The following is a 72,089-nucleotide window of genomic DNA, read 5'->3' as shown; positions in this document are numbered from 1 at the left end:
CATCAGAAAATGTCCGGCTTAAAAAGAAGGATTCCGGTTTAAAATCCAGCTCAAGGGAAAGCTGTCTCCCAGAAAGCTTTGAAGCTCTCAATATCCGGTTTAAGAATTTCCGGTTCAAAAGAATAATCTCTCGCAAGTTCGAGTTCTCAGGAAAAATTAAAGGGACCAAAGAGAGTCTGTTGTAAAAGCACAGCTCAAACATAGGTGCCCCTTGGGCACAACCCACAATATCATTTGGGGGCTTTGGTCGTATTCGAAACATAGCTTATACCCTCTTGATTGGCGTAAGGTCACCAGGATAATCATTTGGGGGCTTTGGTCGTATTCGAACCATAGCTTATACCCTCTTGATTGGCGTAAGGCCACCAGGATAATCACTTGGGGGCTTGGCCGTATTCGAACCATAGCTTATACCCTCTTGATTGGCGTCAGGCCACCAGGATAATCACTTGGGGGCTAGGTCGTATTTGAACCATAGTTTATACCCTCTTGATTGGCGTAAGGCCACCAGGATAATCACTTGGGGGCTTGGTCGTATTCGAACCATAGCTTATACCCTCTTGATTGGCGTAAGGCCACCAGGATAATCACTTGGGGGCATGGTCGTATTCGAACCATAGCTTATACCCTCTTGATTGGCGTAAGGCCACCAGGATGATCACTTGGGGGCTTTGGTCGTATTCGAACCAAAGCTTATACCCTCTTGATCGGCATAAGGCCACCAGGATGATCACTTGGGGGCTCTGGTCGTATCCGAACCATAGATTAAACCCTCTTGATCGGCGCAATGCCACAATTATGACTACTTGGGGCTCTGGTCGTATCCGAACCATAGCTTAAACCCTCTTGATTTTTTGAGGTTTATTTGATGAAGCTTATAATGCTTTATGATTATAATTCACTAGTGTTTATTAGCCCGGCCTGGCTTTCGACTTTAAGTCGCCAGTATGAGATAAGATAATATCCGGTGTTTATTAACCGGCCTGGCTTTCGACTATAAGTCGCCAGTATATATTTGGATTGCGCCATTGGAATCATGCGCTTATAAATCATTGGGTATATTATTCAAATCTTTAATAGCCAACATGGCTGGATTTTATTATGGTTATCAATAACCAGTATTATGATTGAGGTTTTCAAAGTCGCTTTCGCGCAATAGATATTATTATCGATGGATATGATTTATTCTACAATGGAAGGAATAGTCTCGAGTCGCTGCAGGCTTACGACCCGGCACTTGGGGGATACATTATTCAAGTTGAGATTACATCAAATATGCAAGTCTCATGTCGCTGCAAGCATGCACCATGACACTTGAGGGCTAATGCAAAGTCATTTTTACTAGCCTTATTGAAGACCCGACTTATCACATCATAATGAGCCGGCCCTTGGGGCCTACCAATTGCTCCTGCCAACAATTCAAGGTACACAAGTTAAATCCATTATATTGAAGGGTCCATTGCTTAGTTGATAAAGCAAAAAGCTCTTAACCTTGTGGACGTGGGTTCAAGCCCTACGATGGAGGCTACATTATAAGATGTTATTTTCATTGAAGTATATATCATGTCCCGGCTCAGTATTACCTTAATGACCCGGCCCTTGGGGGCTACACATCACTGCTCAAATCTACATGATTATATTTACAAAGTCCCTGCTCATTATTGCATAATGACCTGGCCCTTGGGGGCTACACTGGTTGAAGTTTTTATGAGCATAAGGCAATTTCAAGTCCCAGGTTGCTGCAAGCATGACAATCCGGCACTTGGGGGCTACATATGTGGAATACTCAGTTTATGACTCGTGACTGAGATGAACAAATCGGATGTCTTCAAGGTTGTGACATTTATATTGAAGCAAGTCTTAAGCTGTTGCTACGCTACCTTCTTAAGACTTGGGGGCTACAAGTAATAGGCATATAAGAGGTATATTTTCAAGCTTGATGTTAACTACAATTATGACCCGGTGCCATCAATATTTATAAACCGGCAATTTTGGCTATGATAAACCGACAAGTTCTACATCCTTAAGCCGGCTGAAGATCAGATGAGTATTTCAAGGACCAATATTTTTGTTAAGCATTGGGATCTGAATCAAATGAACTATTCTTCACAATATTTCTCTGTGACAAACCAATGTCAGCAAATTGATTATGAAGCTGCCTGTTGACCCGGATTTCTAGAAGAAGGAAATGATAAGGACTTAAGGATGAACAGGATCAGTTTAACATGGATAAATCCAAATTAAACTGGGGGCTAATGTCGGGGATATACCCCGCGGTATGACCCGGCCGGAGTTATAACCCGATTGGGACTTGGTAAACCAGAAGAGAGTTAAGACAGATGGTTAAGGCAGAAAGTTAAGACAGATGGTAAACCGGAAGGTGGTAACCCGGCAGGCAATCATAACCCGATAAACAATCATAACCCGGCAGACAATCATAACCCGGCAGACAGTTATAACCCGGCAGACAGTTATAACCCGGCAGACAGTCATAACCCGGTTGACAGTTATAACCCAGCAGACAGAGTCGCCTGGGGTTAATAAGCCCGAGACGTTAAGAAGCCCATGAAGAGTATTCAGAATAGTTTAAGTCTTAATCCGAGTTGGACTCTACATTTAACCCGCCCCTTCAACTTATATAAGGAAGGGCAAGGCACCCCAAGAGGGGGGAGGAGAAAATAATCTTAGGGCGAGACATAATTAGGATAGCCGGATTACGGCGACTCCCTCGTGATGATAATGAGACCTAGCCACAAACAGCATGTAGGGTTGTTACCGGATGATGTTTCCCGGAGCCCGAAGCTGTCTAAACCCTTGTCTTGTGTTGCGTTTCTTGATTCCACTCAACCCCTCTCAAGCTACCACATAGATGTGTTGGCCTCACGACTAAGTCCTCACACTAGGGCATCTGCCGTGACAATTCCACGACAGGTGTCAAGTAATTTTTTGGCGATAGCGGCCATGTCCGCCGCCAGGCAGTACAACAGATGGGAGGTAGCCGCTAACTAGGTCAACGCGAACAAAAAAGTATTCGATCCAGCCAGAGGCGTGCTATCCAGCCGATGAGACCAAGCGGCAATCTGCAAGTTCGTGTTCGTCGCCGTGTCGCATTGAACATCATTGTTCCACGCGCCTTGAGCCGACGCCATGTGGGTTCGGACCAGCATCATCACATTGTCATCGGACCAAGAAAGGGCACAATCCGTTAGTACGCATATGCTTAAATTATACGCGGAATCTGGAGCAATCATGCCCAAGCATCAGTGGCGACCAAGGAGAATCATTTTCCTCTCTTTTTTAATTCGGCGCACAGATTACTGCTCGTTCCTTACTATGCCTTTTCCAAACCGAAAGTACTACTAATGAAATTGAATTAGCTTTGCAGCACGGCCGCCCAAACCTGGTTGGTGAATTCTAATAATTCAACTAGTACTACTACTGGGTGTTTTGGTGAATCCTTGTGCATAGATCGAAGCGATTTGACTCGCGATGTCAGCTCAGTACACGCGGATTCTTCCTGCGTGTGCTTAGGTGTGCTACAGTCTTCGTCGTCAAACAGAGAAAATTTACCGACCCTTGTACATGGCGTCGGTCTGACCAATCTCAGCGCAGTCACCGGGAGATTTGATCTTTCTTTTCTTCATTATTTAGTTAAGTTTGGAGGCCGTCTACACTTTCACTAATGGTTTCACTTTCATGTGTTTCCCTGATGCAATTGGCACTACCAGTTGCTTCGCGTCCATCGAGATTGGATTGATGCGACAAGCAGCTTACATGGTACCTTCCACATGAAGTTGCATGAGTATTTCGGGGGCGTCTCTTTCACAACAATTGCTACATGCGGATTAGGCCAACAGCCACTGCACCGACCGACACCTCCTCACAATGAGTTCGGATCACACCAGGCCGATGTTGTCGCCCCGCGCATGCCGACCTGCATCGACGGGTCCGCGCCGCCACTCCGTCGAACCAACCCCGGCGCACAGGCCAAACTTACCTCATGATTTGCTTCGCATATATTAATTATGCAATTTTTTCTTTCAATTATTATTGTTTTTTGCTTGCACTGTTTTATGTGTGCAGGTAATCAATTTTGACTGCGTTACACGGTCACTTCGGCATCACCAGCCGACTTGCATGAGACTTTGGTATCCGCCGATCACAGCTTCGCCATGTTAACTAGATCGAGAACTTCATCTCGCCACATTGGCCACGCAGCATCGTCGCTTCATCAAACTGACGTCCACCATGCCGAACAGGTCGACTGGCGTGGAGGCTTCATCGTCACCTTGCCGACATACTCCGCCAGCTCGGCTAGACTGGGGGCTTCGCCTTACCACATCGGCCGAGCCGTGTCACTATTCCGGAGTGCCGAACTCCTTGCTCGGACACCTCGGGCTTGGGGGTTGGGACCTCGGCCATGCCGAGGACTACGAATCTTGTCGGATTTGTCACAGATCAATGGGCGTCTTCATCCCGCCACAAGCCCGAATCGCGTCATCAACACCGAGCACATTAACCAGCTAAGTCGCTTTCATGCTCAAAAACTTTCAGTTTTAAATTTTGTTCGGTTCGACCAAGCATTATACTTTTTTTGGCAAAAAGTTGTTTGTGAAAAACTTCCTTGTCAAAACTTTGTTTGTGACACACAAATTCAAATACCCCGTTTACTTGGGGGCTTCCTTATGAAGCCTTTCCTCTTGCATATGATTATACTTGTATGGCTTTGTTCCTTGTTCATGTATTACGCCACAATATGCACCATGTTGACTTAAGTGTTCCGCAAGCTAGGTTGCCTTGCTCCTGTGTTTACCCCTACGTTCCCGATTGTTTGGCTAGGGAGTAAAGGGAGCACCTCTGCGATTCTCACGATCTGGTCATCCGAGCTCGGACCTCAGACTGGGTGAAGCCGAAAGCTAGCGCTCTTATTGTTTTCAATCATGGTCGGCACACAACGGAACTCATGAGTACAAAAAATCTATTGCACAAGTCTCATAGTAACAATGAGCAACCGAAGAAAGGTATCGGTGGGGGTACTATTTTCTTCGAAGATGGTTCTTACACTTCGTCACTAATATAGCATAAGTTCACTGAGCGCGCTTTGTCTGTTACAGCCTTATAGCCTGATTGCCTGGTTATCGGAAACACCGTCGATATTCTCGACAGGTGGAGTACATAACACTTTTCGGCCCTTGACCAAAGAGGGAGAAGCCGACGGTCGGTTAAGACGCGTTTAAAGTTCGGGTGAACACAGATATGATATAAGTACTTCGGTACATACAATCATTATACATAAAGTTCTTTTACCCAAGTCACTTGGGGGCTCTTAAATTTATGTAAGCTATTTTATAATAAGTGTTCTTCTTCTTAGTCGTTGCAAAGTCTTTTTCTATCACTCCTTTTTTCGAAGCGAGTGTGTGGTCAATAGCCGGGAGCCTAATTTCTCTCTCAAAGCCGCTAGAGTTTAGTTTGCTAAACTGGCCTAACGAGAAGTACTCCGCCTTCGGGATAGGAGGTTGAAGCCGTAGGCTGACCCGCTTTAAGTCTTGAGATAGGATGTGTCATCTTAAAGCATGACAGAAGCACAATTTTTTTTCTAAGACCAATTTTCAGATTGGCACCGAACACTTGATCTAGTTCGGACGTCAAGTTTTTACTGTTTTTGGTCTTCCAAGACTATAGCACTTTTCAACTATTTGTGTGTTTCCAGCATAAGTCTCGCAGTGCAATGCCGGACACCTTTAGATATTCGGCAAAAACATTCTCGGATATTGCTATATATGCATCGGTTTCGAATTGTGTCTTCGGTCAATAGTTGGGTTGCCCGGCTCCTGTGCTTGCCTCCTACATCCCGCTTTGTTCGGCTAGGTGTGCAAAGGGAGAACCACTGCGATTGTGCTTCCAGCTAGCATGGTTAAAGCACCTCAGTGGAGAAAGCCGAAAACTGACTGTCACAATAAACGTAAACTGGTCAGCGATCCGATGACTGTGTTAAACTATAAGATCGATGGAGGTCACCCCATGTTAAGCGACGGGCCGTTCATAATATTGGCCGAAGTGTTAACGGCTTGACCTCGACTGTCGCCGAACATTAACCAGGGGCTAATATTTGTCCTCCCAACTTTAAGCTCCTCTGACTAAGTGAAATTCATAAAGCCCGTATATCTGATTGCCTCATTTCCGCTAACACAACCGCCTTCGCGCACTGAGACGTCGGCTAAGGGTTGTTTGTTATTGCGGAAACACCCTTCGTAGCATGTACAAGGGGGTGGAAGCCGACGATGGGCCACTTTCAACTGATAAACGGTCGCAATGGAGTCAAAATAAACATATCATCGGTGTTTGCATTTAATATACAAGGGCTGCCTTCCGTAATCATTGTTATAAAGCCATAAATATGCATCAATTTGACTTCAGATTTTGGCCAAGCTGGGTTGCCTCGCTCCTGTGCTTACCCCTACGTTCCTGATTGTTCGGCTAGGCGGTAAAGGGAGCACCTCTGTGCTCGTTACTATCGGGTCACCCGGGTTAGTACCTCAGACTGGGTGAAGCCGAAAGGTAGCCATCTTAAAGGATATAATTGGTCGGCAACAACGGAAGTGAAAATTTGGGTTCGCTAAAGAGCACATAGTCCGGGAACTTTCCCCAAACTGAATCCTCAATATTTTCCTCCCACATTGATCGGAGATGAGGTTTCATGATCATGATCAGCATGGCTACCCAAAGAAAGGAACCGATGGCGGGACTATTTTCTTTGGAAGATGTTTCTTACGTTAAAACATAATATAACATATCTCTCCGTGTACCTTTGTTTATAAAACCGTATGGCCGGATTGCCTTGTTTGTCGTAAATCTTTGCCCTCATAAAGGCCTTATAAAGTAGGACAAACACTCCTCGGCTACTAGCCCAGGAGGTTGAAGACGATGGTCGGTCAACAAAGTTTTGTACAGTGCGGATCCAAGCATTAATGATGTAGAGTACTTGGATACATAGAACCATTACACATAATTTGTGATTTTACTCCGGATATCGATCCTTAATTCGGCCACTCATGCCCACATTAAGGCTCGGGGGCTACTGGGCTTCGTGCTTATCATTTACTAATATTAAAGGGGCACATCGATCCCCTAGTCTGGTGTTGCCACCCGACCAGTGGCTCGGGGGCTACTGCATTGCCTATTCAACACAGAAAATTCAAAGTGCTCAGTGTTCGGCTTGACCGAACTATGCGCAAACGCGTCTTCGGACAACAATAGGTACCATTTGGGACATACCCGGCATCAAGCTAATATATTACGGCGACTTCTCGAGACCCTCTCTCAAGGGCCCGTCCGCCGATCACTATCTCCTCTAATGTGCATCTCAGATTTTAGGCTGACACACACCTTGAGGGCTACTGGCTATATATCTCGTCAGTAAATAAATTGCATCAATCAGAAATAAAATCCGCAAACAATCAGCCCGAGCCCGAGGGGTGCATCACCTCGGAAGCAGTCCAGCATACGGCTCGGCTGCGAGCGGCTGGCTCCATAGAGAACTTTTCAGCGTTAAGCTCGGATAACCTCCTTCAAACTTTTTCAAGCCAAGGTGATCTATGACACCTCGGATATAGTCCGGCGTTGGAGCTCGGATACAGTCCGGCATTGGTGCTCGGCTGCAGAAGATACCTCGAATGCAGTCCGATGTTGGGCTCGAATGCAAGAGGACACCGCCGCACGGGAACAACTTCAAACCCGATGTGTGGCGTAAAAATAACAAGGCATTGATAAAGGCCGAAGACTTGAAGGGGCTCCTCGGATACCCGACGTGTAAACTCTTCGGAATCACTTGGCGATCCTTAAGATCGAAGATGGGAAGATTTGTTGAACCAGTTTTCAAGACCGACGACCGAAGATGAAGAACAATTCGGAAGAATCAAGGAGCTTCCCCAACTTGAAGACCGGAAGGTGGCTACTGATGGTGTCCTGGACTAGGGGGTACTCACCACGTCGTCTCCCAACCAGCTGGATCGGGCCGAGGACCCCCACGGCCGATCACTACTGGGCCAGTTCGGGCAGCCCATGCCGCATACAAGGGGGATTCCACAAGACTTAGTGCACAAGACAAGGACTCCTCTAAACCCTAGGCCTACGGTGGATATATAAACTGAGGCTAGGCTAGTCAATGGACAATCGAATATTCATTAGAACAATCTTGTGGTAGATACATGTACTCTGTACTACACCTCATTGTTGGGAATCGTAGCATAATTTAAAATTTTCCTATGCTCACCAAGATGCATCTATGGAGTCTACTAGCAACGAGGGGAAGGGAGTGCATCTACATACCCTTGTAGATCGCGAGCGGAAGCATTCCAATGAACGTGGATGACGGAGTCGTACTCGCCGTGATCCAAATCACCGATGACCGAGTGCCGAACGGACGGCACCTCCGCGTTCAACACACGTACGGTGCAGCGACGTCTCCTCCTTCTTGATCCAGCAAGGGGGAAGGAGAGGTTGATGGAGATCCAACAGCACGACGGCGTGGTGGTGGATGTAGCGGGTCTCCGGCAGGGCTTCGCCGAGCTTCTGCGAGAGAGAGAGAGGTGTTGCAGGGGAGGAGGGAGGCGCCCAAGGCTTAGATGTTGCTGCCCTCCCTTCCCCCCACTATATATAGGGCCAAGGGAGCGGGGGGGGGGGGGGGCGCAGCCTTGCCCCTTCCTCCAAGGAAGGGTGCGGCCAGGGGGGAGTCCTTCCCCCCCAAGGCACCTCGGAGGTGCCTTCCCCCTTTAGGACTCTCCCTTTTTCTCTTATCTCTTGCGCATGGGCCTCTTGGGGCTGGTGCCCTTGGCCCATATAGGCCAAGGCGCACCCCTTACAGCCCATGTGGCCCCCCGGGGCTGGTGGACCCCCTTGGTGGACCCCCGGACCCCTTTCGGCACTCCCGGTACAATACCGATAAAGCGCGAAACTTTTCCGGCGACCAAAATAAGACTTCCCATATATAAATCTTTACCTCCGGACCATTCCGGAACCTCTCGTGATGTCCGGGATCTCATCCGGGACTCCGAACAACTTTCGGGTTTCCGCATACATATATCTCTAATACCCTAGCGTCACCGGACCTTAAGTGTGTAGACCCTACGGGTTCGGGAGACATGCAGACATGACCGAGACGCCTCTCCGGTCAATAACCAACAGCGGGATCTGGATACCCATGTTGGCTCCCACATGTTCCACGATGATATCATCGGATGAACCACGGTGTCGAGGATTCAATCAATCCGTATGCAATTCCCTTTGTCAATCGGTATGTTACTTGCCCGAGATTCGATCGTCGGTATCCCAATACCTTGTTCAATCTCGTTACCGGCAAGTCTCTTTACTCGTACCGCAATGCATGATCCCGTGACTAACGCTTGAGTCACATTGAGCTCATTATGATGATGCATTACTGAGTGGGCCCAGAGATACCTCTCCGTCACACGGAGTGACAAATCCCAGTCTCGATCCGTGCCAACCCAACAGACACTTTCGGAGATACCCGTAATGCACCTTTATAGTCACCCAGTTACGTTGTGACGTTTGGCACACCCAAAGCACTCCTACGGTATCCGGGAGTTGCACGATCTCATGGTCTAAGGAAAAGATACTTGACATTGGAAAAGCTCTAGCAAACGAAACTACACGATCTTTTATGCTATGCTTAGGATTGGGTCTTGTCCATCACATCATTCTCCTAATGATGTGATCCCGTTATCAACGACATCCAATGTCCATGGTCAGGAAACCGTAACCATCTATTGATCAACGAGCTAGTCAACTAGAGGCTCACTAGGGACATGGTGTTGTCTATGTATTCACACATGTATTACGATTTCCGGACAATACAATTATAGCATGAATAATGGACAATTACCATGAACAAAGAAATATAATAATAACCATTTATTATTGCCTCTAGGGCATATTTCCAACAGTCTCCCACTTGCACTAGAGTCAATAATCTAGTTCACATCACCATGTGATTAACACTCACTGGTCACATCACCATGTGACCAACATCTAAAGAGTTTACTAGAGTCAACAATCTAGTTCACATCACTATGTGATTATCACTCAATGTGTTCTGGTTTGGTCATGTTATGCTTGTGAGAGAGGTTATTAGTCAACGGGTCTGAACCTTTCAGAACCGTGTGCTTTACGAATATCTATGTCATCTTGTGGATGCTACCACGCGCTATTTGGAGCCATTTCAAATAATTGCTCTACTATACGAATCCGGTTTACTACTCAGAGTCATCCGGATTAGTGTCAAAGTTCGCATCGACGTAACCCTTTACGACGAACTCCTTTCCACCTCCATAATCGAGAAAATTCCTTAATCCACTAGGTGCTAAGGATAAGTTCGACCGCTGTCATGAGATCCTTTCCCGGATCACCATTGTACCCTCTTGACCAACTCATGGCAAGGCACACTACATGTGCGGTACACAGCATAGCATACTATAGAGCCTATGTCTAAAGCATAGGGGACGACCTTCGTCCTTTCTCTATCTTCCGCTGTGGTCAGGTCTTGAGTCTCACTCAATACTCACACCTTGTAACACAGCCAAGAACTCCTTCTTTGCTGATCTATTTTGAACTCTTTCAAAATCATGTCAAGGTGTGCTGTCTTTTGAAAGTATCATCAGGCGTCTTGATCTATCTCTATGGATCTTGATGCCCAATATGTAAGCAGATTTATCCAGGTCTTCCTTTGAAAAACTCCTTTCAAACAACCCTTTATGCTTTCCAGAAATTTTACATCATTTTGGATCAACAATATGTCATTCACATATACTTATCAGAAATGTTGTAGCGCTCCCACTCACTTTATTGTAAATACAAGTTTCCAACAAACTTTGTATAAACCCAAAAACTTTGATCACTCCATCAAAGCGTATATTCTGACTCCGAGATGCTTGCTCTAATCCATGGAAGGATCGCTGGAGCTAGCATACCTTTTAGCATCCTTAGGATCGACAAAACCTTTCTGATTGTATCACATACAACCTTTCCTTACGAAAACTGGTAAGGAAACTTGTTTTGACATCCATCTGCCAGATTTCATAAATGCAGCTAATGCTAACATGATTCCGACGGACCTAAGCATCGCTACGGATGAGAAAAACTCATCGTAGTCAACTCCTTGAACTTGTGAAAATACTCTTTGCCACAAGTCGAGCTTCATAGACGGTAACATTACCGTCCATGTCCGTCTTCTTCTTAAAGATCCATTTATCTCAATGGCTTGCCGATCATCGGGCAAGTTCACCAAAGTCCATGCTTTGTTCTGATACATGGATTCTATCTCGGATTTCATGGCCTCGAGCCATTCGTCGGAATATGGGCCCACCATCGCTTCTCCATAGCTCGTAGGTTCATTGTTGCCTAGCAACATGACTTCCAAGACAGGATCACGCATTACTCTGAAGTAGTGCGCATCCTCGTCGTCCTACGAGGTTTGGTAGTGACTTGATCCGAAGTTTCATGATCACTATCATAAGCTTCCACTTCAATTGGTGTAGGTGCCACAGGAACAACTTCCTGTGCCCTGCTACACACTAGTTGAAGCGACGGTTCGATAACCTTATCAAGTCTCCACCATCCTCCCACTCAATTCTTTCGAGAGAAACTTTTCCTCGAGAAAGGACTCGTTTCTAGAAGCAATTACTTTTGCTTCCAGATAGGAGGTATACCCAACTGTTTTTGGGTATTCTATGAAGATGCATTTATCCGCTTTGGGTTCAAGCTTATCAGCCTGAAACTTTTTCACATAAGCATCGCAGCCCCAAACTTTTAAGAAACGACAACTTAGGTTTCTATAAACGATGTCGTCTCAACGGAATTGCGTGGTGCCCCTTTTAAAGTGAATGCGGTTGTCTCTAATGCCTAACCCATAAATGATAGTGGTAATTTGATAAGAAACATCATGGTATGCACCATATCCAATAGGGTACAGTTATGATGTTCGGACACACCATCACACTATGGTGTTCCAGGCGGTATTAATTGTGAAACACTTTCCACAATGTCTCAATTGTGTGCCAAACTCGTATCTCAGATACTCATCTCTATGATCATATCACAGACATTTTATCCTCTTGTCACGACGATCTTCAACTTCACTCTGAAATTGCTTGAACCTTTCAATAATTCAGACTAGTGTTTCATCAAGTAAATACACTCAGTATCTACTCAAATCATCTGTGAAGTAAGAACATAACGATATCCACTGCATGCCTTAGCATTCATTGGACTGCATACATCAAAATGTATTACTTCCAATAAATTGCTCTCTTGTTCCATCTTACTGAAAACGAGGCCTTTCAGTCATCTTGCCCATGTGGTATGATTTGCATGTCTCAAGTGATTCATAATCAAGTGAGTCCAAACGATCCATCTGTATGGAGTTTCTTCATGCATATATACCAATAGACATGGTTCGCATGTCTCAATCTTTTCAAAAATGAGTGAGTCCAAAGATCCACCTACATGGAGCTTCTTCATGCGTTCTACACCAATATGACTCAAGTGGCAGTGCCACAAGTATGTGGTACTATCATTACTATCTTATATCTTTTGGCATGAACATGTGTATCACTACGATGGAGATTCATTTTAGGTGCAAGACCATTGAAGCTATTATTCAAATAAACAGAGTAACCATTATTCTTCTTAAATGAATAACCATTTTGCGGTAAACATAATCCAATCATGTTCAACGCAAACACCAAATCTCGATAGTAGAGGGAGCATGCGATGCTTGATCACATCAACCTTGGAAACACTTCCAATACATATCGTCATCTCACCTTTAGCTAGTCTCCATTTATTCCGCAGCTTTTATTTCGAGTTACTAACACTTAGCAACCGAACCAGTATCTAATACCCTGGTGCTGCTAGGAGTACTAGTAAAGTACACATTCATATAACGTATATCCAATATACTTCTGTCGACCTTGCCTGCCTTCTCATCTACCAAATATCTAGGGTATTACTGCTTCAGTGAACGTTCCTCTCATAGAAGCACTTAGTCTCGGGTTTGGGTTCAACCTTGGGATTCTACACTAGAGCAGCAAACGACTTGCTGTTTCATGAAGTATCCCTTTTGCCCTTGCCCTTCTTAAACTAGTGGTTTTACTAACCATCAACAATTGATGCTCCTTCTTGATTTCTACTCTCGCGGTGTCAAACATCGCGAATAGCTCAAGGATCATCATAACTATCCTTGATATGTTATAGTTCATCACGAAGCTCTACTAGCTTGGTGGCAATGACTATGGGGAACTATCACTATCTCATCTGGGAGATTAACTCCCACTCGATTCAAGCGATTGTGGCACTCAGACAATCTGAGCACATGCTCAACGATTGAGCTTTTCTCCCTTAGTTTGCAGGCTTAAGAACTTGTCAGAGGTCTCATACCTCTTGACGTGGGCACTAGTCTGAAATCCCAATTTCAGTCTTCGGAACATCTCACATGTTCTGCGACGTTTCAAGAACGTCTTTGGTGCCACAATTCTAAACCGCACTGAACTATCACGTAGTCATCAAAACGTGTATGTCAGATGTTTCGTAACATCTACAGACGACGCTGAGGTTCAGCACACCGAGCGGTGCATTAAGGACATAAGCCTTCTGTGCAGCAATGAGGACAATCCTCAGTTTACGGACCCAGTCCGCATAATTGCTACTACCAACTTTCAACTAAATTTTCTCTAGGAACATATCTTAATCAGTAGAACTAAAGCGCAAGCTATGACATAATTTGCAAATACCTATTTGACTATGTTCATGATAATGAAGTTCATCTGATTATGAACTCCCACTTAGATAGACATCCCTCTGGTCATCTAAGTGAAACATGATCCGAGTTTAACTAGGCTGTGTCCGATCATCACGTGAGACGGACTAGTCAAGATCGGTGAACATCTCCATGTTGATCGTATCTTCTATACGACTCATGCTCGACCTTTCGGTCCTCCGTGTTCCGAGGCCATGTCTGTACATGCTAGGCTCGTCAAGTCAACCTAAGTGTATTGCGTGTGTTTCGAGGCCATGCCTGTACATGCTAGGCTCGTCAACACCCGTTGTATTCGAACGTTAGAATCTATCACACCCGATCATCACGTGGTGCTTCGAAACAACGAACCTTCGCAACGGTGCACAGTTAGGGTGAACACTTTCTTGAAATTATTATAAGGGATCATCTTACTTACTACCATCGTTCTAAGCAAATAAGATGCAAAAACATGATAAACATCACATGCAATCAAATAGTGACATGATATGGCCAATATCATCATGCTCCTTTGATCTCCATCTTCGGGGCACCATGATCATCTTTGTCACCGGCATGACACCATGATCTCCATCATCATGATCTCCATCATTGTGTCTTCATGAAGTCGTCACGCCAACGATTACTTCTACTTCTATGGCTAACTCGTTTAGCAACAAAGTAAAGTAATTTACATGGCGTTATTCAATGACACGCAGGTCATACAAAATAATAAAGACAACTCCTATGGCTCCTGCCGGTTGTCATACTCATCGACGTGCAAGTCGTGATTCCTATTACAAGAATATGATCAATCTCATACATCACATATATCATTCATCACATCTTCTGGCCATATCACATCACATAGCACTTGCTGCAAAAACAAGTTAGACGTCCTCTAATTGTTGTTGCAAGTTTTTTTTTACGTGGTTTGTAGGTTTCTAGCAAGAACGTTTCTTACCTACGTATGACCACAACGTGATTTGCCAATTTCTATTTACCCTTCATAAGGACCCTTTTCATCGAATCTGTTCCGACTAAAGTAGGAGAGACAGACACCCGGTAGCCACCTTATGCATCTAGTGCATGTCAGTCGGTGGAACCTGTCTCACGTAAGCGTACGTGTAAGGTCGGTCCGGGCCGCTTCATCCTACAATGCCGCCGAAACAAGAAACGACTAGTAGCGGCAAGAAGAATTGGCAAACTCAACGCCCACAACTGCTTTGTGTTCTACTCGTGCATAGTAACTACGCATAGACCTGGCTCATGATGCCACTGTTGGGAATCATAGCATAATTTAAAATTTTCCTACGCTCACCAAGATGCATCTATGGAGTCTACTAGCAACGAGGGGAAGGGAGTGCATCTACATACCCTTGTAGATCGCGAGCGGAAGCGTTCCAATGAACGTGGATGACGGAGTCGTACTCGCCGTGATCCAAATCACCGATGACCGAGTGCCGAACGGACGGCACCTCCGCGTTCAACACACGTACGGTGCAGCGACGTCTCCTCCTTCTTGATCCAGCAAGGGGGAAGTAGAGGTTGATGGAGATCCAACAGCACGACGGCGTGGTGGTGGATGTAGCGGGTCTCCGGCAGGGCTTCGCCGAGCTTCTGCGAGAGAGAGAGAGGTGTTGCAGGGGAGGAGGGAGGCGCCCAAGGCTTAGATGTTGCTGCCCTCCCTTCCCCCCACTATATATAGGGCCAAGGGAGCGGGGGGGGGGGGGGGGGGGGGCGCAGCCTTGCCCCTTCCTCCAAGGAAGGGTGCGGCCAGGGGGGAGTCCTTCCCCCCCAAGGCACCTCGGAGGTGCCTTCCCCCTTTAGGACTCTCCCTTTTTCTCTTATCTCTTGCGCATGGGCCTCTTGGGGCTGGTGCCCTTGGCCCATATAGGCCAAGGCGCACCCCTTACAGCCCATGTGGCCCCCCGGGGCTGGTGGACCCCCTTGGTGGACCCCCGGACCCCTTTCGGCACTCCCGGTACAATACCGATAAAGCGCGAAACTTTTCCGGCGACCAAAATAAGACTTCCCATATATAAATCTTTACCTCCGGACCATTCCGGAACCTCTCGTGATGTCCGGGATCTCATCCGGTACTCCGAACAACTTTCGGGTTTCCGCATACATATATCTCTAATACCCTAGCGTCACCGGACCTTAAGTGTGTAGACCCTACGGGTTCGGGAGACATGCAGACATGACCGAGACGCCTCTCCGGTCAATAACCAACAGCGGGATCTGGATACCCATGTTGGCTCCCACATGTTCCACGATGATATCATCGGATGAACCACGGTGTCGATGATTCAATCAATCCGTATGCAATTCCCTTTGTCAATCGGTATGTTACTTGCCCGAGATTCGATCGTCGGTATCCCAATACCTTGTTCAATCTCGTTACCGGCAAGTCTCTTTACTCGTACCGCAATGCATGATCTCGTGACTAACGCTTTAGTCACATTGAGCTCATTATGATGATGCATTACCGAGTGGGCCCAGAGATACCTCTCCGTCACACGGAGTGACAAATCCCAGTCTCGATCCATGCCAACCCAACAGACACTTTCGGAGATACCCGTAATGCACCTTTATAGTCACCCAGTTACGTTGTGACGTTTGGCACACCCAAAGCACTCCTACGGTATCCGGGAGTTGCACGATCTCATGGTCTAAGGAAAAGATACTTGACATTGGAAAAGCTCTAGCAAACGAAACTACACGATCTTTTATGCTATGCTTAGGATTGGGTCTTGTCCATCACATCATTCTCCTAATGATGTGATCCCGTTATCAACGACATCCAATGTCCATGGTCAGGAAACCGTAACCATCTATTGATCAACGAGCTAGTCAACTAGAGGCTCACTAGGGACATGGTGTTGTCTATGTATTCACACATGTATTACGATTTCCGGACAATACAATTATAGCATGAATAATGGACAATTACCATGAACAAAGAAATATAATAATAACCATTTATTATTGCCTCTAGGGCATATTTCCAACACTCATATGAATACAATCAAAAGCAGGACGTAGGGTTTTACCTCCATCAAGAGGGCCCGAACCTGGGTAAAATCCTGTGTCCATGTTATCATCGCTCCAAGATGCCTAGCTTAGGACCCCTACTACGAGATATGCCGGATATAGAACCGACAGCCTCGACGACAACACTCTTTTAACTTGGTAAATTTCGGTGGCCTCGGCAACACTTCTAGGGTTTGGGGTGGCCTCAACGACAATGCTCTTTTAACTTGGTAAATTTGGGTGGCCTCGGGAACGCTTCTAGGGTTTGGGCCGGACCGCCTCTCTCATGATTGTCCGACGTCCGGACCGACAAGGGATTTAACAAAATGGCGCCTTTCTGGATGTGCAGAAAATGGTCCATATTTTTCCTGATCTGATCTACCCTTCTATATGTCACGTTGTCTAGTGTCAAAGAATTCAAGAAAACCACGACTTCATCATTAGCCGGAAATGACAGGCGCATAATGGTACGAAGCTCTTCAAAGTTGTTTTGGAATGGAGTTCCCGATAGAATAATTCGCTTTTTGGTACAAAGTTCAGCAAGAGCCTTCCGAATATTGCTATTTGGAAGGCCATTGCTGAAATTCGTACCAAAAGGCGAATTATTCTATCAGGAACTCCGTTCCAAAACAACTTTGAAGAGCTTCGTAGCATCATACGCCTGTTACTTCTGGCAAGTGATGAAGTCATGGATTTCTTCAATACTTTGACAGAGAACGTGACATATAGAAGAATATATATATATATGAGATCAGAAAAAAAATTGGATCAACTTGTGCACATCCATAATGGCGGCATTCTTGATAAATCTGGACCCTCGACCCCTGGACGACCCTCGACCCCTCGACGGCCCTCGACCCTCTACCCTAGTTCACGACCCTTAACCGCTCGGCGATCCACGACCCTCTACCCTAGTTCCCGACCCTCGACTCCCTCATGTCATGTTTGTCTACTGTCAAAGGATTCAACAAAACCATGGCTTCATCATTAGGCGAAAGTAACAGGCGCATGATGGTACGAAGCTCTCCAAAGTTATTTTGGAACGGAGTCCCAGATAGGACAATTCGCTTTTTGGTACAAAGTTCAGCAAGAGCCTTCTGAATATCGCTATTTGGAAGGCCTTTGCTGAAATTCATACCAAAAGGCGAATTATCCTATCCGGGACTCCGTTCCAGAATAACTTTGGAGAACTTCGTACCATCATGCCACGGTTACTTCCGGCTAATGATGAAGCCATGGATTTCTTTAATACTTTGACACAAGACAACCTCTCGACCCCTAGGCGATCCTCGACCCTCGACCCCTCGATGACCCTCGACCCTCGAACCCTCGGCGACCCTCGACCCTTCGGCGTTCCTCGACCCTCGACCCCTCGACAACCCTCGACCCCTCGACGACCCTCGACCCCTTGGCGACCCTTGACCCCTCGGCATTTCTCGACCCTCGACCCCTCGACGACCCTCGACCCCCGAACCGTCGGCGACCCTCGACCCCTCAGTGTTCCTCGACCCTCGACCCCTCGACGACCCTCGACCCCTCGGTGTTCCTCGACCCTCGACCCCTCGATGACCCTCGCCCCTCGAACCCTCGGCGACCCTCGACCCCTCGGTGACCCTCGACCCTCTGCCCTAGTTCCCGACCCTCGACCGCTCGGCGATCCTCGACACCCTCGTTCGCGATAAAAATTAAGAAGAGGAAGAAGAAGAAAAAAAAGAGGAGAAGAAGAAAAAAAGGAGAAGAAGAAGGAATAGATGAGAAGAAGAAAAAATAGATATCTATTTTTTCTTCTTCTCATCTATTCCTTCTTCTTCTCCTTTTTTTCTTCTTCTTCCTCTTCTTATTTTTTTCTCCTCTTCTTCCTCTCCCCTTCTTCTCTTCTTCTCCTTCTTTCTCTTCTTATTTTTTCTCCTCTTCTTCTCTTTTTTCTCCCCTTTTTCCTCTCCTTCTTTTTCTTCCCTTCTTCCTTCTTCCTTCTTCCTCTTTTCCATACATATAAAAAGTCTAAAAAATACATACATACAAAAAATACATCCATACCTACATACATACATATAAAAAGAAAGCATATATAACAAAATAAAGCAACGTGGCGACAGTGGCGACGCAGGGCAGGGGCGCGGTGCTCATAGAGGAGGCATCAGGGCGGTCGGCGGCTGCAGCGGCGACGGCGTGGTGGAGCAGCCTGACGGCGTCGGCGATGACGCGGTGGAGCAGGCCTCGGCGGCGACGGTGACGAGGAGCAGCGCTGGGGCGTCGGGCACGAACTGACGATGGAAATCTGAAAATTTCCTAAGTGTTGCTTATATAGCAAAGGCTTTAGTCCCGGTTGGTGCCACCAACCGGGACCAATGCCCCCCTTTAGTCCCGGTTGGTGCCACCAACTGGGACCAAAGGTCTCTTTTCAGCAGCCCCAAGGGCGGGAAACAGAGGCCTTTGGTCCCGGTTGGTGGCACCAACCGGGACTAAAGGGGGGCATTGGTCCCGGTTGGTATCACAAACCGGTACCAATGCACCCCTTTCGTCCCGGTTGGTGCCACCAACCGGGACCAATGGCCTTGTGCTGGAACTGGCGCGGTCCGGTGGGATGTTTAGTCCCACCTCGCTAGCCGAGAGGCCTCGACAGTGGTTCGTAAGCGCGGTTGCGTTGACCACTTGGAGCTCCTGTCAAATGCGGTCTTACGGGCCTAAAGTCACTTTATCTGCATGTGGGCCTACTGGGCCTTATACGGGCCTGAATCCTGGCCCATGGTTGGGTTTCTAGTCGTATTCAGGCCGTGGTGGCCCAGTAGGTGGCATTTTTTATTTTATTTTTTTATTTTTTTAGTTTTGTTTTTTGCATTATTTATTTTCTTTTGTTTTTTGCTTTACTTTTTAATTATTTTTGCTTTTAGGTCAGAAAAATTATAAACTTTCTGTTAGTGCCATTAGTATTCAAATTTGAATAGTTTAAATTTGAATTCTTTGAAATTTGTGTGAATCACTAGTTTGTGATTAACTTTACTATGAAAATAGATTTTGGAGTGATTCTTTTTCCTGCTATTTAATATTATTGTATTTTATCATTATATTAAAAAACAGTTTTTGTTATTTTAGTTTCTAACAAAAAAATCTTTCTGATAATTCTTTTTGCTCTTAAAGGTTCTAACAAAAAAGTTGTTTATGAAAATTCTTTTTGCTTTTAATGTTTTGAACAGAAAATACTTTGATAATTTTAGTTGCATAAATTTTATATAATTTTAGTTTCAATAATACTAGAGGTTTATAAAAGCTTTTTAGTTGATTCCTTTTGCTATTAGAGTTTCATTAAAGTTTTCTAGTTCATCCTTTTTTCTATTAGAGTTTCATTAAAGTTTTCTAGTTCATTCTTTTAGTTTATTATTTTTGCTATAAGAGTTTCACAAAAGTTTTCTAGTTCATTCTTTTTTATATTAGTTCATTCTTTGAGCTAAATGACCCTGAAATTGAAAAGCACTTCAGGTGAACTCTGAAGAGGTTGAAAATTGGCACGGTCTCATCATTTCACCCACATAGCATGTGCTAAAAAGTTGAGAGGGTTACGGCAAAAACTGGATGCACTTCGTGTACAAAATGGACAATCACTTTCGAAGTATCAGGGTTTCAGACGAAAACTCATCTCTTACAAAAGGATTTCATTTTTTAAACTTATTTGAACTCCAGACTTTTTGTGTGTTCAAAATGAACCATTCAAAGCCACATCATCAATTTTCAACCCTTTCTGACTTCATCTGTTATTTTTCATGCATTTACTGAATATTTGAGCTAAATGAACCTGAAATTGAAAAGCACTTCAAATGAACTCTGAAGAGGCTGAGAATTGGCATGATATCATCATTTCACCCACATAGCATGTGCTAAAAAGTTGAGAGGGTTACGGCAAAAACTGGATGCACTTCATGTACAAAACGGACAATCTCTTTCGAAGTATCAGGGTTTCATACGGAAACTCGTGTGTTACAGAGGGATTTCATTTTTTTGAACTTATTTGAACTCTAGACTTTTTGTGTGTTCAAAATGCACCATTCAAAGCCAAATCATCAATTTTCAACCCTTTCTGACTTCATCTGTTATTTTTCATGTATTTACTGATTTTTTGAACAGAAAATACTTTGATAATTTTAGTTGCATAAATTTTATATAATTTTAGTTTCAATAATACTAGAGGTTTATAAAAGCTTTTTAGTTGATTCCTTTTGCTATTAGAGTTTCATTAAAGTTTTCTAGTTCATTCTTTTTCGTATTAGAGTTTCATTAAAGTTTTCTAGTTCATTCTTTTAGCTTATTATTTTTGTATTAGAGTTTCACAAAAGTTTTCTAGTTCATTCTTTTTTATATTAGTTCATTCTTTGAGCTAAATGACCCTGAAATTGAAAAGCACTTCAGATGAACTCTGAAGAGGTTGAAATTGGCACGGTATCATCATTTCACCCACATAGCAGGTGCTAAAAAGTTGAGAGGGTTACGGCAAAAACTGGATGCACTTCGTGTACAAAACGGACAATCTCTTTCGAAGTATTAGGGTTTCATACGGAAACTCGTCTGTTACAAAGGGATTTCATTTTTTTGAACTTATTTGAACTCCAGACTTTTTGTGTGTTCAAAATGCACCATTCAAAGCCACATCATCAATTTTCAACCCTTTCTGACTTCATTTGTTATTTTTCATGTATTTACTGATTTGTTTGAGCTATATGACCCTGAAATTGAAAAGCACTTCAAATGAACTCTGAAGAGGTTGAAAATTGGCACGATATCATCATTTCACCCACATGGCATGTGCTAAAAAGTTGAGAGGGTTACGGCAAAAACTGGATGCACTTCGTGTACAAAACGGACAATCTCTTCTGAAGTATCATGGTTTCATACGGAAACTCGTCTATTAAAAAGGGATTTCATTTTTTTGAACTTATTTGAACTCCAGACTTTTTGCGAGTTCAAAATGCACCATTCAAAGCCACATCATCAATTTTCAACCCTTTCTGACTTCATTTGTTATTTTTCGTGCATTTACTGATTTTTTTTGAGCTATATGACCCTGAAAATGAAAAGCAGTTCAAATGAACTCTGAAGAGGGTGAAAATTGGCATGGTTTCATCATTTCACCCACATAGCATGTGCTAAAAAGTTGAGAGGGTTACGGCAAAAACTGGATGCACTCCGTGTACAAAACGGACAATCTCTTTCGAAGTATCAGGGTTTCATACGGAAACTCGTCTGTTACAAAGGGATTTCATTTTTTTGAAGTTATTTGAACTCTAGACTTTTTGTGTGTTCAAAATGCACCATTCAAAGCCACATCATCAATTTTCAACCCTTTCTGACTTCATTTGTTATTTTCATGTATTTACTGATTTTTTTGAGCTATATGACCCTGAAATTGAAAAGCACTTCAAATGAACTCTGAAGAGGTTGAAAATTGGCATGATATCATCATTTCACCCACATAGCATGTGCTAAAAAGTTGAGAGGGTTACGGCAAATACTGGATGCACTTCGTGTACAAAACGGACAATCTCTGTCGGAGTATCAGGGTTTCATACGGAAACTCGTGTGTTACAAAGGGATTTCAATTTTTTGAACTTATTTGAACTCCAGACTTTTTGTGTGTTCAAAATGCACCATTCAAAGCCACATCATCAATTTTCAACCCTTTCTGACTTCATTTGTTATTTTTCATGCATTTACTGATTTTTTGAACTATATGACCCTGAAATTGAAAAGCACTTCAAATGAACTCTGAAGAGGTTGAAAATTGGCATGGTATCATCATTTCACCCACATAGCATGTGCTAAAAAGTTGAAAGGGTTACGGGAAAAAGTGGATGCACTTCGTGTACAAAACGGACAATCTCTTTCGAAGTATCAGGGTTTCATACGGAAACTCGTCTGTTACAAAGGGATTTCATTTTTTTGAACTTATTTGAACTCCAGACTTTTTGTGTTCAAAATGCACCATTCAAAGCTACATCATCAATTTTCAACCCTTTCTGACTTCATTTGTTATTTCTCATGTATTTACTGATTTGTTTGAGCTATATGACCCTGAAATTGAAAAGCACTTCAAATGAACTCTGAAGAGGTTGAAAATTGGCATGATATCATCATTTCACCCACATAGCATGTGCTAAAAATTGAGAGGGTTACGGCAAAAACTGGATGCACTTCGTGTACAAAACGGACAATCTCTTTCGAAGTATCAGGGTTTCATACGGAAACTCGTCTATTACAAAGGGATTTCATTTTTTGAACTTATTTGAACTCCAGACTTTTTGTGTGTTCAAAATGCACCATTCAAAGCCACATCATCAATTTTCAACTCTTTCTGACTTCATTTGTTATTTTTCATGCATTTACTGATTTTTTTGAGCTATATGACCCTAAAATTGAAAAGCACTCCAAATGAACTCTGAAGAGGTTGAAAATTGGCATGGTATCATCATTTCACCCACATAGCAGGTGCTAAAAAGTTGAGTGGGTTACGGCAAAAACTGGATGCACTTCGTGTACAAAACGGACAATCTCTTTCGAAGTATCAGGGTTTCATACGGAAACTCGTCTGTTACAAAAGGCATTTCATTTCTTCACATGTAACTGCAGTGATATTCTAGATCAAAGGCATCACCATAATAGTTGTGGAGAGAAAGTCTGCACTTTTTCTTCGCTTGTGTCCTTTGCTTATTGCGCCGTAACCATGGATATTCTTCATCGCTTAACAGGGTGCTTGGGTCAGCCTTGACTTTGAAGGGAGGAATTTCATGAAACTTTTCATAATCTTCAGACATGCCTGTCTTGCCCTCCAATCCCACAATGTCTCTTTTTCCTGAAAGAACTATGTGGCACTTTTGCTCATCGTTTGATGTATTCGCTTCCTTATCTTTTCTTTTTCTCGGTTTGGTAGACATGTCCTTCACATAGAAAACCTGCGCCACATCATTGGCTAGGACGAATGGTTCGTCTGTGTACCCAAGATTGTTCAGATCCAATATTGTCATTCCGTACTATGGGTCTACCTGTACCCTGCCTCCTGACAGATTGACCCATTTGCACTTAAACAAAGGGACCTTAAAATCATGTCCGTAGTCAAGTTCCCATATGTCCACTATGTAACCATAATATGTGTCCTTTCCCCTCTTGGTTGCTACATCAACGCGGACACCGCTGTTTTGGTTGGTGCTCTTTTGATCTTGGGCGATCGTGTAAAATGTATTCCCATTTATCTCGTATCCTTTGTAAGTCAATACAGTCAAAGATGGTCCCCAGGACAACGAGTACAGCTCATCAGAAACAGTGTTGTCACCTCTGAGACGTGTTTCCAACCAACTGCCGAAAGTCCTGATGTGTTCACATGTAATCTAGTCGTTACACTGCTCCGGGTGTTTGGAGCGCAGACTGTTCTTGTGTTCATCGACATACGGGGTCACCAAGGTAGAGTTCTGTAGAACTTTGTAGTGTGCTTGAGACCAAGAATGCCCGTCCCTACATATTACTAGTAATTTGTACGTGCTTTGCACGTTCGATTATTATGTGTAATCACAATACTAAATCATTCAAAGTAAAAGTAAATATCCTATGCCATAAAAAGCACAGTACCACAACGAATTTCTCTATGAAGAATGCATTAGAAAAAACATATATTTTTACTCCAAAAGAAATGTTATTGGCGTGTTTGTGAAATCTTTTAGTTTTTCAAATTCAGACTTGACATATAGATAAAATTTGTTTGGTCTTATAATTTTCATCTTTCCACACCTTCAAGTCAGCATTTTCTTATAAACTCTATTTTATTTGTGTGTTCTTGACGGCATAAAACACATACAATGTTTTAAATAACTTAACACCCCGTTAAGAGAAATAGAGTAAAATATAAATCTAAAATTTATACTGGGCTTTGTTAATATTTCTCACAACGAACAGCAATATTGCCATGCGAACACTTTTTTCTACAGTGTGCTAATTCTTTTGAGAAAAAAAATAAATGCTTCCATGCATCCATTCAACGGTGCTCATGTCAGGAGCAAATTGCTAATATAGGCTGCCAGCCTCTACATGCACACTTCTTTAGATGCTTCTAGCCTATACTGGAGTACTATCTTTTCTAACACGGCCAGTTCACAATATGATGCTAGCTCCTTCCGTGAAAGCTCTAGAAAGATTCTCGCAACCTCGTTTTGGCGCCCAGCGGTGGGAGCGAATCCCAGCAACCATGACCATCGGATCAATAGAGTTCATCATTGATAAATGGCAGCGATTTACCCCGTGGAAGAAATCAACAGCTAAGAAATGCTCGTGCTTCACTGCGAGCGGCTATCCAAAGTTTGAAAATTGTTGTATTGTAGTAGTAGAGATATTGAGTCCCCTCCAAGCGTGCCTTTTCCGGTCAGTCTCCCCTCATACCGCAGTTGAGGGAGACCAATCTTCTTAAGGCCAGTAATGAAGTCAACACAAAACCCAATGACATCCTCTGTTTGATGGCCCATGGAGATGCTTCCTTCTGACCTAACATGGTTATGGACATATTTCTTTAGGACTCCCATGAACCTCTCAAAGGGGAACATATTGTGTAGAAATACGGGGCCCGGAATGACAATCTCGTCGACTAGATGGACTAGGACGTGCGTCATGATATTGAAGAAGGATGGTGGGAACACCAGCTCGAAACTGACAAGACATTGCGCCACATCACTCCTTAGCCTTGGTAGGATTTCTGGATCGATCACCTTCTGAGAGATTGCATTGAGGAATGCACATAGCTTTACAATGGCTAGTCAAACGTTTTCCGGTATAAGCCCCCTCAATGCAACCGGAAGCAGTTGCGTCATAATCACGTGGCAGTCATGAGACTTTAGGTTCTGGAACTTTTTCTATGGCAGATTTATTATTCCCTTTATATTCAAATGAGAAGCCAAACGGGACCTTCATACTGAGCAGGCATTCAAAGAATATTTTCTTCTCTTCTTTGGTAAGAGCGTAGCTGGCAGGACCTTGATACTTCTTTGGAGGCATGCTATCTTTTTTGTGCAAACGTTGCAGGTCCTCCCGTGCCTCCGGTGTATCTTTTGTCTTCCCATACACGCCCAAGAAGCCTAGCAGGTTCACGCAAAGGTTCTTTGTCATGTGCATCACGTCGATTGAAGAGCGGACCCCTAGGTCTTTCCAGTAGGGTAGGTCCCAAAATATTGATTTCTTCTTCCACATGGGTGCGCGTCCCTCAGCGTCATTCGGAACAGATAGTCCGCCGGGACCCTTTCCAAATATTACATGTAAATCATTGACCATAGCAAGTACGTGATCAACGGTATGCATGGCGGGCTTCTTCCGGTGATCTGCCTCGCCTTTGAAATGCTTGGCTTTCTTTTGACATTGATGGTTGGTCGGAAGAAATCGACGATGCCCCAGGTACACATTCTTCCTGCATTTGTCCAGTTATATACTTTCGGTGTCAGCTAAACAGTGCGTGCATGCGTGGTATCCCTTGTTTGTCTGTCCTGAAAGGTTACTGAGAGCAGGCCAATCATTGATGGTTACAAACAGCAAGGCATGCAGGTTAAATTCCTCCTGTTTGTGCTCATCCCACACACGTACACCGTTTCCATTCCACAGCTATAAAAGTTCTTCAACTAATGGCCTTAGGTACATAGCAATGTCGTTGCCGAGTTGCTTAGGGCCTTGGATGAGAACTGGCATCATAATGAACTTTCGCTTCATGCATATCCAAGGAGGAAGGTTATACATACATAGAGTCACGGGCCAGGTGCTATGATTGTTGCTCTGCTCCCCGAAAGGATTAATGCCATCCCTGCTTAAACCAAACCATACGTTTCTTGGGTCACCTGCAAACTCAGCCCGGTACTTTCTCTCGATTTTTCTCCACTGCGACCCGTCAGCGGGTGCTCTCAACTTCCCGTCTTTCTTACGGTCCTCTCTGTGCCATCGCATCAACTTGGCATGCTCTTTGTTTCTGAACAAACGTTTCAACCGTGGTATTATAGGAGCATACCACATCACCTTGGCAGGAACCCTCTTCCTGGGGGGCTCGCCGTCAACATCACCAAGGTCATCTCGTCTGATCTTATACCGCAATGCACCGCATACTGGGCATGCGTTCAAATCCTCGTACGCACCACGGTAGAGGATGCAGTCATTAGGGCATGCATGTATCTTCTGCACCTTCAATCCTAGAGGGCATACGACCTTCTTTGCTGCGTACGTACTGTCGGACAATTCGTTATCCTTTGGAAGCTTCTTCTTCAATATTTTCAGTAGCTTCTCAAATCCTTTGTCAGGCACACCATTCTCTGCCTTCCACAGCAGCAATTCCAGTACGGTACTGAGCTTTGTGTTGCCATCTTCGCAATTGGGGTACAACCCTTTTTTGTGATCCTCTACATGCGATCGAACTTCAGCTTCTCCTTTTGACTTTCGCACTGTCTCCTTGCATCAACAATGACCCGACGGAGATCATCATTGGGCACATTGTCTGGTTCCTCTTGATCTTCAGCTTCCCCCGTTGCAGCATCACCGTATTCAGGGGGCACATAGTTGTCATCGTCCTCTTCTTCTTTGTTGTCTTCCATCATAACCCCTATTTCTCCGTGCTTGGTCCAAACATTATAGTGTGGCATGAAATCCTTATAAAGCAGGTGGGTGTGAAGGATTTTCCGGTCAGAGTAAGACTTCGTATTACCACATATAGGGCATGGACAACACATAAAACCATTCTGCTTGTTTGCCTCAGCCACTTCGAGAAAATTATGCACGCCCTTAATGTACTCGGAGGTGTGTCTGTCACCGTACATCCATTGCCGGTTCATCTGCGTGCATTATATATAATTAAGTGTGTCAAAAACCATTACAGAACGTCATGAATAGATAAGTGACCAAATTAATAGAAGTTCATCATCACATTAAAACCAAAGTACATACATAGTTCTCATTGAACAACATATAGCTCTCCAGAGCATCTAATTAAACCATACATTGAAACTATGTAAAACATTTCAATGCAACAACAAATGCGATCATAATCGCAACCAAGGTAATAATTGATCCAACAGCATAATGATACCAAGCCTCGGTATGAATGGCATATTTTCTAATCTTTCTAATCTTCAAGCACATTGCATCCATCTTGATCTTGTGATCATCGACGACATCTGCAACATGCAACTCCAATATCATCTTCTCCTCCTCAATTTTTTTTATTTTTTCCTTCAAGTAATTGTTTTCTTCTTCAGCTAAATTTAACCTCCCAACAATAGGGTCGGTTGGAATATCCGGTTCACATACCTCCTATATAAATAAAATATGTCGGATCTCAGGTTCCGGCAAAACCCTCGAGGTTCGAACTCTGGGGTGCGCGCGGAGATTTCCTCCCTAGCTCGCTAAGATCTCGCGGATGAACTTGACGAACTCACAACACAAAGACACAAGATTTATACTGGTTCGGGCCACCATTGTGGTGTAATACCCTACTCCAGTGTGGTGGTGGATCGATTGCCTCTAGGGCTGATGAAGAACAGTACAAAGGGAAGAACAGCCTCCTGAGGTTGAGGTGTTCTTGTGCTCAGTCTGTGGATAAGGATTGGCTGAGGATCCAATCTCCGATCAGTCGTCCCTACGGTGGTGGCTAGCTCTACTTATATAGACCCTGGTCCTCTTCCCAAATATTGAGCGGGAATGGAGCCAACAACGGCCAATTTGAAAGGGGACAACTAGTACAGCTTATCCTGACAAAAGCGGTCTTCGCTTGCGAAAGGCTCTGGTGGTGACGCCGTCTTGGGCTCCATGGTGCCTCCGTCCTGCCGTCCTGCTGGTCTTGGTCTCGTTGCACTGATATGGAAACCTTTGCTTGATGCCTCGGTACTCCGCGCCTGCGGTTGCCTCCTTAGCACCAAAGAGGAAACAAGGACGCTGCGAGCGCTGGCACCCGCCTGATCTTGATCGTCATGGCTCACGTCACGAGAGCCTCGCGAGGTTTGCCCCGCCTTGATTTCTCCGCTCCTCGTGAGGCAGCCTGGTGAGGCCGCTCCTGAGGAGGTCTTGCGGCGTCCGCCTCGCGAGGCTTGGCCCCTCGCGAGGGTCTTGAATGCCTCGTTGACGAAGATGGGCCGTATAGGCCCGCTAGCTCGGCCACGCTGCGGGCCGCAGGCAGGCAAGTCTGGGGACCCCCGTTCCTAGAATGCCGACAGTAGCCCCCAGGCCCAAGGCGCACTCGGGCTTGGCTTCGAGGCGATGCCAAAGGTCAAGCGCGGAGCGCCGCGGGCCCCAAAAGCCTGTGGCCTTGGTCGACGCGTGGCGGTTGATTGGACGTGGGCGTCTCCGCTTCCCCACGCTGCCTCGGCAACTGCTCGACTTGACAAGTCCCTGCGACATGCAAGGAAAATCATCATTACCTGTGATCGTGGGAGGCGCCGGTTGGCCTTCTTCCACTATAAAGGGGGAGGGGGCAGAGCCCCCGTCGCCCATCTCTTCCTTGCTCGCTTGCTTCTTTCCTCCTCTGCTCCATTGCTAGCAGCTCCGATGGCGCCGTCGAAGAAGTTCTCCGCCGCGGAGAAGGGCAAGGCCCCTCGGGAGGGACCCGGCTCCCCGGCGCCCAAGCGTGGACGTGGCTGTCCCCGCAAGCACGCCTCGCCCCCCGCCGTGGCCCCCGGCTCTCGGGGTGGTGCCGCCGCGCGTGGCAGGAGTCGCTCTGGTCGCGACAGCCCCGTTGACGAAAGGAGACACGCCGTGGTTGCGCGGCCTCCCCGGCCGCGGTTCCACGCGTCACAGGTGTGGCCGGAGTTCGTTGTCTGGTCGGAGGATCCGGCCGGTAGTTGGCTCCAACTTCCTCGCTTCTTTGCCGATGAGCTGCCGGCCTTCGGTCCAGGCGGGCTCTGGCTGCAGGCAGACGGTTGCTGCAGCTGGGCTTCTTGGGTCGCGGTCGAGGTCTCCGTCGCGGGCAACATAGCTCTGGCCCGCGGTTGGTAGACGTTCGCCCGCGCGCGTGGCCTGGCCAGGCGGTGTACTCTCCACTTCAAGTTTGACGGCGACGTGACCCTCTACGTGAGGGTGTTCGGGGAAGACAGTCGCCGCGCCGGATGCTGCCCCGAGGTGAACGACGACGAGGAGGTGCTCGGCCTTGGCGATGGTCGGGATGCGGAGGAGGGCGAACCCACCGGCTGCGCCTCGTCCGGCCACGATGGCTCCTCTCTTGGCGACAGCTCCAGCAGTGGCGGCTACGACCAGCCGCCACGCCGCCGCGCCCGCTTCGAAGGTGGTAGCGGGTCGTCTCGTCGCCGCGCATCCGTGAAGCGCGAGGAGGGGTCCGTCTAAGCTCAGGACGTCGCCAAGGGCCTGCCCCCGAGGACTGCTGCAGGGGCGAGCGCCGCCTTGTTTTGGTCCTCTTTTCCTTCCTACACCAAAATGAAACCAGTATGGGCCTGGAGGGGCGTGTATCGAACCATGGATTCTCAATCATTATGCTACGCTTGTTGTCTCCGTGCTGTGTTGCTATTTTTGTGCTGAGATAACTTAGCTTGGTGCGTTCGGGGCGGCCTCCTCTTTATGAGGCATTTGTTTCCTCACGTCCGTCCTGACCCAGTGGTCTGTGATTGCTCAAGAACTGCAAAAAAATCGTTAGGGAGCTCGCTAGGAGATTTGTCGTTCACCCAAGCCTTGACCCGGCGCTTCATATCGCGGTACCCGAGGGGCACGGATTAGGAGAGACGCGCCAGCTTGCGGGCTCGAATGAGGGCGGCTCTCGAGAAGGCAGAGAGACGGGAAAACGCTCACGAGGGCACCTGCCTAGCCCCCTCGCGAGGTATGCGAGAGAGAGAACACAAGCAAACCAGGGCCGGGAAAGGCGGCAAAAGGCGAAGGAATCAAATCGGCAAGGAACACTAGAAGCAAACTTTGATTAAGAGAAGGCGAGCCAACTACGGAAAGCAAATGAAAAGCCGCGTCCGGCACCTAATCTAGTCTTCTTGTCTTCTCACCAGCGCGGAGCTAAGTGCTGCCACTAGGTGTGGGAGGGAGCCCCCGAGGCCCGAGGGCGGCTCTCCGGAGACTCCGGGGCGTGTACAGCCCCACTCATTATTACGTAAGAGTGTCACGGGCGGGGATTCTTCACAGGCACTGGGCCTTTCTTCACAGGCACTGGGCCTTGCTTCATGGGTAGAACTTCTGGAGGTGCTGGATGTTCCAGGCGTTCTGGATGGGTACCCCGTCTTGCGTCTCCAGGCGCGCGGCGCCAGGCCTGGAGACATGGACGACCCTGAACGGGCCCTCCCACATAGGTGAGAGCATGTGCAGCCCTTCCCTGAAGAGGACCCGCCTCAGGACGAGGTCGCCCGTCTCGAGCGTCCTGGAGCGGATGTTGCGGCAGTGATATCGCCGTAGTGCCCGCTGGTACCTTGCCACCCTCAGTGTAGCTTCGCGACGACGTTCCTCCCCCAGCATGAGGTCCATCCCCCGCGTGGCGTCCTGCTGCGCTTCATCAAACGCCAGGACCCGTGCGGAGCGATGCTTGACCTCGTGAGGAAGGACCGCTTCGGTCCCGTAGACAAGGAAGAATGGGGTCTCGCCCGTTGGCTTGGTGGCGGTGGTGCGGATGGACCACGGCACGGACTGGAGCTCGTCGTGCCAGCCCCTGCCGCAGGCCTCGAGCTTCTTCTTGAAGGTCCTGGTCTTGAGGCCTCTCAGGACCTCTGCGTTGGCGCGTTCGGCTTGACCATTGCTCCTGAGGTGTGCCATCGAAGCGTAGCAAATTTGCGTTCCAAGGTTAGCACAGTAGATTTTGAAGAGGTTACTAGTGAATTGCGAGCCGTTATCTGTGATGATGCGGTTGGGAACCCCGAAGCGGCTCACGAGGCCCTTGATGAACTTGACAGCGGAGCCGACTGGGATGGTGCGGACGGCTTCCACTTCCGCCCACTTGGTGAACTTGTCGATGGCGATGTAGAGGTAGCGGTAGCCCCCAAACGCTCGTGGGAAAGGGCCCAAGATGTCCAGCCCCCAGACCGCGAATGGCCACGTGAGTGGGATGGTCTAGAGGCCCTGAGCCGGCTGATGGATCTGCTTGGTGTGGAACTGGCAGGCTTCGCAGGACTTCACCAGCTTAGCTGCGTCGTTGAGCGCAGTGGGCCAGTAGAACCCACTGCGGAACACCTTGCCGACGAGGGTCCGTGATGACGAGTGGTGCCCACAGTCCCCGCCGTGTATGTCAATTAGCAACTCCTTCCCATGGTCCCTGGAAATGCAACGCAGAGTAACGTCATTTGGCCGCTTCCTGTACAACTCACCGTCCTGGATGCAGTACGCCGTGGCTTGCCGGGCCACGCGCTCTGCGTCCTCCTCCTTCTCCAGCAGTGTCCCTTGCACCAGATATTCCCTGAATTCCTTGGTCCAGCACCCCTCCTGGGGCTCGAGCGCCAAGAGCAGGCGAGCTCCTGAGGTCAGGCCACAGGCTGGGGCTCCCGTGGCAGGCGGTTGTGGGAGCTCCTCCCGAGGCTGAGCTGTGTTTGAAAGTGGTGGCGTTGCTGATGGCTTGAAGAGCCGCTCCTCGAAGACGCCGGGCTCTTGGGGCTGCCGCTTGGACGCCCTCCTGGCGATGTCGTCAGCTTCCTTGTTGGTGCCACGGGGCACATGCTGCAACTCCAGGCCCAGGAACTGCTTTTCCATCTTACGCACTTCCGCGAGGTATGCCTCCATGTGATCGTCCTTTGGCTCATACACTTTGTTGGAGAAATTGACAAGGAGCTGTGAGTCGCCCCTAACGGTGAGGCGCTTCACCCCCAGGGCCGCGGCGGCCTTCAAGCCGGCTATGAGGCCTTCATATTCTGCAATGTTGTTGGAGACCTTCTCGCCCTGCTGAAAGCAGAGCTGTACAACATAGTAGAGTTTGTCCTGAGTGGGAGAGATGAGTACTGCTCCAGCCCCCGCGCCCTGATGCACGAAGGCGCCGTCGAAATACATGACCCAACTGTCTGGTGCCTCGCTTCCTGGTGAGGTGGACCGGTCTTCGCCTACTTCAAGTGCCAGGGCGTCCGTCCATTCTGCCACAAAATCAGCGAGCGCGGCTCCCTTGATGACCCTGGTAGTGCTGAACTCCAACTGGAATGCTTGCAGCTCGATGTTCCACTCAGTGACCCTTCCAGCTGAGTTGGGGCTCCTGAGCACCCTCTCCAATGGGTAGGCCGAGACGACCTTGATGGGGTGGCCCTGGAAGTAATGCCGCAGCTTGCGCGAGGCCACCAAGAGAGCGAGCAGGAGCTTCTGAGGCATGGGATATCGTGCCCTTGTGTCCCGCAACACCGTGCTGACAAAGTACATCGGGTGTTCGACGAGGGCTGGCTCGCTGTTGAAGCTCGTGTCTTGCGGAAGTTGGGACGTCTCCTGAGATGGTGGGACCCCTGACGCCTGGTCGCTTGCAGGAATGGCGGTGACGTTGTCCTGCCGAGCTTGGTCTTCTGTTGTCGCCGCTAAGGCTCTTGCGGCGCCTTCCTGATCTTGCATTACTTCAGCTGTAGCTTGACGCAGCGCGCCCTTGGCTTGGTGTTCCTCCCGAAATGCCACCAGCGCTGCGCTGGCGGAGTACGGGGTAGTGGCAAGGTAGAGTACTAGGGGCTCGAGAGGTCGTGGCGCCACCATCACCGGAGGGCTGGTCAGGTATTTCTTGAGGTCTTGAAAGGCTCGGTCGGCCTCCTGGGTCCATTCGCCTGGGCCCTTCTTCTTCATCAGCTTGAAGAAGGGTAGGGCGCACTCTCCTAGCTTGGAGATGAAACGTCCCAACGGAGTTACCCGGCCAGCCAGCTTCTGCATTTCCTTAAGGGTCTGTGGTGGGCTCATGTCCTCAATGGCCTTGATCTTCTCTGGGTTCGCCTCGATCCCTCTGTGGGACACGAGGAAGCCCAGCAGCTTGCCAGAGGGGACACCGAACATGCACTTCTCCGGGTTAAGCCGCAAGTTCACCTGGCGCAGGCTCGCGAAGGTCTCCTCCAGGTCTTGAATCAAGGTCCTTGCCTCTCGAGACTTTACCACAATGTTGTCGACGTAGGCCTTCGTGTTTCTCCCGAGATGCCGCCCCAAGGCGATGTGCATCAGCCGCTGAAAAGTTGCACCCGCGTTGCGCAGTCCGAAGGGCATGCAGGTGTAGCAGTACACCCCACACTGGGTCAGGAAGGTTGTCTTCTCTACATCTTCTACTGCCATCTTGATCTGGTGACACCCTGAGAATGCATCCAGGAAGCACAGCAGGTCACACTCAGCGGTGGAGTCGACGATCTGATCGATGCGTGGGAGCGGGAACGGCTCTTGGGGGCAGGCCTTGTTGAGGTTGGTGAAGTCGATGCACATCCGTTCCTTCCCGCCTTTCTTCGGCACTACGACGGGGTTCGCCAGCCACTCGGGGTACCGAACCTCGCGAATGGCACCCGCTGCTTCCAACTTGCGGGTCTCTTGGACGATGAAGGCCTGCTTCTCCGTGGAATGCCATCTCGCCCGTGCTTCACAGGGCGCACATTGGGGCATACCCTTAAATGATGCTGAATCACCTCTCTCGGGACTCCCACCAGCTGATTGGGCTCCCATGCGAATATATCCTTGTTTGCGCGCAAGAACTGCACCAGTGCTTCCTCTTGGCTTGGGTCAAGGCCGGCACCTATGGTAAAGGTGGCTCCTGAGGACCAGTCATCGTTGACTGGCACCTGCTTGGTTTCCGTCTTGTCTTGTGTGAACAACTGCTTCTTCTTGGTTGGTGCGGCTCCCTTGGGCTCGGAGGTGCCCGCGTCGGCAGGCGGCGCTGCCGCAGCGGTCTTGAGGGCGAGCTTGAGCGCCGCCAGGGCCTCATTGGCGTCCCCCTTGACAGTGAGGACGCCTTTGCTTCCAGGCATCTTCATGAGGTTGTAGGCCGGATGAGTCGCCGCCATGAACTGGGCCAGAGCTGGGTACCCGAGGATGGCGTTGTACGGAAGGACGATGCGGGAGATGTCGAAGTCGACTAGCTCAGTGCGGTAGTTGTCGCGCGTGCCGAAGGTGACGGGGAGGTGGATCTGCCCCAGGGAGCGGGCGGTGCCGCCGCCAACTCCGGAGAAAGGCTTGCTGAGGCTGAGCTGCTCGAGCGGCATGTGAAGAAGGCTGAAGGCCTCCACGGAGAGCAGGTTGAGGCCAGCACCGCCGTCGATGAGGGTCTTGGTGACGGCCACGTTGCAGATGGTGGGCGTGCAAAGCATCGGAAGCATGCCCGAGCCGGTGGTGGAGTCGGGGTGGTCTTCTGAGCCGAAGGTGAGGTCGGCTTCAGGTGCAGCCCAGCCAGGCGGAGCCCCCGAGCGCTTGGAGGCGGCGCCGATCTGGCGGAGGAATGGCTTGACGTGGCGATCTGAAGGCGGTGCTTGAGAGCCGCCCAACAGGGCCGCGACCGCATGGTGCGCCGGTACCGCGTAGCGCGCAGTGAAGAGGTCGCGGAGCTCTTCCCAGGATGCCACCGTAGATCCAGGGAGGTTGAGCAGCCAGGCGCGCGGCTCACCGGCGAGGGCCATGGGGAGCCAGTTGGCCATGACCTTGTCGTCGCCCCCAGCCTCGAGGATGGCCTCCTCGTATGCCAGCAGGAAAGCCGGCGGGTCCGCCGGACCGTCGTAGCGCGTCGGCATCTCCGGCTTGAACTTGGGCGGCTAACGCACCCGCCGCAGGGCGGGGGCCAGGGCTCGGAGCCCCCTGGCCCCGTCGTCAGCACCGGCCGCTGGAGTCGGTAGCGGGGCGCCTGCCATGAGGGCGAAGTGCGGTGGCGGCGGAGCATAGATTGGCGGAGAGGAGCTACGGCGCACCCCTACCTGGCGCGCCAAATGTCGGATCTCGGGTTCCGGCAAAACCCTCGAGGTTCGAACTCTGGGGTGCGCGCGGAGATTTCCTCCCTACCGATCTACGCCCTAGCTCGCTAAGATCTCGCGGATGAACTCGACGAACTCACAACACAAAGACACAAGATTTATACTGGTTCGGGCCACCGTTGTGGTGTAATACCCTACTCCAGTGTGGTGGTGGATGGATTGCCTCTAGGGCTGATGAAGAACAATACAAAGGGAAGAACAGCCTCCTGAGGTTGAGGTGTTCTTGTGCTCAGTGTGTGGCTAAGGATTGGCTGAGGATCCAATCTCCGATCAGTCATCCCTACGGTGGTGGCTAGCTCTACTTATATAGGCCCTGGTCCTCTTCCCAAATATTGAGCGCGAAGGGAGCCAACAACGGCCAATTTGAAAGGGGACAGCTAGTACAGCTTATCCTGACAAAAGCGGTCTTCACCTGCGAAAGGCTCTGGTGGTGACACCGTCTTGGGCTCCATGGTGACCTCCGTCCTGCCGTCCTGCTGGTCTTGGTCTCGTTGCACTGATATGGAAACCTTTGCTTGATGCCTCGGTACTCCGCGCCTGCGCTTGCCTCCTTAGCACCAAAGAGGAAACAAGGACGCTGCGCGCGCTGGCACCCGCCTGATCTTGATTGTCATGGCTCACGTCACGAGAGCCTCACGAGGTTTGCCCCGCCTTGATTTCTCCGCTCCTCGCGAGGAAGCCTGGTGAGGCCGCTCCTGAGGAGGTCTTGCGGCGTCCGCCTCGCGAGGCTTGGCCCCTCGCGAGGGTCTTGAATGCCTCGTTGACGAAGATGGGCCGTACAGGCCCGCTAGCTCGGCCACGCTGCGGGCCGCAGGCAGGCAAGTCTGGGGACCCCCGTTCCCAGAACACCGACAAAATCTATGTCACGTTGGTCGGCATAATTGTCATAAACAATAAATGAACCAAATAGTTATAAAAGATAATATATACCACATCCGAATCATAGACAGGACGAGGGCCGACGGGGGCGGATACCAAAACCATCGCACTATATAATAACAAGCAATAATAAAACTAAGAAAATTAGACAAGTATCTATCTAATCATACAAGTAAGAATTTTTTTTAGAAAGAAGATAAGAACAAGAGGCTCATCACGGTGCTGCCGGCGACAAGATCGGCACGGGCGATCGACGGCGGTGAAGACGGGGACGGGACGTGACGGACCGCTAAACCTAGACAAATCTTGAGGAAAATGGAGCTTGGAGGTCGAGTTTGGAGAGGAGAAAACTTAAGTAGTATGACTCGGGCATTTCATCGAACACCTCATGTGCATAGGAGGTGAGCTAGAGCACCACAAAGCCCTCCCCTCACCGGGCAGAAAAAACAGAGCAGTGGAGTGCTCTGCTCGCGGGCGAGGGGTATATATAGCCACATCATTGGTCCCGGTTCGTGGCTGGAACCGGGACCAAAGGTCCAGACGAACAGGGACCAATGCCCCACGAGGCCCGGCCGGCCCCCTGGGCGCACGAACCGGGACGTATGCCCCCATGGGTCCCGGTTCGTGACTGAACTGGGACTAATGGGCTGGCCAGGCCTGAACCAAAGCCCTGTTTTCTAGTAGTGTCTAGGTATGAAGACATATGCGATCTAACTATGAAAAATAGGTAAAATCTCAGCGAGCAACCATAAAACTGATACCACTTGATAGAGGCGAGGGGCCCGATCTTTTGATGAGATGATAACTATCGATTTGGTGGAGACGACTTTGATGATCCAACTACAAACGTGCACGACGTTGCGCCTTAGCAATCGCTAAACCAACTCCGAGTGGTTATTGACCACGCCGGAGCATGATCAACCTGACCACGAAGGTCTATTCCTGCAAGCAATCGAAGAACAAGCAAGAATATGATAAGGCAATCTGAATATTGTGAATATATATGAAGTGTGATAAAATTGGGGTTCTAAAAGCGGTCTTGGTCTGGTCGTTGGATACAAACGAAGCACACAAAGTTGCAGCAATGGCTAACTTTTAACTAATTTAAACTCAAGTCTAAACGGTGCCTTAAGGGCTGTATTTATTAGGGAAAAGAGAGGGGATTTCGTCCACCCTCTGCAAGGTGCGACTAAAACACCTCCTAAGTCGTTTCCCCTACAATATGGACTCTAAAAATAGCCTAATGGAAGGTATTTCAAATATACATGGGCCTAGTCCAAAATTAAGGTGACGCGACACCAATAATAAGCTATGGACGAAATTTATGAAAGACATGTTGTATATTTCGTTCATCTTCTTGTATGTCATCATGGTGGCTTCAATGTGCGGAAATCTCCTCCGGAAACTCCATTCTTGTTCCCTTCGCGCGCGCCTTCATCACAGTGCTTGATCATGCTCCACTGTTCATTCTTCTTGTCCATGCTAGGTGCTTCAACGGTAAGCAACACAAATGTATCTAAGTTAGGCAGCATCACATTCTCATGAACATTAGAAACATTACCAAGAAACGAAAGTACCTGATAATTTAACTGGCGTGCGTAAACTCTAGTAATTGGTCCAATAGGTATAGTAGCAGGGGTTGTGGGTGTAACTATGGTAGCCATTCTCCAGCCGAGACGAGCTCCACCAGGCAGCCGCCGGTCCCCACATCTACACGCCCACAACCAAGGGAAGCAACAGCTAGAGCAACGCATGCGTCTCAGCTCCCCCCGTGCGCGCCCAGGCCCCTCCAGCACGTGCACCGCCCCGCGCGACGACCACGCCCGACCGCCGCCACTTCCACGCATCGCACTAGCCCCCACACGAATCTGTGCCAGATCCGACGCGGGGACGTCGTCCCGGTCAAATCCTAGCTAGCAGACCCCGGTTAGCCACATGTCGCCACCCGCCTCCCGCCTGGACGCCAGATCGAGGCTCCCAACGGCGCACACATCCGCCAGAGCACAACGCGCAACTGCCGCGCACCACGCCCACACGCTTGCCGCCGCCATCCGCACCGCCGCCACACACGCCACCCGTCGCGCCGCCGGCCCCGCACAAGCACGACGCCCCACTCGGCCATGATGTCCCGCGCCAGCCACCCGGACCAAGCGAGGGGAAGAGGCTGCCCACCGCCGGCACCTCCAAGGCTTTGCCTCGCGGCTCTTGCCGACGACGGCGGGGCAGGGAGGGCGAGAGGATGGGGGAGTGACCGGCGGATAGGGTTGGTCCTCTCGGTCGCACGCGGGGGCGACGCGAGAGGAGAGGGGAAAGTTCCCTGTGTGGTAGCAGAAATCTAGCACCGTTGTGTATGTCTCCGATGATGAGAACTTCAAGACATGTTTCAAGGTGCACCGGCACACATGACTATCTTCTCCACATGAAGACCAAGGTTACAAGAATTACTGAAACAAGTTCGTGAGTATATGAGTTTTGCAACTCTTGTTGGATGGTAAAATGGGTGCGGACTGCTTGGTTCGAAATGATGCGGGCTTGAGGGTGAGATGGCCACTACAAACATATCTCCATCGTGCGAACCAACCTGTGGTTCGATGGTTAAAGGAACAGTGGTATCTCCAGCTCATCAGAGTTCAAATTCTGATGCTCGCATTATTTCTGAAATTATTTCAGGATTTTCGGCAATGTGCTTTCAGTGAGAGGAGACGTTCCCGTCGACGACGAGGCGCCTACGGTGACTTCGTAAATCTCAAGATGATATGCCGGCTCAGTCTTCCGAAGATGGTCATTGGGGTAGGGTGTACGTGTGTACGTTCATAAAGGTGAGTGTATGCGCGTATGTATGAGCAATTGCGTCTGTGCTGTGTTAAAAAAATCTACATCTTGAACCGATGCACGTGTCACATTATTCTAAACCAATATCAGCGCCGGATAAACAAAACTGATGATTCTTGGTGAACGAGACTTACTCCTTCCCTGATGAGTTCAAAATTGAACCGTACAATCTGCTTGCTGATCAGTACCTTGCTTTTATATCTTACAGGAGTGAAATCAGCACTTGCATGGTCGACATGTCCGAGTGGTTAAGGAGACAGACTTGAAATCTGTTGGGCTTCGCCCGCGCAGGTTCGATCCCTGCTGTCGACGTATCATTCCTATTTAGTCATTTAGGTCCTTTTCCTTTTTTTTCTTCCTATTCCTTTCCCTTCCCCCTTTTGTTGTCAGGCCCAATAATAACTCTTCAAGCTGTTTTTCATATCTCTATGGATATCAGTGGCGTGGCTCACAATCGTCTGCTCATCTGGTTTTTACTCAAGCAATCGAACCATGCCTTAAGAACTTAGCTCATAGATCCTGGCCTACTGGGTATAAACAGTTGTGACATTCACAGCAAAAGTTGATTGAAAAAGCTCAACCAAATGGACCCTGAGTAGAACCAGTTGTGACATCCACAACAAGCATAGGAGAGATAGATATGAGAGTGCAGGAACGGCAACGGTACGCGCGTTCACTAATGCGCAGTGATATACTAAATCATTCTATAATAAAATCCCAGCACTTGATAAAACCAATCATGGATGAAACAAACAAATTTCCTTTTGTGACAAGTCAAAACTGACTCGTAGTACAAATCTTGTCACTCAAGAAGTCACTACTCACTAGTGCTATTTTTTTGTTGGTGAAAATGAAGATCGAAGCCCTGCCAATGGCGAGCAAGTCAGTGTTCATCTCACCATCAATGTCAACTGAACCGTATAACTTTCGGCCCCCGAGTAAGTACCAACATCGCCCTCCTTCGTGACGACTTCTAGTAGTCTAGCACAAGGTGAAAATGTTGATGCGTAAGCTGAAAAATAGTACAGTATATTTTTTCAGTCTTGCTGAATTTCAGCACGGAATATTTGTAAATTCCAAGCACCTAAAATCGCACATCATATGTGGAAAAACTAAAACTGATATGAATGCCCACAATCGTGATCGTACTTTGCTAATTGGCCATCGGGTTGTTGAGTGTCTCAACTGGCACGCATTCCAAACAAGCACAATTTTTTATATATCCAATCCATTATTGCATAAATCCAAGAGTTATCAGAGCCATGTAAATAGAAGAAAAGAAACTATTTGAGCAGCAGACTGCTTCCCGGCGACATGCTCTGTTTTCTGAAAAATGTTCAGGCGACAACCTTCAGTTTTACAGAGCAACCATGTCCAATTCATTTTGGCTGGATCTCTTTGTTTCTCATCGATGCAAATAGGCAATGGATCCAGCCGAAAAAGAAAAACAGAAGCAATAACAGAAAACAATCTCGCATAGTCAACAAAAGCTCCATACAGATATATTCGTCGATTCGTGAGTCATAGCAATTCGAGATTTACACAAAGAGAATCCAATCTGTTTTGCTCCTATTACAATTTACGAGATGTCAATATCCCAAGGCTCGCCGACGTCCACCGCGGCTGATCCGGCCGGCGCCGCTCCTCTGGTACGGATGGTGGCGGCAGCGCGCTGTAGACGTGCACGACTCTGCTTCTGACGCCAGGGGCGATGGAGGCGGCGTGCTGGGCGTGTAGTGCGGCGACGCGGCGCTCCTGGAAGGAGTTGACGGCGTGTAATACGGCGACGCGCACGACTCGGCGTCAGACACCACCAGTGGGGACGGAGGCGGCGTGCTGGGCGTGTAATCCGGCGAGGAAGCGTGCCCGGGACCGGGAGGACTCAACGGTGTATAGTAAGGCGATGAAGCAGCGTGCTCTGACGGTGTCAGGGGCGTGTAGTCTGGGGATGCGCCGCGCAGAGGAGACGGCATCATGAAAGCAAGCCGAACAGGGCTCGACGAAGTGTACTCCAGCGACCGCGAAGGGCTCGCCGGAGTGTAGTCGGGGCTCGTCGGAGTGTAGTCGGGGCTCGCAGGAGTGTAGTCGGGGCTCGCCGGCGTGTAGTCGGGGCTCGCGGGAGTGTAGTCCGGGCTCGCCGGAGTGTAGTCGGGGCTCGCCGGAGTGTAGTCCGGGCTCGAGGGAGTGTATTCGGAGCTCGCCGGAGTGTAGTCCGGGCTCGAGGGAGTGTAGTCCGGCTCCGGCGACTGCAGGGGGCTCGACGGAGTGTAGTCCTTGGAGCTCGCGAGCGGCGAAGGGCCCGATGGGGCGTACTCCTCGTGGCCGTAGTAGCCGGCAAACGACGGGTTGCAGCACTCGCCGCCGAAGCCGAAGCCCGGGAAGAAGGGGGCGCACCGGGACGCACCCGGGGTGTACGACGGCGGCGGGAAGAACCCGGATGCGAGCGCCATGGTCGCCGTTTGGAGGTGGCCGGCGGGATCTACAACTAGAGCGCGCGCGTGCGTGCGTACGATGTGGAGAGAGGCGGAGGAGGGGAAGAGCGCGATCGAATCAGTCGGGGCGGGGGCATAATATCGCCGTGATCGCGTGGCGGCCACGCCTACGAGGCCGTCCAGAGTCGGATTCCAAATGCCGAGCTCTATCATGGCGCCAACGCAACGCGGCGGTCACGCACGCCTCCGAGTTCACGCCGGAGCCCATAACACAACGCAACGCGGCGGGAACGAGCAATCCGGCTCAGTAGTAAATTGACATATGATGACAGTAAATTTGTGCACTGTAATTTGTTAATCTGGACACCTCAGTAGTTAATACAACCAGTTAACCAAAGTTTAGTTCTTGTGCACTGTAATTTGTTAATCTGTTACTCCATTTGTTAGTGAATTTTGCTCTTGGGGTTTAGTAGTGAGATAGAATATGCATGGTCCATCATTCAGTTGGAGTATTGCCTAGGTTCAATTAGGTTCAGTAGTGCTCCTAGGTTTAATAGTGTTGCTCCTGTGCTATACTTTGACAGCCTGGATTATTATTTCCAAATTGGAGTAGTAGGGACCATGTAGTGCAATGTACTGTAGTTCCCACTCTTCTCAAGTTTAGACATGTAGTGTAGTGTAGTTCCCTCCTCAAATTAATCCAAATAGTCCAAATTGTTCAAATTAATTCAATTATTCCATATTCAAAATAATCCAAATAATTCAAATTAAACTAAACAATTCAAAATAAACCAACTAACCCAAATTATCCAAAATAGTCCAAATTATCCAAATTAATTCAATTATTCCAAATTATTCAAATTAAACCAATTAACCCATTAGTCCAAATAATCCAAATAGTCCAAACTAGTACAGTATGGTACAATATTATAAAAAGGGATTTATATTTCTGTGCCCCTCCTTTCTTAGTTGTGCTCAGTTTTGCTCCGCCCATTTAATATTGCTCACTTTCCCCCACCTCTACTCACCTCCGCCTCACAGAAGGTCAAATGGTGCCTTGCTGTCGGGTCAATGCCATTGACCGTTACGTCGCCCGGTACTGACGCGTGGGACCCTTGAAAGGATGACAAGTGGGACCGGATAGTAGACAGCTGGGTCATTTGTCTCATAAAAAATAGGGGCGAAATCTCTCTCTCACTGTCTCATTTAGCATCCCCCCGCAGCCCGAGAAGCCCACCCCTACGTCTCCCACCGCAAATCCTGCAGCCACCATCGGCGATGACGACGTCGTTGGAGATGTGCTGCGCCAGTGATGTTGTCTTACTAGAGAAGCGCAAGGAGATATGCTCCTTGTTTCCAAGCACCAAAGCTCTCGCGCAGCATGTAACACCCCGGGGATCATGCTACAGTAATCTCCTCCTAATGGTGGCCATGTCATCATGATTACTATGCAAATTGCCACTTGTCCTAAAAATCAAAGTCAAATTCAAATTTAAATTGCAAGTGAAATTATTGTTTCTTCGAGAAGTAAAACTAAAATGTTCACATTATTCTATAAACTCCCCTAATCATTGTCATGTTGAAACCAACATCATTTGACTCACCAATTAACTCCTAGGAAAATATAAAATGGTCCAATAACTACCAAAATAGCCTTTCAAAATAAATAAATGTTTATGTATTTCCAAAGCGCTTGAAACTTTGTGGGCCTCTCCAATGTAATGACTAATATTTATGTGACAAGTTTCTTGATGAAAAAAAATTCAATTGGTACTTAAATAAAATACAAAATAGTGGTGAATTAAATAAAATAGAAAAGAAAGAGAAATGAAACAAATAAAAGAAAAGAGGCCCAAGTGGGGCTGGGAGGCCCAACCCACCTCACCTCCTCTCTCTCCTCGCGCTACAGGAGACAGAAGGAGGGCGTGGCGGCCATCCCGCGGCCATGGCCGCTCCCCGACCATGTGTCGGTCATCCCCCCGGCCCCCTCTTAGTTAACGCTGCACCCCGACACCCCCTACTAACCCTAGGTCGTCCACCACCCCTTTTTCCTCGCTTATTTTCTTCGATCTGGTCCACGCCCGACGCGGCCGTCGCCATGACCGAGCTCGCTACCATGGCCACTGTCGGTTCTATATCCGACATATTGATACATCTCCAACGTATCTATAATTTTTTATTGTTCCATGATGTTTTGTTATCAATCTTGGATGTTTTATAATCATTTTATAGTCATTTTATATCATTTTTTGGTAATAACCTATTGACATAGTGCCAAGTGCCAGTTGTGTTTTTTCCATGTTTTTTACATCGCAGGAAATCAATATCAGACGAAGTCAAATACCACGAAACTCCACGAAGAATTTTTATGGGCCAGAAGGAACACAACGGGCCCTGGTTGCACCTGGGGGGAGTCCCGAGGAGGGGACAACCCACCAGGGCGCGTCAGGAGGCCCAGGCGCGCCCTGGTGGGTTGTGCCCACCTCGGGTGCCCCCCGGACCGCCTATTTGCTCTATAAATACCCCAAAAATCCAGAAACCCTTGGAGAGTCGACGAAATATTCATCCAGCCGCCGCAGAGTCCAAAACCACCAGATCCAATCTAGACACCAACTCGGATGGGGTTCACCACCTCCATTGGTGCCTCTCCGGTGATGCGTGAGTAGTTCTTTGTAGACCTTCGGGTCCGTAGTTAGTAGCTAGATGGCTTCCTCTCTCTCACTGAATTCTCAATACAATGGTCTCTTGGAGATCCATATGATGTAACTCTTTTTGCGGTGTGTTTGTTGGGATCTGATGAACTTTGAGTTTATGATCAGTAATATCTTTTTATATCCATGAAATTTATTTCAGTTTGTTTGATCTCTTCTATGCATGATCTCTTATAGCCTCGTATTTCTTCTCCGATATTTGGGTTTTGTTTGGCCAACTTGATCTATTTATCTTGCAATGGGAAGAGGTGCCTGGTAGTGGGTTCAATCTTACGGTGCTTGATCCCAGTGACAAAAAGGGAAACAACACGTATGTATCGTTGCTGCTAAGGATAAAAGGATGGGATCTATATCTATGCAATAGATAAACGGATCTTGTCTATATCATGTCATCGTTCTTATTGCATTACTCCGTTTCTCCATGAACTTAATACACTAGATGCATGCTGGATAGCAGTTGATGTGTGGAGTAATAGTAGTAGATGCAGGCAGGAGTCGGTCTACTAATCTTGGACGTGATGCCTATGTAATGATCATTGCCTGGATATCGTCATAATTATTTGAGGTTCTATCAATTGCCCAACAGTAATTTGTTTACCCACTGTTTGCTATCTTTCTCGTTAGAAGCCACTAGTTAAACCTATGACCCCCGGGTCTTCTTCCTCATATATTTGCTTGCGATCTACTTTTTCTTTGCATTTTTATTATGATATATTAAACCAAAAATACAAAAAATACTTTGTTGCACTTTATTTTATTTGCGATCTATTATTTCAATCTAATACAAATTTCTGGCATTGTTACCCGAAAGGAATTGACAACCCCTTTAACACATCAGATTGCGAGGTGTTGTTATCTGTGTGCAGGTGTTTTTTACGTTGTGTTGCTTGGTTCTCCTACTGGTTCGATAACCTTGGTTTCTTCATTTAGGGAAGAACCTACCGTCGCTGTGCTGCATCATCCCTTCCTCTTTGGGGAAATACCGACGTAGTCCCAGCAAACATGAGCTTTTCTGGCACTATAGTCAGAGAGCAATCGAAAGGAATTTCTGGCGCCGTTGCCGGGGAGGATCTTCAACATAACCAGGTTCCCAATCGCAAATCTCATCTCCTCGCAATTTACATTATTTGCCATTTTCCTCTCGTTTTCCTCTCCCCCACTTCACAAAAATTTGCCGTTTTATTCGCCTCTCTTTTTCCGTTCGCCGTTTTCTCGTCGGATCTGTTTTTGAGTGCAATCTTGTTGTGTAGTCATCATGACTCAAGAGAACACCAAGTTATGTGATTTCTCAAATACCACCAACAATGATTTTATTGGCACTCCACTTGCTCCTCCCGCCACTAGTGCGGAAACTTGTGATATTAATACTGCTTTGCTGAATCTTGTTATGAAAGACCAATTTTCTGGTACTCCTAATGAGGATGCCGCGTCCCATCTCAATACCTTCGTGGAATTATGCGATATGCAAAAGAAAAAAGACGTGGAAAATGATGTGGTCAAGATGAAATTATTTCCGTTTTCTGTGCGTGATTCTGCAAAAAATTGGTTCTCTTCTTCCCTCGTAATAGTATTGATTCTTGGAATAAGTGCAAAGATGCTTTTATCACTAAGTATTTTCCTCCCGCAAAAATTATTTCCCATAGAACCCAGATCATGAATTTCAAGCAACCTGAACATGAGCATGTTGCACAATCTTGGGAAAGGATGAAAATGATGCTAAGGAATTACCCAACTCATGGGTTAAATCTTTGGATGATCATACAAAATTTTAATGCGGGGTTGAATTTTGTTTCTTGTAATCTTTTAGATTCCGCCACGGGTGGTACTTTTACAGAAATTACTTTGGGTGAAGCCACCAAATTGCTTGATAATATCATGGCAAATTATTCAAAATGGCATACCGAAAGAGCTCCTACTAATAAAAAGGTTAATTCGATTGAAGAAATTTCTTCTTTGAGTGATAAAGTTGATGCTCTTATGAGATTGGTTGCTAGTAAAAGTGATCCTATTGATTTTAATGATATGCCTTTGTCTACTTTGATTGAGCAAAATAGTGATGCCATTGATGTGAATTTTATTTCTCGCAATAATTTCAACAACAATGCTTATAGAGGAAATTTTAATCCTAGGCCTTTTCCTAGTAATTTCTCTGATAATTATGGTAATTCCTATGGAAATCAATCTTACAATAATAATAGGAATACCTCTGATCTTGAGAATAATATTAAAGAATTTATCAACACGCAAAAAGTTTTCAACACTTCCATAGAAGAAAAGTTGAATAAGATTGATGATTTGTCTAAAAGTTTTGATAGAATTGCTCATGATGTGGAAAATCTCAAGTTGATTTTTTTGCCTAAAGTTGATGAATCAATTAAAGCTCTTTATGTTTCTATGGATGAAAGTAAGAAAAGAATTGCTATGCTTAGAGCTAAAAGAGAATTTCTATCAATTAAAGCTCTTTATGTCTCTTTATTTGAGCACCAGAATGCTTCCCGGCGACATGCTCTGTTTTCACAAAAATGTTCAGGCTATTTGAGCAGTAGAAAAAATAACTATTTGAGTATAAATTTGAAGTTATGAATATTTTTAATTATATACAAACATTAAACTATACAAATGTGCGTACAATTATTGAAATGTTTGTATAATTAACATTATATTTTGAATTGTAATTTTAAAAATCAAATATGTAATACACACATTTATGTAATACACATGTGCATATGTTTTAGAAAAATAGTGCAGGCAAAAGGGACCGCAATATCTGCAGCCAATTTAAGCTCCACATGTGATCTTGTTTGATACATATACGTTCGTTATCCATATTAGAGCATCTCCAGCCATTGCCCCCCCAGGAGGCATAAAATTCGCCGCCTGGGGGCGAGCCGGCGGTATAATCAGCTTTGGGGGCGGTTGGGGCCCAGTCGTCGCCCCCAGGTGCCGATATCGGCCCATTTTCGGCCCACTTTCGGCGAAAAATGGCCCGATATCGGCGCGAATCGGCCCATATTCGGCATGGTTCGGCGTGAATTGTCAACATAATATTTTTTATCACATAGTTCATCACAGAAAATCAATAGAAATAAAATAGTTGAACAAGTAGTTCAATACAAATTATATAGTTTAACAAATAAAAACTCATATTTCATCACACGTCAAGCTAGGCGTCGCTCTTGAGCCTCCATAGGTGCTCCACCAGAACCTGCTGCAGTTGCTGATGCACCTGTGGGTCTCGGATCTCCTGTCGCATATTGAGGTAGGCAGTCTAGGTTGCCGGTAGCTGGCGATCAACTTGGGCAAGAGGACCCTGCCTGTAGTATGGTTCAGTGTCAAACACTGGCTCTTCCTTCTCGCTCTCAACGATCATATTGTGCAAGATGACATAGCAAGTCATGATCTCCCACATTTGATCTTTCGACCAGGTCTGAGCAGGGTACCGGACAACAGCAAATCAAGATTGGAGCACACCAAATGCCCGCTTGACATTCTTCCTGCAAGCCTCCTCAACCTTGGCAAAGTGGGACTTCTTGCCTCCTGGCACAGCGTTTGAGATAGTTTTCACAAATGTATACCATCTCGGATAGATGCCATCAGCTAGGTAGTACCCCTTGTTGTAGTGCCGCCCATTGACCTCGAAGTTCACCGGAGGAGAATGACCTTGAACAAGCTTGGCAAAGACAGGGGAGCACTGCAACACGTTGATGTTGAGGGAGTCCTGGACTATGGGGTCCTCGGGTGTCCGGGTTATGCGATATGGGCCGGACTGATGGGCCGTGAAGATACAAGATAGAAGACATTCCCTCGTGTCCGGATGGGACTCTCCTTTGCGTGGATGGCAAGCTTGACGCCTGGATGTGTAGTTTCCTTTCTTTGTAAACCGACTCTGTACAACCCTAGGCCCCTCCGGTGTCTATATAAACCGGAGGGTTTAGTCCGTAGAGACGAACACAAATCGTACAGGCTAGACATCTAGGGTTTAGCCATTACGATCTCGAGGTAGATCAACTCTTGTAACCCCTATACTAATCAAAGTCAATCAAGAAGGAAGTAGGGTATTACCTCCATTAAGAGGGCCCGAACCTGGGTAAACATCGTGTCCCCTGCCTCCTGTTACCTTCGATCCTCATACGCATAGTTCGGGACCCCCTACCCGAGATCGGCCGATTTTGACACCGACATTGGTGCTTTCATTGAGAGTTCCACTGTGTCGTCGGCAGAAGGATCGATGGCTCGTTTGATCATCAACAACGATGTTGTTTCCGGGGAGACTTTCCTCCCCCGATCAACCTTTTGTATTCGGTGGCTTCGCTTTGCGCGCCAATTCAGTTGTCGCCTTGAGTAGATCGACAGCTACGCCCCCGGTCATCAGATCAGATTCGGGAGCCTGAATTACGTCGCTGATATCCGAGGAGACTTGATCTTTTAAGGGTTCACGGCCTCGACCACTATTCCTCATCTCCAAGAAGACAACCCATCGGATCTGTCATCAGACGCCGCTCAAAGGCCAACTGCTATCCCTGCCCTGGCCATAGAGCCAGAGCAGGTTACCTCATCCGAAGATAGGATCTTAAATCCCATCGGACCCTCCCCTTCCATGGAGCCCTTTGTCAAAGACCCGGAGGTGGCGCTATGTTCGGCGAGCCTGGGATCAAGCAGGACCGTCCTTGTCATCGAGGAGCCGAATTCGTCTCTGGATTCCAACCCCGAACTCTTAAGATCTGCGTCTGGTGAACACAACATTGCGGAATCTGCCATGCCCAGCCCCTGAGGTCCTCGGCTCCCCGTCCAGCCCGCACTCTTAAGCGAGGCCTTGGACCTAATGCGATCTCTTGCCATCACGGAGGGATCACCTCCGAATCACACAGAGTCCGAACTAGAGGCTGAGTGCGGGCAATTTTACGTCCCACCCAGCACCCACTTGATAGCCACTGTCGAGGATTTAACCGACATGCTCGACTATGCCTCTGAAGACATTGATGGTATGGACGACGATGCCGGAGACAAACAAGGCGAGGACCCACCGTTTACCGGATGTTGGACGGCCACTTCCACATACGACGTATATATGGTGGATACACCCAAAGAGGATGATGGAGAAGGCAGGAAAGATCCGGTTGAGGACAGGCCTGCTAAGGCACCACCAAAGCATTGACGCCAGTGGTGCCGCTCAAAATCACGTCGCGACAAAGACAGCAATACCGGCACCGGAGACAATAACACTCCAGAGAACGCCGAAGACCCCGAAGCCCCCGTCGAGCCCACATCCGAACATGACGATTGGGAAGAGGGGCAAGTCGACCCCGATGATCCAGTCGGGAACGAGGACTCAGAAGATAGTAACTATCTACCAATCTTCGAGGATGATGTGAGCCTCGGTGACGAAGACTTCATCGTGCCAGTGGAACCCCTCGAGCAAGAGCACTTTCAGCGCCAGCTAATCGCAATAGCAAGAAGCCTAAAAAAGAAGCAGCACCAGCTTCAAGCCGAACATGATACGCTCAACGACAGATGGACTAAAGTCCTGGCAGCCGAAGAATACGGCCTCGAACACCCAACAAAGAGCTATCTGAAGCGCAAGCTACTACCACAATTTGACGACGAGGCCCTTGAGCCAATACTACCAAAGTATAAAGCCGCTAACGAACCTGACCGACCACCATGTGGGCGGGACAGAGCGGCTACTTATGCCGAACACCAGCCTGCACCACCCCGCCGTAGAGCCAAAGAGGGAGCAGCTCCGGGCTACACCTACGACCTACGCAAGGACATGGACAATAGAGCCGGTCAAACCAGATCAATCTATGGATCAAGGGGGCGTGCTCCAACACGAGGGGACGGCCATCAGGCCTGGTGCGACCAGCATAACCTCACCCGGGCTGAAAAGCGAACACGGATGCCGTCCGAACTCCGTCGTGACGTCGCCCGATATAGAGGCACCGCACACCCCTTATGCTTCACCGATGAAGTAATGGAGCACCACTTCCCAGAAGGGTTTAAACCCGTTAACATTGAATCATACGATGGAACGACAGATCCCGCAGTATGGATCAAAGATTTTCTTCTCCATATCCACATGGCTCGCGGGGACGATCTCCATGCCATCAAGTACCTCCCGCTAAAACTAAAGGGACCAGCTCGGCACTGGCTAAACAGCCTCCCAGAAAACTCCATTGGCGGCTGGGAAGATTTGGAGGACGCCTTTCGAGACAACTTCCAAGGTACCTATGTCCGGCCTCCGGACGCCGATGACCTAAGTCATATAGTCCAGCAACCCGGAGTGTCAGCCCGCAAACTCTGGACTAGGTTCTTAATTAAAAAGAACCAAATTGTCGATTGTCCGGACGCCGAAGCCCTCACGGCCTTTAAATATAGCGTCCGCGACGAATGGCTGGTCAGACACCTCAGCCAAGAAAAGCCGAAGTCCATGGCAGCCCTTACTGCACTCATGACCCACTTTTGCGCGGGGGAGGACAGCTGGTTAGCTCGTAGAAGCAACAGTACCAGCGACCCTGGCACTTCCAAAGCCAGAGATGGCAATGGTAGGCCACAACGCAACAAACATAAGCGTCGAAACAACAATGATGATACCGAAGAGACGGCGGCCAACGCCGGATTCAGCGGCTCTAAATCTGGATAGCGGAAGAAGCCATTCAAAGGAAACAAAGATGGTCCATCCAGTTTGGACAAAATACTTGATCAGCCTTGCCAGATTCATGGCACCCCTGACAAGCCTGCCAATCATTCCAACAGAAATTGTTGGGTCTTTAAACAGGCTGGTAATTTAAACACCGAATACAAGGGGAAAGGGCCGCCAAGCAAGGATGATGAAGAGCCTCGCCCACCGAACACAGGGGGACAGAAGAAATTTCCCCCCGAGGTAAAAACAGTGAATACGATATATGTTACACATATCCCCAAGAGGGAGCGCAAGCGTGCGCTAAGGGACGTCTATACCGTAGAACCAGTCGCCCCCAATTTCAACCCCTGGTTGGCCTGTCCGATCACCTTCGATCGTAAGGATCACCCGACTAGTATCCATCATGGAGGTTCGGCAGCCTTGGTCCTTGATCCAATCACCGATGATTCCATCTGACCCGAGTCCTTATGGACGGCGGCAACAGTCTTAACTTGATTTATAAAGACACGATCCGCAAAATGGGTATTGACCTGTCAAGAATCAAGCCTACTAATACTACCTTTAAAGGAGTAATACCTAGTGTAGAAGCCCGCTGCACGGGCTCAATAACATTGGGAGTAGTCTTCGATTCGCCAGAAAACTTCCGAAGCGAAGACTTGATCTTCGACATCGCCCCCTTCCGCAGTGGTTATCACCCACTGCTCGGAAGAACCGCCTTCGCCCGCTTCAATGCGGTCTCGCATTATGCTTACTTAAAGCTCAAAATGCCCGGACCCCGCGGCGTTATTACAATTAATGGAAACATGGAGCGCTCCCTCCGTACCGAGGAGCACACCGCGACCCTCCGATACGTCTCCAACGTATCTATAATTTTTGATTGTTCCTTGCTGTTTTATTATCAATCTTGGATGTTTTATAATCATTTTATAGTCATTTTATATCCTTTTTTGGAACTAACCTATTGACATAGTGCCAAGTGCCAGTTGCTGTTTTTTCCATGTTTTTTACATCGCAGAAAATCAATATCAAACGGAGTCCAAATGCCACGAAGCTCCATGATGATTTTTTATGGGCCAGAAGGAAGGCAATGGGCCCTGGTTGCACCTTGGGGGTGCCCCGAGGGGGGCACAACCCACCAGGGCACGCTAGGAGGCCCAGCCACGCACTGGTGGGTTGTGCCCACCTCGGGTGCCCCCCGGACCGCCTCTTTGCTCTATAAATACCCCAAAAATCCACAAACCCTAGGGAAGTCGACGAAATATTCATCCAGCCGCCACAGAGTCCAGAACCACCAGATCCAATCTAGACACCATCACGGAGGGGTTCACCACTTCCATTGGTGCCTCTCCGATGATTCGTGAGTAGTTCTTTGTAGACCTTCGGGTCCGTAGTTAGTAGCTAGATGGATTTCTCTCTCTCGCTGAATTCTCAATAAAATGGTCTCTTGGAGATCCATATGATGTAACTCTTTTTGCGGTGTGCTTGTTGGGATCTGATGAACTTCGAGTTTATGATCAGTTATATCTTTTTATATCTATGAAAGTTATTTGAGTTTCTTTGATCTCTTATATGCATGATCTCTTATAGCCTCGTATTTCTTCTCTGATATTTGGGTTTTGTTTAGCCAACTTGATCTATTTATCTTGCAATGAGAAGAGGTGCCCGGTAGTGGGTTCGATCTTACGGTGCTTGATCCCAGTGACAGAAAGGTAACCGACACGTATGTATCGTTGCTACTAAGGATAAAAAGACGAGATTTATATCTACCGCCATATAGATAAACGGATCTTGTCTACATCATGTCATCATTCTTATTGCATCATTCTGTTTTTCCATGAACTTAATACACTAGATGCATGCTGGATAGTGGTCGATGTGTGGAGTAAGAGTAGTAGATGCAGGCAGAAGTCGGTCAACTAATCTTGGATGTGATGCCTATGTAATGATCATTGCCTGGATATCGTCATGATTATTTGAAGTTCTATCAATTGCCCGACAGTAATTTGTTTACCCACCGTTTGCTATTTTTCTCGAGAGAAGCCACTAGTGAAACCTACGGCCCCCGGGTCTTCTTTCTCATATATTTGCCTTGCGATCTATTTTTCCTTTGCGATTTTATTCAGATCTATTAAACTAAAAATACAAAAATATCTTGCTGCACTTTATTTCATTTGCGATCTATTATTTCAATCTATTATAATTTTCTCCTGTCATCGTGTCGTCTGGCGCCGTTACCCGAAAGGGATTGACAACCCCTTTAACATGTCGGGTTGCGAGTGGCTGTTATTTGTGTGCAGGGGCTGTTTACGTTTTGTTGCTTGGTTCTCCTACTGGTTCGGTACCTTGGTTTCATTACCGAGGGAAATACCTACCGTTGTTGTGCTACATCATCCTCTCCTGTTGTGGGTAACACCAACGTAGTCTTAGCAAACATCAGCAAGGGAATTTCTGGCGCCGTTGTCGGGGAGGATCTTCAACATAACTAGGTTCCTAATAACAAATCTCATCTCCTCGCAATTTACATTATTTGCCATTTGCCCCTCGTTTTCCTCTCCCCCACTTCACAAAAATTTGCCGCTTTATTCGCCTATTTTTTTCGTTTGCCGTTTTCTTGCCGAAACTGTTTTTGAGTGCAATCTTGTTGTGTGGTCATCATGACTCAAGAGAACACCAAGTTATGTGATTTCTCAAATACCAACAACAATGATCTTATTGGCACTCCGCTTGCTCCTCCCGCCACTAGTGCGGAGACTTGTGATATGAATACTACTTTGCTGAATCTTGTTATGAAAGACCAATTTTCCGGTACTCCTAATGAGGATGCCAGGTCCCATCTTAATACCTTCGTGGAATTATGTGATATGCAAAAGAAAAAAGATGTGGACAATGATGTGGTCAAGATGAAATTATTTCCGTTTTCTTTGCATGATTTTGCAAAAAATTGGTTCTCTTCTTTGCCTCGCAATAGTATCGATTCTTGGAACAAGTGCAAAGATGCTTTTATCACCAAGTATTTTCCGCCCGCAAAAATTATTTCCCTTAGAACCCAGATCATGAACTTCAAGCAACTTTAACATGAACATGTTGCACAATCTTGGGAAAGGATGAAAATGATACTAAGGAATTTCCCAACTCATGGGTTAAATCTTTGGATGATCATAAAAAAAAATATGCGGGATTGAACTTTGTTTCTCGTAATCTCTTAGATTCCACCGCGGGTGGAACTTTTATGGAAATTACTTTGGGTGAAGCAACCAAATTTCTTCATAATATCATGGCAAATTTTTCACAATGGCATACCGAAAGAGCTCCTACTAGTAAAAAAGTTAATTCGGTTGAAGAAATTTCTTCTTTGAGTGATAAAGTTGATGCTCTTATGAAATTGGTTCCTAGCAAAAGTGCTCCTGTTGATTTTATTGATATGCCTTTGTCTACTTTGATTGAGCAAAATAGTGATGCCATTGATGTGAATTTTATCTCTCACAATAATTTCAATAACAATACTTATAGAGGTAATTTTAATCATAGGCCTTTTCCTAGTAATTCCTCTAATAATTATGGTAATTCCTATGAAAATCAACCTTACAATAATAATAGGAACATCTCTGATCTTGAGAATAATATTAAAGAATTTGTCGGCACACAAAAAGTTCTCAACACTTCCATAGAAGAAAAGTTGAATAAGATTGATGATTTGTCTAAAAGTGTTGATAAAATTGCTCATGATCTTGAAAATCTCAAGATGAAAATTTTTGTGCCTAAAGTTGATGAATCAATTGAAGCTCTTTATGTTTCTATGGATGAAAGTAAGAAAAGAATTGCTATGCTTAGAGCTAAAAGAGAATTTTTAGAAAAAGCTTTTTCTAGTGATTATTCTTGCAAAAATGATGAAGATCTTAAATTGATTGGTGTTTCTTCTATTGATTCCTTGTTTAGTAAAATTAAGAATGATGAAAAAGGGACTGGAGAAGAGTCAACTTTAGGTAGAAGGCATCCCAATATTTCGGAGGGTGAAAATTTTGTTGAGAAAATTGATGAAAGTGGGTTTGGAGAGGTCAAAACTTTAGCTAGTGATGCACCCACTATTTTGGATTACAAAGACTTTAATTATGATAGTTGCTCTTTGATTTATTGTATTTCTTTGTTGCAATCCATGATAAATTCACCTCATGCTTATGAACAAAATAAAGCTTTTACTAAACATATTGTTGATGCTATGATGAAAGCTTTGGAAGAAAAGTTGGAATTAGAAGTTTCAATTCCTAGAGAATTGCATGATGAGTGGGAACATACTATCAAATTCAAGATTAAAATTATGAATGTTTTGCTTTGTGTGACTTGGGTGCTAGTGTTTCTACAATTTCGAAATCTCTATGTGATGTGCTTGGTCTTACCAACCTTGAAGAATGTTCCTTGAATTTGCACTTGGCGGATTCTACTATTAAAAAGCCTATGGGAAGAATTAATGATGTTCTTATTCTTGAAAATACGAATTATGTGCCATAGATTTTAGTGTTCTTGATATTGATTGCAATCCGTCTTGTCCAATTATTCTTGGTAGACCGTTTTTACGCACTATTGGTGCCGTGATTGATATGAAAGAAGGCAATATAAAGTTCCAATTTCCTTTGAGAAAGGGTATGGAACACTTTACTACAACAAGAATTAAGCCACCCTATGAATCAATCATGAGGGCATCTTATGGATCCTGAACCAAAGATGACAACACTTAGATCCTTGCTATATGCCTAGCTAAGGGCGTAAAACTATAGCGCTTGTTGGGAGGCAACCCAATGAATAAAATTTATTTTTGCTTTTTGCTTGCTGTTATTGAGTGTTTACACAATTATTCTACTGGTATGATTGTGCTTTTTATGTTTTAATTAGTGTTTGTGCCAAGTAAAGCCTATAGGATCTTCTTGGTTGATAGTTGTTTAATCTTGCTGAAAAAGACAGAAACTTTGTGCTCACGAAAACAATTGTTAAAAATCACCAGAACGTGAGGAAATGCCAATTCTTTTTGAAGAAGATTAATATACAAATTACCCAGGTCGTCCTATTTTGGTAGAATTTTTGGAGTTACAAAAGTATTCGCCAAAGTCAGATTACTACAGACTGTTCTGTTTTGATAGATTCTGTTTTCTTTGTGTTGTGTGCTTATTTTGATGGCTCTATGGTTTTCTTTGATGTGTTTTTGCCATAGAAAAGTTGGAATAAAGTAGAAATAATAAAAAAACAAAATATGAATTGGTTTAACACAGCACTTATAGTAGTGGTTTGCTTTCTTATACTAACGGATCTCACGAAAGTTTTGTTGAGTTTTCTGTGATTGAAGTTTTCAAGTTTTGGGTTATCTTATGATGGATGAAGGAAGGATGTAAGAGCCTAAGCTTGGGATGCCCCGGCATCCCAAGATATTATCCAAAAATGAGCAACCAACTAAGCTTGGGGATGCCCCCGAGTGGCATCCCCGCTTTCTTCCAATAACTATCGGTATTTTACTCGAGACTATATTTTTATTCGTCACATGATAGGTGTTTTGCTTGGAGCGTCTTGTATGATATGTGTATTTGCTTGTTTTATTTTGTGTTTTAAGTCATAAATACTTTCTGGACACACTTATTTGAGAGAGCCAAATTATGTCATGACTTGTTAGAATTGCTCTCTGTGCTTCACTTAAATCTTTTATGAGCTAGGACTTGCTCTAGTGCTTCACTTATATCTTTTTGAGCACGGTGTGCTTAGTATTTTTGAAGGAATGCTCTATTGCTTCACTTAGATTTATTTGAGAGTTAGTAAAATTTTAAAGAATTCTCTCTTGCTTCACTTAAATTATTTTGAGAGAAAGAAAATTTCTTATGCTCATGATCTTCACTTATATTTGTTTGAGCTTATGAAAAGCAACACATGAAAATTAGTCCCAAAGTGATAGATATCCAAGAAAGATAAAGAAAAGAAAATGTCATGAAGATCATTGGACAAAATAAACTTGATTCTTAGTAATAGTTTTGAGATATGATAATGTGATATGTGAGTTATGTTGATGAGTAATTGTGCTCTAGTAAGAATATTGGTGTTAAGGTTTGTGATTCCCTATGCATGCACGAAAGTCAATAATCATGCAATGAAAGTTATATCCTACTTGTGATGCATTATTTGGTGTTAATTATGCTTAATGCTTGCTTCACGAAATTATTCGTTTCTTGGTTGGTCGCTTCTCAATCTTTTTGCTAGCCTTCATTTTGCACAAAGTATGATCTCTACTTGTGCATCCAAAATCCTTTAAACCAGTTTTGCCACATGAGTCCACTATATCTACCTATATGCGGTACTCTTTTGCCGTTCTAAGCAAATTTGTATGTACCATCTCTAATTTTCAAAATAAACTTCTCTTTTGTGTATTTGTTTCGCTCGCGGAACGGTAACGGGTGGCTAATATTTTCCATGCTGGATGTGTTATTCTCACGATGAGTGTTTATTCACTTGTCATTGCACGAGAGTAAGGCAAAGGTTTTAGATATTCCCAGTCCCAAAATGCAAAAATGAATTTACTTTATGTTGTCAAATAATAAATTCCTTGGAAAGTGTTGGTGTGGAAGGCACCCGTGGATACGGCTAGCCATGGAAAGTGAAAGTATGATGGAAAAAGGAATAAACTTTATTTTCTGTTTGGGAACCGCCTATGGCATATCTAGCATGGAAAGTGTTCATAGCTCTATGTCTTTTTCGTTGGTGGGATGGATACACCTCCCAAAATGTATTTCTCTCAATTTTTCGCTTTGAGCTCTGGCACCTCTACAAATCCCTACTTCCCTCTCCAAATGGCCTTTCTTTTACTTTATGCAATTTTTATTTTTGAATTTGAGTCTCCATCTTCTCTTACAAAAGCACCAACTAGGAGACAATATGATCGTACTTAAGTATTGGGTGTAGCTAATATTCGAGTGTGTTTCATGAATGGATCAATGTTTGAGCATGATGGGCTAGGGATAACTTGTTTTAGAATTGATATTTTGAAAGACATGGTTGCATGTTGATATGCTTGAGTATCTAAATTATTATGTCAAAACTAGACTATTGCTTTGAATCACATAAAAGTCCAAATGTCCATGCTATAAAGAAAAGAATATGATATGACTTGATGAACAGCACTCCACATCAAAAATTCTGTTTTTATCACTTACCTACTCGAGGACGAGTAGGAGGTAAGCTTGGGGATGCTGATACGTCTCCAACGTATCTATAATTTTTTATTGTTCCATGCTGTTTTATTATAAATCTTGGATGTTTTATAATCATTTTATAGTCATTTTATATCATTTTTGGGACTAACCTATTGACATAGTGCCAAGTGTCAGTTGCTGTTTTTTCCATGTTTTTTACATCGCAGGAAATCAATATCAAACGGAGTCCAAATGCCACGAAACTCCACGATGATTTTTTATGCGCCAGAAGGAAGGCAATGGGCCCTGGTTGCACCTGGGGGTGCCCCGAGGGGGAACAACCCACCAGGGCGCGCCAGGAGGCCCAGGCGCGCCCTGGTGGGTTGTGCCCACCTCGGGTGCCCCCGGACCGCCTCTTTGCTCTATAAATACCCCAAAAATCCACAAACCCTAGGGGAGTCGACGAAATATTCATGCAGCCACCGCAGAGTCCAGAACCACTAGATCCAATCTAGACACCATCACGGAGGGGTTCACCACTTCCATTGGTGCCTCTCCGATGATGCGTGAGTAGTTCTTTGTAGACCTTCGGGTCAGTAGTTAGTAGCTAGATGGCTTTCTCTCTCTCGCTGAATTCTCAATACAATGGTCTCTTGGAGATCCATATGATGTAACTCTTTTTGCGGTGTGTTTGTTGGGATCTGATGAACTTCGAGTTTATGATCAGTTATATCTTTTTATATCCATGAAAGTTATTTGAGTTTCTTTGATCTCTTATATGCATGATCTCTTATAGCCTCGTATTTCTTCTCCAATATTTGGGTTTTGTTTGGCCAACTTGACCTATTTATCTTGCAATGGGAAGATGTGCCCGATAGTGGGTTCGATCTTACGATGCTTGATCCCAGTGACAGAAAGGGAACCAACACATATGTATCGTTGCTACTAAGGATAAAAAGACGAGATCTATATCTACCGCCATATAGATAAACGAATCTTGTCTACATCATGTCATCGTTCTTATTGCATTACTCTGTTTTTCCATGAACTTAATACACTAGATGCATGCTGGATAGCGGTCGATGTGTGGAGTAATAGTAGTAGATGCAGGCAGGAGTCGGTCTACTAATCTTGGACGTGATGCCTATGTAATGATCATTGCCTGGATATCGTCATGATTATTTGAAGTTCTATCAATTGCCCAATACTAATTTGTTTACGCACCGTCTGCTATTTTTCTCGAGAGAAGCCACTAGTGAAACCTACGGCCCCCGGGTCTTCTTTCTCATATATTTGCCTTGCGATCTATTTTTCCTTTGCATTTTTATTCAGATCTATTAAACTAAAAATACAAAACATCTTGCTGCACTTTATTTTATTTGCGATCTATTATTTCAATCTATTATAATTTTCTCCCGTCATCGTGCCTTCTGGCGTCGTTACTCGAAAGGGATTGACAACCCCTTTAACACGTCGGATTGCGAGTGGTTGTTATTTGTGTGCAGGGGATATTTATGTTTTGTTGCTTAGTTCTCCTACTGGTTCGATACCTTGGTTTCATTACTGAGGGAAATACCTACCGTTGGTGTGCTACATCATCCTCTCCTCTTGGGGGAAACACCGACGTAGTCTTAGCAAACATCATTACCCTCGCAGCCGAGGTATAGAGCGGCCCTGTCAAGCCGCACACCTCATCGACCATCAAGCCCCCAGACAATGTTAAACGAGTCTGGTCCACTCTGCACGCTGACAGCTTGGCAACTCCAGAGCTAGACTAGCAGTTTCGCCTCCGTCGATCGCCACACACATCTGCGGCATTTGTACCGCGTGTGCATAACCACACACTCAAAATACCTTGGGCATCAACAGAGGCACAATACGGATAGGTCTACAGTACAGTTTGACACTATATGACCTTGACCTGTTTTCTTCGGTCCTTTTTCTTTTTCTTCTTCAATACCACAGGTGCATTAAAACCTAGCTACTCCATGAACGTACAAGGACTCTTTCCGAGCCCGGCTTCGTACAGACAACCGTGGGCTGTTCCTCTCAAGGAATCTAAACTTCAAAGGCGAAAGCGACACAGACGTGCGGCAGGCTGTGCAAAGGATCTTCAAGACCACCTTTTCTCTTTAGGACCTGTATACGGCTTTCCCTTGTTCACAAGTTCTCGGCATGTAAAATAGCCTTGATGCTTATAGCATCCTCGGTAAGAACACGTTTTGACGTATCAATCAGACTATAATGGAAACAGTTTCGCCCAACCCTATTCGGCATTGGCTTATTTCCTAATTTGTATTAACTCTTTACGTCAGATTGGCATATACACCTCGGCACGATTTAAATTGCCAGGGGCTCTATTCGGCCACATATATTTTTTAAGAAAAAAAGAAGTCTGAACACTTTTACAGTATACTTCGGCGTCCCGAATATGTCATTATATGCATCGACTCCGAATCATGTCTTTGGTCAATAGTCGGGTTGCCCGGCTCCTGTGGTTACCAACTTACGTTCCGCTTGTTCGGCTAAGGTAGTAAAGGGAGAACTACTGCGATTGTGTTTCTGGTTCGTCCGGTCAAACACCTTAGTAGAGAAAGCCGAAAACTGACTGTCATGGTACGGCGAGAGCTGGTCAGCTATTCGGTGACTTAATATAAATCTCTTTCGATTTTTTCCATATTATACGAAGGAATGGCTTTGGTTCGGTCACGCGCCTAAGGCATTCCAGTTCGGTCAGCCGCATGCGCACCAGGGGCTAGTTCTTAGCCCCACCGTCAAAGTCCTATGGCTAAGTAAAAGTGCTAAAGCTGCATAGTATGATTGCCTGGTTCGCTACGTAAGTCACCTCCTTTACGGACCAAGACGTTGGGTCAAGAGTGATTACACGTTATTCCGAACACCCCCGTAGCATCTACATGGGGGGTCGACGACTGGCAAACTTTTAGAATAATAAAATACGGCCGCACAGGAGGTAAGTAGTTCAGATAAGAGCATAAATATATTACACAGCCTTGGTTTATAATACAAAGTCTGGACAGCTCGGATACATTCACTCAAATATGATATCCTTTGAGCTATGGCCCTCTATTAAACGGGCACCCTCCAGGACGTCCTCGAAGTATCGCTCTGGCTTGCGGTAGTCCTTGCCTTCGGGTGGACCCTCAACTGCCACGACGACGGCCTTCATCTTCGCCCAGTGCATCTTGACACGGGCAAAGGCCATCCGTGCACCCTCTATGCACGCCGAGTGCTTCACAACCTCAACTTGAGGCAAGGCGTCGCCGAGCTGCTTGACCAGGCCGAAGTAGCTGCTAGGAATGGGTCCGGCTGGCCATAGCCGGACTATGATGTCCTTCATGGCCACACCGGACATCCTTTGCAGCTCCGCCAGCTGCATCATCTGGTTGTTTAGCAGCGCTGGCCGCTCCAGCGCCAGGTACTGCGACCAGAAGAGCTTCTCCGTCGTGTTCCCTTCTTGGGCCGGGAAATACTGTGCAGCGTTGGAAGCACTCCTTAGGAGATCCGCAAAGGCGTCTGGAGCACTCCATAGTCGATTTAGCAAAGCATATCTCCGACCGCCAAATATACTCTGTAAAAGAAAAGTCTTACCAGCCACTATTTGTTCGGCTTGCTTGATCTCCTAGCGAGCCTCCCATGGACTCGGTCCGCGCCTCCTTGGCCTCCCTTAGAGCCTTGGTGAGATCGGCGGCTTGCGCCTTACTCTTCTCCTCCAAGGTCTCGTATTTGCTGGTGGCATCCTTGAGCTCCTGTTCCACTTCGGTCACCCGCTCCTCATACTTGCGGCGGGTGACCTGCTCGGCCTTTAATTCCGCAGCCGCTTTGTCAGCGGCCGCCTGGCTCACCCGTGCCTACTCCTTGGCTTGGGTGAGGGCGCTCTTCAGGGCCTCGACCTTGCCCGCACTACCTGCAAATATGATCAGGACAACACAGGAGATTAAACTCCACATTGGCATATTACTTCAGGTATGTACACACTTTTTCAACACATACCTTGCGCCTCATCAAACCGCTTGTTGATGCGGACAAGATCCTCATCGGCCAGCTCCAGCTTCCGCTTGAGCTCGGATACTTCGGCGGCCTGGGCGGTCGCTGCGAATAGTGAAGCCTGTTTATCAAAATTGACAAGTATGTTATCTCTGGCAAAAATTTGATCCTCTGTTCGGCCTTTTTTCAAAAGCCAAACAGAGTCTCAGGGGCTACTATCTATACACAGGCATATTTTTTGCACATGCAAAGGCAGCTAAGAATATTACATTGCATACCTCAAAGCATGTTAACAGGCTAGCGAAGGCTTCGTTCAGCCCGCTTTTGGTGGACTGAACCTTCTCAACCACCGTACCCATCAGGGTACGGTGCTCCTCCACGATGGAAGCACGTCGAAGTGCTTCCCTCAAAGTGTCGGGCGCCTCCAGATTGATGGAGGTCGCCGGTGGAGTCGGCACTCCCCCTCCTTCGAAGGGGGTAGCTCGCTCGATTCCAGAGCCATGTGGGTCTCCGGAGTGGTATTCGGCTGGGGGCCGGACTGGTCCGGGCCCCCGTCGTCAGTCTCCAGGTGGGTGGTGCCTGAGGGAGTCCTGAACTAAGGGGTCCTCGGGCGTCCGTCCTGTTGGACATGGGCCGGACTGATGGGCTGTGAAGATACAAGATCGAAGACTCTCACCCGTGTTCGGATGGGACTCTCCTTGTCGTGGAAGGCAAGCTTCGCGTCCCGATATGAAGATTCCTTTCTCTATAACCGACTTTGTACAACCCTAGTCCCCTCCGGTGTCTATATAAACAGGAGGGTTTAGTCCATAGGAACAATCATAATCATACATGCTAGACTTCTAGGGTTTAGCCATTACGATCTCGTGGTAGATCAACTCTTGTAATACTCATATTCATCAAGATCAATCAAGCAGGAAGTATGGTATTACCTCCATAGAGAGGGCCCAAACCTGGGTAAACATCGTGTCCCTTGTCTCCTGTTACCATCGACCTTAGACACACAGTTCGGGACCCCCTACCCGAGATCCGCCGGTTTTGATACCGACATTGGTGCTTTCATTGAGAGTTCCGTGCGTCGTCTTCAAGAGGTTTGATGGCTCCGTCAATTATCTACAACAACGCTGTCCAGGGGGAAATTTTTCTCCCCAGCCAGATCTTCATGTTCGGCGGCTTCGCACTGCGGGCCAACTCGCTTGGCCATCTAGAGCAGATCGACAACTACGCCCCAGGTCACCGGATTAGTTTTGGAAACCTGGACTATGCCACTGACGTCCGGGGAGACTTGATCTTCCAAGGATTCGCGACTCCAACCCCCGCTCTGGCCTTAGATCCGGAACGCGTCGCCATGTCCGAAGACGGACTTCACGAGCCCGCCGGATTGTCCGCGGCACCCAAACCCAGTACGAGAGAGCCGGTTGAAGTGGCGTCGCTGGCAACCATCACGAAGCCAGACCCCTCTCCGGGCACTGGCTCCGAACCCCCGGAGTCAGCACCGTGTGAGTTCGGCCGGGTAATATCCCCCCCTCGCCGTACTCCGTTGATTTTCCTCTCAACGAACAAACCTCGCCTTTAAGCGAGGCTCTGGACCTAATGCGATCTCTTGTCATTACAGAGGATCAATGTCCGAACTATCCCTAGCCCGGACTAGGGGCCGAGAGCAGGGAATTTTTTCTCCCACCCACCACCCACCTTATAGCCACTGTCGAGGATTTAACCGACATGCTCGATTACGACTCTGAAGACATCGACGGTAGGGACGACGACGCCGGAAAGGGGCAGGCCCAAGGCCCACCGCATACTGGACGCTGGGCGGCCACCTCCACGTACGATATATATATGGTAGATACATCCAAAGACGATGGCGAGGACGGCGGTAAGGATCCGTTTAAGGACAATAACGCTGATAAACCACCAAAGCAGCGGCATTAGCGGCGCCGTTCAAAATCACGCTGTGACAAAGAAAGCAATACCGGCACCGGAGAAAATAATACTCCGGAGAATACCGAAGACCTAAACGCCCTCATCGAACCAGCTTCTGAACAGGAAGGCAGGGAGGAAGGGCAGAGTAACCCCGACGAGCCAGCTGGGAACGATGACTCGGAGGACAGCAGCTATATGCCACCCTCCGAAGACAAAATAAGTCTCGGCAATGAAGACTTTATCGTGCCAGAAGAACCCCTCGAGCAAGAACGCTTTAAGCAACAGCTCATCACAACAGCGAGGAGCCTGAAAAGGAAGCAGCAACGGCTTCAAGCCGAACAGGATACACTCAACGATAGATGGACTGAGGTCCGAGCAGCCGAGGAATATGGCCTCGAGCGCCCAACCAAAAGTTATCCGAATCGCAAATTGCTACCTCAGTTTGATGGCGATGCGCTGGAGCCCGTACCATCATCACACAATGCGGTTGACCGACCACCACGTGGCCGGGACAAAGCGGCAACTCAAGCTGAACACCAGCCCGTACTACCTCATCGTAAAGGCAGAGATAAAACAGCTCGGGGACATACATATGACCTGCGGCAGGACTTGGACAGTAGAGAAGGTCAGAACAGATCGATCTATGGATCACGGGGGCGTGCCCCGACACGCGACAATGGCTACCTAGCCGGACGCAACACTCATAATCATGCCCGGGCCGAGAACTGCAGACGGACTCCATCTGAGCTACGTCGCGACGCGGCCCGATATAGAGGCGCCGCACACCCCCTTTGCTTCACTGACGAGGTAATGGAGCACGAATTCCTAGAAGGGATTAAACCCATGAATATCGAATCATACGATGGAACAACAGATCCCGCGGTATGGATTGAGGATTTTCTTCTCCATATCCACATGGCCCGCGGTGATGATCTCCACGCCATCAAATACCTCCCACTAAAACTAAAGGGACCAGCACGGCACTGGCTAAACAGCCTCCCAGAGAACTCCGTTGGCAGCTGGGAAGACCTGGAAGACGCCTTCCACGATAACTTCCAAGGTACATATGTCCGGCCACCAGATGCCGATGACTTAAGTCATATTATCCAGCAGCCCGGAGAGTCAGCCAGGAAGCTCTGGACTAGGTTCTTAATTAAAAAGAACCAAATTGTCGATTGTCCGGACGCCGAAGCCCTCACGGCCTTCAAACACAGCGTCCGGGATGAGTGGCTCGCCCGCCACCTCGGTCAAGAAAAACCAAAATCCATGGCAGCCCTTACTGCTCTGATGACCCGCTTTTGCGCGGGAGAAGACAGCTGGCTCGCTCGTAGAAACAACAGCGGCAGCAATCCGGGCACTTCCGAAGTCCAAGACGGCAACGACAAGCCACGACGCAATAAACACAAGCGTCACAATAATAATGAAGGAACACAAGACACGGCGGTCAACGCCGGATTTAGCGGCTCCAAACCCGGTCAACGAAAAAAGCCATTCAAGGCAAACAAAGATGGACCATCCAATCTAGACAAGATACTGGATCGGCCCTGCCAGATTCACGGCACCCCCGATAAACTAGCCAATCATACCAACAGAAGTTGTTGGGTCTTCAAGCAAGCCGGCAAGCTTAATGCCGAACACAAGGGGAAGGGGCCACCCAGTGACAGCGACGACGAAGAGACTCGCCAACCAAACACCGGGGGTCAGAAGCAATTTCCCCCCGAAGTAAAAAACAGTAAACATGGTATACATGACGCACACCCCATAGGGGAGCGCAAGCGCGCACTACGGGACGCCTACGCCATAGAGCCGGTCCCTCCAAAATTTAATCAATGGGCGGCCTGCCCGATCACTTTTGACCGCAAGGACCACCCAGTCAGTATCCGTCACACAGGTTCAACGGCTCTGGTCCTTGACCCAGTTATCAATGGGTTCCATCTCACGAAAGTCCTTATGGACAGCGGTAGTAGCCTTAATCTACTCTACCAAGACACTGTCCGCAAAATGGGCATCGATCCTTCAAGAATCAAGCCCACCACAACTACCCTCAAGGGAGCAGTACCCGACGTAGAAGCTCACTGCACAAGCTCCATCATATTGGAAGTCGTTTTCGGTTCGCCGAACAACTTCCGAAGCGAAGGCTTGACCTTCGATATTGTCCCGTTCTACAGCAGCTACCATGCACTTCTGGGGCGTACCGCTTTTTCTCGTTTTAATGCGGTCCCACACTACGCCCATGCAAAACTTAAGATGCCCGCTCCACGCGGTGTCATAACGATAAATCGAAATACGGAACGCTCCCTCCATACAGAGGATCATACTATGGCTACTATAGCCAAAGTACAAAGCGGCCTCATCAAGCCGCGTATCTCATCGGCCATTAAGTCGCCGGTCTCTATTAAACAGGACCGATCAATCTTAGAGCTGGATTAGCAGTTTGGCCTCCGTCGTCCGCCTCATATACCCGCAAAGTTTGTACCGCGCATACATAATTATGCACTTAAAATACCCTGGTCATCAGCGGAGGCACAATACGGACAGGCCTACAAGCACTCCCATAGCCTTTTTTTTCTTTTCTAACTATTTTTTATCTTTTACCACAGGTGGCTCAAAGGCTGATCATCTCACGGACTCTCTCGGAGTTCGGCTTCGTACACTCACCCAAAGGCTATTCCTGTTAAGGAGTCCTTTAACCGAGGCAAGGCAGCGCAGACGTGCGACAGGAGGTCCAAATAATTTTTTGTAGACCGCACTCTCTATTTCGAGCCTGTAAAGTGCCTTCTCCCTCAGCCTTCGACCACCGACATGTCAAATAGCTTGGGTTGTGGCGTTATCATCTGTAAGATGGAAATTGACATATCAATCAGATTCCAGTGAACATAATCCGTATTCAGTATTCGCTTTTTCTAAAGAACTGAATTTTGCTTCTTCGGTTGTTTCACACACGCACCTCGGCACAAATTGCCAGGGGCTCGATATGGGAACAAATGAGTTGCCGACAAGTCCGAACAGCTTTATAGCACACTTCGGCATCACGAGTTTGGCCTTATATGCATCAGCTCCGAATCATGTCTTTGGTCAATAGTTGGGTTGCCCGGCTCCTGTGCTTACTACCTTACGTTCCGCTCTATCGGCTAGGATAGTAAAGGGAGAACTACTGCGATTGTGTTTCCGGTTCATCTGGTCAAGCACCTCAGTAGAGAAAGCCGAAAACTGACTGTCATGATGCGGCGAGAGCTGGTCAACCACTCGATGACTTATCAGAATCTTTCGCGATTCCTTCCGTATTACACGAAGGACCGTTCTTCAGGTCACCTATGTAACACACCGTATTGGGATAACCGCGTACATACCAGGGGCTATATCGTAGACCCACCGTCAAACTCCTATGGCTAAGTGAAAGTGTTAAAGACCTATAGTCCGATTGCCTAGTTCGCCGCATTGACACCTCCTTCATGGACCAAGACGTTGTGTCAAGAGTGATCAAGTGCTTTTCCAAACACCCCCGTATTTTATGCGAGGGGGCCGAAGCTGATGACTGGAAAACTTTCAGTTTATACAAAAACGGCCGCACAAGAGGAACCAAAACTTTTAGGCAAAAGTATAAAAAACATAGCCTTAATATATCATAGTATTGTTTTTTACAATCTCGGTACATTCACTCGAAGATCATATCCATTGAGCACTGACCCTCTATCAAGCGGGCGCCCTCTAGGACATCGTCAAAATAATGCTCCGGCATGTGTTTGTCCTTGCCCCCGGGTGGACTCTTCGCTGCAATATCGGTGGCCTTCATCTTCGCCCAATACGTCTTGACACGGGCAAAGGCCCTTCGTGCACCTTCAATGCACGCTGATTGCTTCACGGCGTCGATATGCGGCACCACATCCACAAGTCGCTGCACCAAACCGAAATACTATTCGGAACTGGCTCAGTCGGCCACAGCCGGACTATGACGTCCTTCATGGCAGATCTGGATATCTTGTGGAGCTCGGCCCATTGGGCCATCTGTTCGTTCAGCAACAGCGGGCGCTTTGGTGTGCCGAATTATGACCAGAAAAGCTTCTCCGTTGCATACCCTTCTTGTGCTTGGTAAAACTGCGCAACATCGGAGGCACTCTTCGGCAAGTCCAAGAATGCGTCTGGAGAGCTCCACATTTGATTAAGCGGGGCATACTTCGGATCACCGAATTTCGTCTGCAATAGAAACGGTTTACCAGCCACTATCTCCCCGGCTTGCCGGATATCCTCCCGAGCCGCTCTCGACTCGGATTATGCTTCTCTCGCCTCTCGTAAGGCCTTCTCGAGTTCGGCTACTTTGGCCTTGTTCTCCTCCTCGAGTGCTTGGCATTTGCCAGTGGCATCCTTTAGATCTCGCTCTATGGAAGATATTCTCTCCTCGCACTGGCGCCGAGCAGCCTGTTCGGCCTTTAACTCCTCAGCTGCCTTCTTGGCAGCCACATTACTCATCCTGGCTTGCTCCTTGGCTCAGGCAAACTCTGCCTGAAGGGTCTCAACCGCGGCAGCACTATCTGCAGTTGTGCATGTCTCAGTATGTAATTCTCAGCTTCGTGCTCATGTTATTATACATACATATACTGACCGCCCCAAAACATACCTTGCGCCTCATCGAGCCGCCTGTTAATAAGCGTGACGTCGTCATCCGCCACGTCAAGTTTCTGTTTCAGACCTGCAACCTCTATAGAGTGGGCAGTCACCATGGATGTAACAACCCGTGTTCCGATTAATTAGATTATTTCCTGGGCATATCTTTTTCGATCCTCTGATTGCCTCCCTTTGGACGCTAACCAGACTCTCAGGGGCTACTATCTATACATAGGTGCATTTTGCACGTAGAGTGCAATTAAAGATATTTCATTACATACCTCGAAGCCTCTTAGCAGGCCCGTGAAGGCTTCATTTAATCTGCTTCTCGCGGACAGAATCCTCTCAACTACCGTACCCATTAAGGTATGATGTTCCTCTGAGACAGACGCATGTTGCAACATGTCCATCAATGTATCCGGCGCCTCCGGGTTCCTGGAAGCTGCTGCGGGAGTATGGACTCCCTTTGAAGGGATATGTTTATTCGACCCTAGAGTCATCTCCGGCAGTAATCCGGATAGTCCGGGGCCTTTATTGTTGGTCCCCGTAGGGGCCGCATACCCCGAACCCTGGGCGACCAAAGTTTCACCTTCGGGCGTTGTCTTCATTGTCCCCCGCACCACTTGTTGATCGGGAGAGGTCCTCCGGGACGACACCTCAAAGTCGTCCGCCCTATTGGGCGAGGAGGCCTGTGGAGGCGTCTCGCTTTCCATCATCTCCGGAAACAGATCCCCCGAGGAGGAGGACTATTGAGGAAGAATGCGCGCCGGACTGCAAATGCATATTAGATGTTACTCTTGTAACATGAAAGGAACGGGAATGTTTAGGACACCCTTGTTCACTTACGATTCGGCTAAAGGCTTGTCCTTACGGAGGAACTGCGCGACAACGTCGTCTTCCGAACCCGAACCACCTGACAGGGACATTTTCCCTCGCTTAGGAGACTTTACCTCCAAATCTTTGGAGGCGGTCCTCTTCTTCCCATGAGGAGGAGGGATGTCAGTTTCCCCTTCTCTTTTGTCTTTGGAAGAGGGAGTCCCAATCTCCCCGGACATAGTGTCTGGTGTACCTTTAGAATGGAGGCCACCTTTGGCCTTCTTTCTCTCCTCCTTGTCCTCCTTCGCCGGCACTTTATATGGCGCCGGAGCCAGCATCCTTGTTAACACAGGATCAGCCGAGTCTTCGGGAAGAGGGGCCGAACACCTAATTCTTTCCGCCTTCTTTATCCAACCCTGGTCGAAGATGGGTTCCTCAGTATATTGTTACGAGATATTTAACTAAGCTGTTTTCGGGAGTCGAGTGCTTACCGAGGTATCCGGATGATTGCAGTCGAGGCCGATGTTCTCGGTGGTATCCGGCCACTGTTTTCGTGTCCCGAAGAATAACTTCCACATTCCTCTGTGTGTCGTGCCGAAAAAGTGCTGAAGGGTTCGTGGTCCTTTCGGATTGAACTTCCACATGCGGAGGGGCCGTCGCTGGCACGGTAGGACCCGGCGGACTAGCATTACTTGGATTACGTTGATGAGGCCGGTGTCCTTTTTGATAAGGCTCCGGATGCGGCTTTGTAGCGTCTGCACTTCGTCAATTGATCCCCAGTCCAGCCCCTTATTAATCCATGATGCAAGCCATAATGGAGGGCCAGATCGGAACACAGGTGTAGCTGCCCACTTGGTACCACGGGGCTCAGTGATGTAAAACCACTCCTGCTGCCATAGGTTGGAAGTTTCCGTGAAAGAGCCTTTTGGCCAAGGAGTATTGGTGAGTTTGCTCACCGTAGCACCACCACACTCTGCTTGCTTCCCCTCGACTACCTTCGGCTTCACATTAAAGGTCTTGAGCCATAAACCAAAGTGTGGGGAAATGCGGAGAAAGGCCTCGCACATGATGATGAACGCCGAGATATGAAGGAAGGAGTCCGGAGCTAGACCGTGAAAGTCTAGCCCATAATAGAACATGAGTCCTCGAACGAAGGGATGGAGAGCGAACCCTAGCCCCCGGAGGAAGTGGGAGATGAATACGACCCTCTCTCCGGATCTGGGAGTAGGAATAACCTGCCCTTGAGCAGGAAGCCTGTGGGGGATTTCCGCGGTCAAGTATCTCGCCGCCCGGAGCTTCGCGATATCCTCCTCTGTGACAGAGGAGGCCACCCACCGGCCTTGAGGGCTGGGTCCGGACATGACTGGGAGGCTCGGAGCAATTAAATTGAACCTTGGGTGCTGGAACTCGAGGTTGGAAAGGTTGAGGAAAGGGTTGGCGTAGAGGAGAAAGACGGGTCTGAGCCCCTTTATAAAGGCGATGAATATCAAGCGCCTCCTCCTAGGCCTGAAAACCTGCCCATTCCCAAGGAATCATGCCAACGGAATGGTTGGGTTGCCCACACCCGTATTGATGAGAATCCCGTAATAAAGGGACACGATCTCTGCTTTGACAAGACGTGCCAATGGAACCGCATCTCAAAACGTGGAGCGGCAGGCCGAAAAACGGTTCGAAATAATGACCGGGTGGTGACGTGGCATCACGCTACAAAAAGTTGTCACTAGATTGGACTCATGAAATATTATACTCTCTGCGGTTGTGCGTGGTACTTGTTTTGCAGATCTGGACACGTTCTTTGTGTTCGAAGGCTATTTTGGAGTATTCGGAGGAGGAACCCATCTTGCAATGCCAAAGATAATATGTGCGCCGGACACCTTGACATTGAAGCCTGGTTCAGGGGCTACTGAGGGAGTCCTGGACGAAGGGTCCGCGGGCGTCCAGCCTGTTGGACATGGGCCGGACTGATCAGCTGTGAAGATACAAGACCGAATACTCTCACCCGTGTCCGGATGGGACTCTCCTTGGCGTGGAAGGCAAGCTTGGCATCCCGATATGAAGATTCCTTTCTCTGTAACCGACTTTGTACAACCCTAGTCCCCTCCGGTGTCTATATAAACCAGAGGGTTTAGTCCATAGGGACAATCATAATCATACAGGCTAGACTTCTAGGGTTTAGCCATTATGATCTCATGGTACATCAACTCTTGTAATACTCATATTCATTAAGATCAAGCAAGCAGGAAGTAGGGTATTACCTCCATAGAGAGGGCCCGAACCTGGGTAAACATCGTGTCCCCTGTCTCCTGTTACCATCGACCTTAGACGCACAGTTCGGGACCCCCTACCCGAGATCCACCGGTTTTGA

General features: G+C 47.4%; 1 non-coding gene across 1 annotated transcript; it reads left to right on the top strand.

The window, feature by feature from the left end:
- The first annotated feature begins 39,662 nt into the window (after nt 1-39,662).
- On the top strand, nt 39,663-39,744 carry TRNAS-UGA (transfer RNA serine (anticodon UGA)). The gene has a single exon. It is a non-coding gene; the product is annotated as a tRNA-Ser (tRNA).
- The last annotated feature ends 32,345 nt before the right edge of the window (nt 39,745-72,089 follow it).

This window comes from Aegilops tauschii, chromosome 4 (assembly GCF_002575655.3).
Source record: "Aegilops tauschii subsp. strangulata cultivar AL8/78 chromosome 4, Aet v6.0, whole genome shotgun sequence".
Classification (NCBI taxonomy): domain Eukaryota; kingdom Viridiplantae; phylum Streptophyta; class Magnoliopsida; order Poales; family Poaceae; genus Aegilops; species Aegilops tauschii.
The sequence above is the reverse complement of the archived record's forward strand: the minus strand, read 5'-3'. Positions and strand labels throughout refer to the sequence as shown.